The following is a 72089-nucleotide window of genomic DNA, read 5'->3' on the forward strand; positions in this document are numbered from 1 at the left end:
GGTCAGGAATGGAATGAATGAAGCCCCATCTTGCGGCTGCCGATTAATGACTGACGGAAGAAATGAAATGATACTGGAGAGTGTTGCTGGAATGAAAGATGACAGGGAAAACCGGAGTAGCCGGAGAAAAACCTGTCCCGCCTCTGCTTTGTCCAGCACAAATCTCACACGGAGTGACCGAAAAAGGCCCCAAAAAAGGTCAAATAAAACCCCCGATTTTCTGGCCTACAGTGACCCAGAATATGCATATATTATGTTGGGCCTCGTTTTCGGACAGTCGAGAAAAAAAGAAAATTACTTTTTCTCAACTTCCCAGCCCTATTTATGAAACTTACGAGGGGAAGTCGCCAAGAAATTTCGCTCAGTGCAAGAGGGGCCGAAATAAGCGAACACATGTTTCGGCTTATCCGTCAACACTCGACCGTTCCCGATAAAATGACGGTCCAAGTTTCCGACGTGCTTTGCGTACCTTTTAGAGCGTAACAAATTCAAGAGATAATGAAATGAAATGGCGTGTCGCTTTTAGTGCCGGGAGTGCTCGAGGTGCAGGTCTGGGGAGGATCACCAGTACCTCGCCCAGACGGCCTCACCTGCTATGCTGAACAGGGGCCTTGCGTGGGGATGGGAAGATTGGAAGGGATAGACAAGAAAGAGGGAAGGAAGCGGCCGTGGCCTTAAGTTAGATACCATCCCGGCATTTGCCTGAAGGAGAAGTGGAAAACCACGGAAAACCACTTTGAGGATGGCTGAGGTGGGAATCGAACCCACCTCTACTCAGTTCACCTCCCGAGGCTGAGTGGACCCCATTCCAGCCCTCGTACCACTTTTCAAATTACGTGGCAGATCCGGGAATGGAACCTGGGCCTCCGGGGGTGGCAGGTAATCTCACTAACCACCACACCACAGAGGCGAACCCATTAACGAATACTACACGAATGTTTCTTATGAAGTTAGTGGATACAAAGACGTTATGTTGGTTGTAAAATTACAACTGGATTTCACAATAAGTGTTATGTAGGTATTTAATATGTGGTACTTTTCACTGATTACAATGTTTTGTAAGTTCATTCTCATAATAATGCTTCAGGGAGATACGGTGAATTTCCTTGGATTATAACGACCACAGAAACATTCGAAATTGAAATTTCTCACACCACGAGCATCGCGCGAAGGCAGGTTTGCCACAGTTATATTTCTGGGTGGGAATGTCACTCGGAGAGCCTCCGTGGCTCAGGCAGCAGCGCGCCGGCCTGGATACCGTAGTTCAAATCCCGGTCTCTCCATGCGAGATGTTTTTGACATTTTTGACATGCTCTATTGGTGAAAAATATCTAATTCCCTCCATGGGAATTTAGAATTTTCCATTCGGCTTCATTTATTCCATTCCTGACCCGGTCGAATGACTGGAAACAGTTTGTAGATTTTTAATGTCACTCGGGACAGAAACCTCGTAAAATATTTGAGGATTTCAGGTGCGACAAACGGATCATTTTTCCAAGAACAGGCGCTTGCAACTGATTATGAATCAATGCGTGGGTTTTTTTAGCATCCCGTCTAGTCGTGATATCCCTTTGCTGTGCAATGGGTGTAGAGCAATTGATGTTTTGAATTTTAAAACCAGATAGACTCCGCCTCAGGTTAGTGTGATTAGCTGTCATCCCCGGAAGCTCGGATTCGATTCCTGGCTCTGTCACGAAATTTGAAAATTGTATTGGGATCCACTCAGCCTTGGGAGGTCAACTGAGTAGAGGGAGGTTCTATTTCCACCTCAGCCATCCTTGAAGTGGTTTTCCGTCGTTTCCCAGTCCTTCAGGCAAATGCCGGGATGGTATCTAACTTACGGCCACGGCTGTTTCCTTCCCTCTTCCTTGTCTATCCCTTCCAATCTTTCCATCCCCCGATAAGGCCCATATTCAGCATAACAGGTGAGGCTGCCTTGGCGAGGTACTGGTCTTCCTTACCAGTTGTATTCTCCCGACCCAAAGTCTTGTGCTCCAGGACCCTGCCCTTGAGGCGATAGAGGTGGGATCCCTCGCTGAGTCCGACGGAAAAACCAACCCTGGAGGGAAAACATTAAGAAAGAAAGAAAAAAAGATTTTCTAAACAGTAGGCTATGCTATTTTGCGTCAAGCTGAAACACATATCACACATAAACACAGTGATGAATCAGTAAACGAAAAGGACAGCCATAAAACACCGCAATAATGAATCCGCTGTTTTAAATCATTTATTTAAACGATAAATTCCTAATTAAGTCACATCAAATCTACTGCAGCACCTTAGTTCACAAGAGTCACCGCGAACGGACCAGATGTTGATTGTCAGGGCTTGAGACTTGAGATACGCGCATGCGCAGGACGCGACTTCTCGTCAGACGAGCACGCCACCCGCTTGCCGCTCGTCAGTTAGTGTGTAGTCAAATACGGTACTAAATGTTTTTTTAACTGTATAATCACACCGCACTTCTATTTCATTTTAATAGATGTGTAATAGTGTTCCTTTGGTGAAAGTTTTATTTAAATTCCGGCACCGCGGCGTCTCCGAAAGCTGTAAAAGTAGTTAGTGGGACATAAAGCAAATAGCATTTATTAAATTTTTATTATCGTGTTGAATCAAACTCAGACATTATTATTATTACCGCGCTGAAGTTGGTAAACTGTCAGGATTTACCTCTCTGTCGAAGTTATACCATTTTGCAACTTTTTTCTTCAGTTTTGTTGTAAATACCCTTCCCCCCACCCTCTTCGCTCGTTACATCTCACAAACCCGGGTACGTTTTGTTACTTTGTTCTAGCGCCTGACATTCAGGAGCTGTCATCGGATAAGTTCGTGCACGATCGCCGCGGCCGGATATTTAGCCACAGCCTCCCTCTGCTTGAGCTTTTCAAAACTAAGGATTTTCAGCAGTGGCGGCCGGTCAGTACGTGCTACCGGGCTCCAGCACGTAGCTTGGAACTGTAAGGAATATTATTTATGTACAGTACAATTATCCTGGTGCCTTTTCGTTGTTTTGAGTACGATATGAATTTATGTTTTGTGAAAATCAGGACGAGATCTGTCGAACACCTAGCGCCGTTCTCCCGGGGAACAAGGCTCGTGCTCATGTGAAGTGAGCCCTTGCCTGTAGCCTGAAGGAAGCAATACGCAGGCGCAGCCAAGCTTGCAACACTCCCCCTAGCCGGCGGAGTATACCGTAAACCGGGATCAACTTTCACTGATCCCGTTTATAGTTACTTCCTCTCCCGCAAGGGGGTAGAATTACTCGATGTCTCCTGCTACCCGGAGCGCAGCGAGGGATCCAGTCGGCCGTGCTTATGTTGAACGTGGTAAGCGAATCTGCCACTAGAGAGTAGCATCGTCTGGGTTCGAAAGTAAAGCGTAAGTGGAGGCAATCTATCTCACACATGCTTATTAAAATATCCATCTTCCTTTTGTGTCAAAAATAAGGAATTCGTAGGTGAGTCAAAGAATCTTTGACTGACCCTAAATGTTATCCCGCATTACAATGTAATTTACTCTGGTGAAATGAAATAGCGTATGGCTTTTAGTGCCAGAAGTATCCGAGGACATGTTCGACTCGCCAGATGCAGATCTTTTGATTTGACATCCGTAGGCGACCTGCGAGTCGTGATGAGGATGAAATGATGATGACGACAACACGTACACCCAATGATGGTTAAAATTGCAGACCCTGCCGGGAATCGAACCCAGGATCCCTGTGACCAAAAAGGCCAGCGCGCTAACCATTTAGCCATGGAGCCGGACATTTACTCTGGTAACCTAATAGGGGAGGTCTCAATGAATCAGTTGGCAGCTCTTTCAGTTGCTTTGTGCAGTTTTTAATCTCGCGGTTATATTACTGGTGCATGTTTTTCCTGTCATTGTGTTAGTGCTAAAGTTTATACGAAGATTTATCAAATTATTTATCCACTGCAGTGTATATAAAGTGAAATTAAATTAGTGTTCTTAGTGGGGATCTATATTCCCACGATTCTATTTGCACTGATGTAAGTTGCGCCATTAGGTTAGTAAAAACAATATTTCTTCAATGAATTATTTATCTCGTAGACAGTTGTCGAAGAATTCATCTGCTTCCAAATTAATGTTGTTTTTTTTGTTCTGAGTAATACATTGCGAGAAAAGTTGTATTATTATTATTATTATTATTATTATTATTATTACTATTTCTATTATGATTATTAGTAGTAGTAGTAGACTATTATTACCAAGTTTGAAGTATGCGTTGTTCATCATGGCAATATGCAGATTTAAAACAGCGTATTTAGCTTGTTTTTTGTAGCACGTAGGACGATTTTTTCACGAGCCGCCACTGATTTTCAGTTTCCTCGAGCTCTGTGTATTGTGAACAGAGTCGGTGCTATGATTCAACGCTCACTATGCTATTGTGTGCCCAGTTTATAATCGGATGCATTAATTATGAAAGACACACATGTACTTAAATATATTGATATTATCATATCGTTATGATGGGGGCCGATATAATATTGTAGATGCAGAAGTCACGTGTAAAAATCACTGCTTTATCTGAACGTTTCGTCTTAAAATGACGGTTCAAATTTTTTCTATAATTAAACGATATATCACACTGAGTACATGACTACTTCAGAAATTAATAGTATACTACCTTAATTAATAATTTTATTCCACGTTTTAACAACCTTCATCTGACTACCGCAAGCTACAGATCTTCGGGAATGCATATACTACAAAATAATTAAAGGATGCAGCCGTAGAACATACTGGGCACACGAAATTTTTCATGACTATTTTAGAATTAAAACTAGACTATCTTTTTTAATCATTGCGCTCCAAGTTTTTCGAAGCATCAAAGACGAGTGGGACTTGTGACGACACGATGAGCTAAGTGACGGCGAATAGAGCCGATGACAGCTCCTGAGTGTCAGTCGCTAGACGGAAGTCTTTAACTTGTCTCTACGGTTCCCCCCACTCCCCCCACCGCCCCACCCCAAAACTTCTAATTCCCAATCGCCGCTACTGATCGATTAGACCGATTTTTGTGACTAGAACTGAAATCCGAGACAACATTTTTCCCACGCATTCTGCTTTTGCGCGGATGTTATCGCATCCCTCAGATTGGACATGGTTTCCCGTGGTTTCCTATTTTCACACCAGACAAATGCCGGGGCTGTATCTTAATTAAGGCCACGGTCGCTTCCTTCCCACTCCAAGCCCTTTCCTATCACATAGTCGCCGCAACATTGGTGGTGATTATTGTTTTAAGAGGAAGTACAACTGGGCAACCATCCTCTACATGACACTAATCATAGAGAAAAATGGGAGGGATCTGACACTTCAAAAAATCAAGGTATCGGCCAAAGGAAGACTAGGGCCACGAAGGGCGTGACAAATTAAAGACTCCCTAGGCTTCCATACGTACGAGTAGAAGTAATGCGAGGACTCAGCAGTCGCCAAGCCACGCCCCCATGTTAAGAGCCATGGAGCCCCATTTAGTTACCTCTTCCGACAGACAGGGCACACCATGGGTATTACTCTACTAACCCACCCACAGGGGTTCGTTGCCATAAGACCTATCTTTGTCGGTGCGACGTAAAGCAAATTGTAAAAAATAAATGTATTTATAGGCTTATTTCCCCAATACGATTTGAACTAGGGAATCCTGGACCTCCTTGGAAAAAAAATAGGAGAATGGTCCTTTTCCTGCTTAAGTTTGGTCTTTTTTCTTCTTTAGTTTTGCACAGCACACGGGAATACGAAGGAAGACCGTCTCACACTGCTCGCTGCGACCTGCGACCTGCGATACTCAGCTGTTTCTGCGATATTGCCAAACGCTCTCATGTGAACTGAAAGTCGGCCCATAAGTGGCCACGGCTGGTCCGTGGTCCAACAGCTCTGCATTCTGACCGTCCAAAAGAGCAGAGGAGGGGTGGCCACGCTCTACCGTGGCTCTACGCCTCTGCATTCGGAAGACGGGACAGGGCTGGACCTCACGGCTAGCCTCAACCATCGGCTGTCGTGAGAATGGTTTTTCGTGGTTCTCCATTCTCCTGCACCCCTTCACCTTCTCCGAGCATCTCCTTCACCGTAACAAATCTCCCGGCCTGAGAGACGGCGTCACCTCCTAAGAGGCCCGCCTCCCCCTTCAGGGGAGGAATGAAGACATTTTAGTAGTAGTAGTAGTAGTAGTAGTAGTAGTAGTAGTAGTAGTAAAATGAGATCAAATCATAAACTTCGACTGATCCTAGATTAATGTCATACAACACGGCGCCGATCTGATTTCAGATCATTACTCAACTTAGATCAAAAGACTGATCCCCAGTTAATGATGTTTATACAATCAACCCTTCGAGTTTTTTGACAGGAGTAGGCTACGTGCCTACGCCTGGTTTCACCCCCTCCTTACCTCACCATCGTCCCACATCTAGACACGCAGGTCGCCCAGTCGCTGCGCCAGTGGAACTGAACATTAGCTGCTTGGAATAACTCTGTCGATGTCTTGAGAGTCCGGTCTGTAAGGTTTCTTAGCCTCCTGTCAACAACTCTCTTCCCGGTTATCTTTTCTTGCAGAATTCCTTGCTATAAGTGATTTCTGCTTCTTTTCCTCATGATGCGACCGAGATAGTGAAGTTTTCACGATAAGAGATAATCGAGAAAAGGAGTACAATAGCCTCTTGACGGCACACGATTGCTTCTTCATTCTTGGAAGGCTATGATCAATCAAAATCATTTGACGAATGCTAGGTAGATTAAATATGTGATAAGATAGGACATCGTAACGCAACCGAACGGACGAAGAAAGGTATCGATGAGTGACTCGACGAAAGAACTGATAGCCGAAGATTGTGGTTAGCTTAAATAGCTCTCCGCAGGAGTACAGCGTTCATTCTGTCTCCAAACAAGGTACGTTCTCAATTTAATTTATTGCATGCTACAGGATTTTTATACGAATTAGCATTCTTTGTGATACAGAGTCACTATTAACTAGAGGATACACGCACGTCAGGTAATTCGCCTCTCATATTCATATTGTTTTGCCTGCCTTTTCAATGGTTTTATGAACATTTAATCATCATGCCGTCTCGCTGGTAAAAATCTATCCATATTGGGCCACTATGATGGATACCTACGGTACTTATCAGCAATTTTCATGAGATCTGTCTCTTGGGTCGTTTCGGGTTCTTCGTCACTTTCTGAGGTAAAAGGTAGGGTTCAGTAATCCTAATCTATCTACTCAAATGAAAGGTCTATTCAAAAATATTCGTATTTATTTATGAAATTACGGAAGAAATAATAATTTAAGATCAATATAATTTGGACTCAATCTTGTCCACTTGACACCACAATAATTTAACACAGAGGAGGAGAATACTGGTTTGAGCCTTTGATTTAACTGCCTGATGGGCATCCTTACTAGAAATCATTGTCTCATATTAAATAAAGAAAAGAAAGTCTGGAGATCCTTAAATTCGGCTTCCATGTGAGACTGCCTGTACCATCATAATGATTCTTGATGGTCCAGCCCTCGTAACACGAACTCTGGACTCTGGGTATAATTAAGGCAGTCCAATAGGTGTGTGCCACACAGTGGTTGTACGGCATGCACCCTTAGTTGAATCGATGTGACCTGCGACTATGTCATGGACCGACATCTAAACTTCTAAGTTACTTTAGAGTCATTGTGGATGATGACCGCAAGGAAAATGATGCTATAGTGGCATATGGCCCTAATCTAAGTCACTGAGGTTGATTACCCCGTGATAATCCAAGTTTCTAAGCTGAAGGCTAAACACAATTAAATTACAACGGTTGATGACCAAAGTTTCCACTTTACTAATCCCAGCACATTTAATGCTCAATCAATCAAAGTCAAATAATACAAGAACAACAACGCTCACAATACTTTGTGGCAGTAAAATCCATTACCTTCGGATATGTTCCCTTAAGCGTTACGTTAATATTTGAACTTTCCCAGAAAAATAAACTAAGATTTCCAGAATGCATCTTCAAGTTATTCACTTGGTTTAAAGTTATTTCACAAATACGGTTTCCACTGAAATTTATAATTTAATAAATTTAAATGATTTAATGAATCTTAATGAACAACAAATTCTATCTCCGCGGACGAATGGTTTCTTTCACAAGTCCCTACTCAAATTGTGACGTAGTTATTTTTTCTAATCATGTTTATCGTCTTCAGAATCGTGCAGCTGGAAGAAAATGTACATAATTTATTTCCAGTATTATATCTCGTTTCATGACATCACACTTTAAGTTTAATCTAATACTAACAATGATTAATACTTGGATAATCCTAATAATTAAGTACACAACAAAAATCTGCATAAGTAACTCGCCGTACAGAGTAAGCCAATTACGATGTCATATATCATCATGACATTTCCATGAAGCTTTGTGCACCCCTCAAAATATATCAGTCATCACTACCATCACTCTATATTTTGGACAACCGTGAAATTGGCTAACCTCGCTCATTATACTCTTAACTTTGTGGTTTCAAATATACATTACGATCTCAATTAAACAAATTCACAGTATCTAATAACCTACAAGTTACTCCCGGATGAAAATTCAACTAGTTCTCGCAAATTTAATGATCCCCGTTCCAAAGAATGCAATCTCATTTTCAACATGTAACAGGCAGCGCAACTTCGAACTGCGAACTCCGATCAGCTGGCGGCATTGGAAACAAGCGACCATCGCTCGCAGCTTTGATATGAAACACATGTTCTCCGTCATGCGTAACTGGTCTACAAGAATGAAATCTTCGACTTCGCAAATAGAATTAAAATACGATATTCCTGACCAAACAGATATGCACAAAGATTTTAATTTTAAATGTCCTTCAATAATTGTACTCGTCGCAAATTAACACTTGCGTGGATTCTCTCACACTTTTCCATCCCAAACATTGTACAAATATCATCCTCGGGATCACATAAAATCCCGGCATCATCACAGGCTTCCAATCAGCTGATTCGCAAATCCTATCTCAACTCATACGGCAAATCTAACCTCTTGCCTCAAACTCCACGACTCTCACTGACAAAAGAACTGGAATAAAAAATCCTTAGAATCCACGACGCATAATTACGCACAAATACTTTAATAATGAACAACTTCGCATCAAATGATCTCGTATTTTTTATTAGCCTTCGTGACAAATATTCATCGATCTGCATTACTCAACACGACAGCGCGCTTACACCCTATTGAAATGGGTAACCACGGATTTCTTGCGCAATTCCATCAAAATTCAAACAGAAAAATAATATAGGCAATAAATTCACGGAAATGACGATCTACTTTGGAAGTGATATCACTCCGTAACCCTCACTAACAACTTTTTCACAACTTGTTACACGGCACTCGCAATACTTTAAAATGTTTATCCAAGCAAAAAAATAAAACAAATGACCTTTCGTCATATTTCTGACATTCATGAAAACATATGGGTGACCAACTGCGTCATAAATCCCCATTACAAAATACATATAAGTTTGGCAAAATGAAACAAGATATAATAGGCGGTAAGATGGCATGTCACCTACCTTAACTGTACGTCAGCTTCCATTTTAGGCTCACCTATGACCCTCTGTCATTTTATTTAGCCATTTTACATTTCTGACTGTACATTGATTTTTTCTTCATGTTTCCTGAAAATAAAGCATAAAACACAAATGCCCTTCACTCGGCGTCTTCGTTGATTGCACTCGACTGATTGTATTTACTACCCGCACAAGAATAACTTTCTTTACAACACGATTATTTACAACTTTATAAATATTACTTCGGTATCTTGACCGTCTTTTTATCAGATTACTTCTGCTATGAACAACTATCTCCACATGGAGTCAAGACCCCGGCCACATCGGCCAAAAATCTGTTTGTTGGACTTAGTCTACTTCTTGACGATCGATTCACTGAACAGTTCAACCCTCTCTCTCAAGCCTCAGGGATATAAATGCAGGGGTTTCAATATGGCGTCTCCCCTTATTTAAAGGCGCTATCCCCTCACCTCACTCCAGGCATTTTTCCTTTGCCGCCAAGAAAATTTGCGTAATTTTTCCGACTTAGTGGAACTGTATTAAAAAGAGTTTTGCTGTAACCGCGTACTTGCTAACTTGCTAGCGGCAGTGTTCACGAGCATTTAAAATTTATTCTTACGAAATTAACTGGTTAAATGACCTCATTTGATAGGCACTATTTTCTGACGACTTGGCTTGGGTAGAATAGAGACGCGCGTCTGTCATTGACATATCCACAGAAATGGCTTAGCAGTCTCAAATCTGTCTTACTAAAGACCATGCGTTCACTACTAATTCTTGCATTTAAATATACTTATTCAACCTAAACTTTCTTCTGTATCCAGCCCATTTCGACACGTGCGGATGACGTCACATCTCATAGCGTGGGAAGGAAGGTAGCCACCCCCTTGCCACGTGTCACCTCTGTGATATAAAGAATATATTCTAGCTCCTCATCACAACTGACATGGAGCCACATGTACTTAAAATTCTTAGGGCACAAAGGTCATGGGTTCAAATAATTATCTTTTTTAAATCCTGGCGTTATTGACGTAAAGCTTGGCGCTGTGTCGTAAGTTAGAAGGCAATGGTATTTTAAATCGCAGTTCTTCTATATAGAGCGATTGTCTTGTGAGCTAATAGGTCAGGTGCCTTTTGCCACAGATGTATTTAAGATACTAGGCCTTCACTCTTTCTAGTTTAGCTAGTTTATCTTTCGATAGGTGTTCCTAGATAATGTCTAAGGCTATGCCGTGATGGGGTCTGTATGTACGTAGACTTTTTTCTCTCAGTAGCATGTAAGTTGTTAGGAACGTTCTGCCATCTGTTGAATATATTTGAAAGCTGGGAAAGGTTAGGGAATCACCACATATTATATCAGAATGTTAATCAAAGTGCCAGTCGCTTAGCAACCTGCTAGTACTAAATGTATTGCGGGTTAGGGTAAGGTTTCGCCTACAGTTATTGGAGTGAGGGTTTAATGATTTGATTTTAGATTGCTCAAAGTTGGCTGAACGTAGAGAACTGTCGGTGGAACGGACGGACGGATTTGCCAAAGCTGCTTTTAGTGAACTATTTTAATATATAGACGATTACTTTATATTGCCTAGCTCGCGTAATTAAATATAATCATCAATCAATAAATCAATCACCATTTATCTGTATTTAGGGCTGTCGCCCAGGTGGCAGATTCCCTATCAGTTTGTTACCATGGATGCTTTCATGGCCCGTAATTGTAGACATGATATAGGCTTTTTTGGGCTTATGCCGTGTCAAGAAAATAAGGTGAAATTCTTTGCGATTCGCAGAGAATATTTTTCCGCGTCTTCAGAAGAAAATCTCGACTGTTCACGAGGAAGACTCCTACAATAATGAGGGTTTGCATTTAGCCGTTAGTAACGGGAAGTGATACGCTCATTCATCACCAGATGGCTCACCGTACGCTGGCACAGCGCTAGCATTCCAAGTGGCAGCTGACGGTACCATCACAGTCGATCTTGGAGGGGTGCCTAAACAGGCGTACATACATATGGAAGTATGACACTAATACTAGCCTGAAATGAAACGTCTGTTTTGAGGAACGTACGAATATGGAAAACACCGAAACGAAATAACAGTGGCGGAAGGACGGGAAAAAGAACTACCTACGTAAATCCTTAATGGCTGGCAATCACGTATTACTTAACTGATAGCCAGTGTCCCTATTGAAATGTTAGGATTTCTATATTTACGCTGTTTTCTGTGTTATCCTAGACCTATAGTGTTTAAAGTGGGTAAGAGCTCGAACATCTTGGAACCCGACATCATGACTCGGCGATAGGGCGTGCTCAGCCATTGCTGATTTGTCTGGTTGGTTGAGACTTAATTTCACTGTCATTCCCTCTATAATTCCCACTGAGGAGCCATCTACAAACGCTAAGGAGTTACGACAGAAATGTTTGAGACTGATAAGTTCTGCTACTGTGCCCGCGCCCAATTTAATAAGAGGCGAGAGGAGATCTCTGAAGGAGCTCTGATGTCGGGTTCTAAGATGTTCCCTCTCTTACCCATTCTAAACACCACAGGTCTAGGATTATACAGGAAACTATGTAAATATAGAAATCCTTACAATTTCAACAGCGATACCGGATTCTGAACTGACCATTCTCTCAGCTGATAAGGGCAATGCGACGGTAGTTATGGACACTGACGAGTATAAGGAAGACATCTCGGCTGTACTGTCAGAGCCTGTTTACCACTCTGTGTCCAACGCCACTGTGAAGCTCTTAAGACAATCCTCAGTTTCAAAAGAGGAGGTTAAACATCTATTTCCGGGGGACGCAGTGTCATCTAGATTAAATCCATAAATAAAGCGTTTCCCTCAGACCTATTGTTAGTGAGATAAGTTCTCCTACGTATGCTCTGGCTAAATACCTAAGCAAAAATTACTTCGGCCAAATATAGCATGTACTGAATCACGCCGTCAGAGACTCTCTGTATTTCGTCAATAAGTTGTCAACCATAACCATAACCATAACCATAACCCAATGCACTTGTAGTGAGTTTCGATGTGGAGCCCTTGTTCACTCAAGTGTCAATTAACTCGGTTCATGTTTCTCATTGAGCATCTCTTCCCCGAGGACGTTACTAAGACTGAATGACGTCCAGCTATTTCTTGTGAGGTGGGCTATTTTACGGTTACGGGAAGTCCACTTTGGCCGGCAGTGGTTAATTTATTTATGGAGCATTTTAAGGAGGAGGCTATTGCTTCAGCGCCCATCAAACCTATGATTTGGTGTAGGCATGTTGACGATACATTTGTGATCTGGACAGAAGGTCCTGAGAAATTTCAACTATTTATAAACCACCTAAATCTGCAACATCCTTCAATTTAATTCACTATGGAAATTGAGTCGGAGGGGTGCTTTCCTTTCTTGGACATTCTGGTAAGAAATAAACCGGACGTCTCCTTAGGACTTACGTCTATCGTAAGCCTACCCAGACTAATCGCTATCTTCATGCAGATTCTCACAACCATACAGCACAACAACAAGACATTCTCACTCACCACGAGAGCGACACGAATTTGTGAGCCATCAAATATCCAGGAGGAGATGGACAAGGGTAATAGTTACAGCGATGTACATATTCGAAGAGCCCTGCATCCCAGAGAGACAACTAAGAAAAGCTCACAGAAGGAAGAAGCCTTGCATTCACAACACCACAGATCGAACTGCCAAGGCCCTCAGCAAGCACAATACAAAAACCGTGTTTGGCACCATCACTAAAATTGCTCACAATTTAAGTAAAACCAAGGTCAAATTGTCCCCATTATTACACCCTCGGGTGTACAAAATTTCCTGTACTTGCGGCAAGGGATACATTGGCCAAACATGCCGGTCTGTTGGTACCTGTATCAAGGAACGCGAACGAAATATTCGTCTCAACTAGCCAGATAAATCAGCAATAGGTGAGCATGCTCTATCGTCGGGTCATGATGTTCGAGCTCTTACCCAATCTAAACACCACAGAAAACTGTGCAAATATAGAAATTCTAACAATTTCAACAGGGATACTGGCTACTGAATTAATTAATATGTGATTGCCAGCCATTAAGGTTTTACGTAGGTAGTTATCTTCCCTGTCCTTTCACTGTTACTATTTCGTTTCGTTGTTTTCCAAATTCGTACGTTCCTTGTCATCAGATGTTTTATTCCAGTCTTATGTTAGTGTCATACTTCCATACGTATGTACACCTGTTCCTCCCCCCCCCCCAGATCGACTGTGATGGTACCGTCAGCTGCCACTTGGAATGCTAGCGCTGTGCCAGCGTACGGTGAGCCATCTGGTGATGAATGAGCGTATCACTTCCTATTACTAACGGCTAAATTGAAACCCGCATTATTGTAGAAGTCTTCCTCGTGAACAGTCGAGATTTTCTTCTGAAGACGCGGAACAAAATTCTCTACGAAACGTAAAGGATTTCACCTTATTTTCTTGACACGGCATAAGTCCAAAAAGCCTGTATCATATCCCTTTCAGTTGTTTAGCTAGTGTTTTCTTAAATGATTTCAAGGAACTTCTCTTGTTAAATTATTCCATTCAATAACTCCTCTTCTTATAAATGAATATTTGTTGCAATGTGTCCTCTTGAATACCAATTTAATCTTTATATTATGATCTTTCGTGCCTTCAAAAGCTCCACTCAAGCTTATTCTCTACTAATATCATTGCAGGCCATCTCTCCACTGACAGCTCGGAACATACCACTTATTCGAGCGGCTCGTCTCCTTATTCCCAAGTCTTCCCCATCCAACAAATCGTGCTGCTTTCCTTAGGATCTTTTCCAGTTCTTGTATCAACTAGTCCGGGTGTGACTCCCATACACTGGAGCTATACTCTAACTGCGGTCTTACTGGAGACTTACACACCTCCACTTGTATGAACGCCTGACTTTGGCTTTTATAAAAAAAAATAAAAAAAACTCCCATAACGAAACCAAAATTTAATTTGATTGATCGCAAATGTTAATAACATTCAGTTTCCTTAGAAATTTTTTAGTCGTGAAATTACCAGTGTTTCGCCCCAATGTGGCAGTGGACCCGTCATTTCCAAGAAATTAATTTTCTGGCCGGTGAAGGTGTGGATCACCCTTAAGGTTAGATTTTCTTTTCTTTTTGCTAATTGTTACCGTCGCCGACACTGACATGGTGTAGGACTGGGGAGGAAGCGACCTTTATTAAGGCACATCTCCAGTATTTGCCTGCTGTGAAAATGGAAAACCACGGAAAAGCGTCTTCAAGGCTACAGACAGTGGAGCTCTAATCCACCATCTCCCGGATAGTAATAGTCTTATGTTTTTCTTTGCAGGATCATTTCGACAACAGAAGCACGGACAAGCATGGGCTCCCACAGCAAAGCTGTACTCTTAGACAGGTAAGAGACGAAGTGGCACTCATGTTGTTGAAGATGATTGACCAAACCTATTTTTTTAAGTTAATGGCTTTATGTCACACCGACACAGATAGGTCTTATGGCAGCGATGGCATAGGAAAGGCCTAGGAGTGGGAAGGAAGCGGCCGTGGCCTTAATTAAGGTTCAGCCCCAGCATTTGCCTGGTGTGAGAATGGAAAACCACGGGAAGCCATCTTCAGGGCTGCCGACAGTGAGGTTCGAACCCACTGTCTACTGGCCCACTAACTACATTTATTTTGGTTTTCCTAGACACTTCTGTAATTACAGACGATATAGGGCCTATATATCAGGGTTCGACTCATTAACTGAATGGTAAGCGTTGAGGCCTTCGGTTCAGAGGGTCCCGTATTCGATTCCCGGCCGGATCGGGGATTTTAATCGTATTTGATTAATTCTTCTGTCTCTGGGACTGGTTATTTGTGTTTGTTCCAACAGACAACACACTACACTACCAACCACCACAGAAACACGCAATAGTGATTACATTCTTCCATATAAAGTTGCCGTCAGGAAGGGCATCCGGTTGTTAAACAGGGCCAAATCCACATGTGCAACACAGTTCGCATCCGCGAACCCACAGGTGTGGGAGGAGCGGTAGAAGAACAAGAATAAGAAGAAGATAGGGCCTAAATATATCAGGGTCAAGGAAATGTGTGCACTCAGATGATAGGAGTCAATCGAGGGATGTTCCACCATTGAACAGTTTATGAAATGTGTATCAGTTATATCTTTAACAAATGAAGACTAGTTTCACTTCTCTTGGAATCTACACCTCGAACCAGTACTCAGATCCAGGTAAACATCCCTGACCTGGCCCGGAATCGACCCCGGGCCTTCCGGGTAAGAGGGAGGCACTGTACCCCTACACAGCGGGGCCGGCTGTAATGGCTAATAATAATAATAATAATAATAATAATAATAATAATAAATACAGAAACGCATGAGAAAATGCTATTTCAGTCCTTTTTAAAATGCAGTTCTTAGAAGCAAAGTAACTGAGCGCATATAGGCTCCGTGTATCGCTGCGCTGCGAGTGGCGAACGTTGTAAGTTAATGTGTGTCAGGGCGCAAATATCTGCTGTAATCTCACCGCGTGTTGCAATGGCCGGCTAAAGAATAACAGTGGCAGTTATTGGCCTAATGCTTCCAATCTTGCAGAAATTCGTCATATTTACAAAAAAAAAACAGTTCGCAACAAATAACAACAGTATTAATTGGTAATGTGATAAAAGAAACATCGGTTCACTAGATACCCTGCCATTTCCAAATAGAGGCAAGGTATTGATTTATGTATCTGTTGTGGTGATGATGAGAATAATGTTCATGTACAAACTGGGGCAAATATTCGTTTATAGGAAGGGGAGTTAGGGATTGGAATAACTTACCAAGGGAGATGTTCAATAAATTTCCAATTTCTTTGAAATCATTTCGGAAAAGGCTAGGAAAGCAACAGATAGGGAATCTGCCACCTGGGCGACTGCCCTAAATGCAGATCAGTATTGATTGATTGATTGATTGATTGATTGATTGACAATGCTGTCTTCAGAAAAGATCGTATTTGCCTACGGTATTGCTAATACGATATCATGTTAACGTAGGTTAATACTGCTAGGGAGGGGGATTCATTGTTTCAATAAATGCCCTCCGTCAGAGATTTTTTGTTTTTCTATTTGCTTTACGTCGCACTGACACAGATAGGTCTTACAGCGACGATGGGATAGGAGAGGCCTAGGAAGACGAAGAAAGTGGCCGTGACCTTAATTAAGGTACAGTCCCGGCATTTGCCTGGTGTGAAAATGGGAAACCACGGAAAACCATCTTCAGGGCTGCCGACAGTGGGGCTCGAACACACTATCTCCCGATTACTGGATACTGGCCGCACTTAAGCGACTGCAGCTATCGAGCTCGGTTCAGAGAAATGTAAGCACATTGCAGCTGTTATTTATGCAGTTCACTTAGAACTAATCAACTCTGTGAATGGTCTTGCCTTTGCATCTCAAACGCCGGAAAAGATAAATTTTACAAGGGGAACAGATTAGAAGAAATGTTTCCGATAAAAAGGCAGATACTTGATGTTTAATTAATTGAAATGGCTGATTTTTGAAACCGCATGATCAAAAACTTTGCATGAGGAGAAAAAATCATAATCACATAAAGTTGCCAATGAATTATTATACTTCTGTATTTATAATACCATTGATCAAGTCCACCGCCAGAAATGTAAGTTTGGCATTAGGGCTGTTATGTGGTCAACACAGTACATGCAGCCCGAATTTTTACACGGGGTGTGTCTGAAAAGTACATAATATTATCACGATTTTGTGCTTTTTGATATTGTGTACTAATTCTGTAATTATTGTATAAGTTCCTTCAATTTTGCCTTATTTCCACAACCATGTCTAATTTATATTTCTTTCCAACCTGCACCTTTTTAGTTTCTTTACTTTTCTGTTATAATACAGCGGGTCTTTACCATTCCTTATCACCTTCAGTGGTACATACTTGTTTTCACAGTCCTTTAAACCAATCCCACAGTCGGATTACATTTTTATTTACTGTTTCCAACTGATCATAAGTACTTTTTAAAAAGTCCCTCATGCTTGTCTTATCAGCGATATAGTACTGGCTAATTGTCCACGTTTTACGATCTTCCTTTCTATCACATTTATTTTTAACTACGACGAAAACAGCTTCCTGATCACTAATACCATATAATTCGTCGGTTTCTGTATAAAGCTAATCTATCTGGTTTTACCAGCACCACATCCAGAATATTCTTCCCTTTAGTTGATTCCACCACTTTCTGATTTATCTGTCCTTCCCATATTAACCTATTTGCCATTTCTTAACCATACTTCTTGTCGTTCGCATTGCCATACCACAAGAAGCTGCGAGCAAATGAACTTGTAATCCTCCTATCCTTGGCCTAACGTCTGGTGAGTGATCAGGCTCAACGTTGCCTGTTTCTCTACCATGTAATGTATATCGTTATCAGAATGTAGCAATAACAATTTGGAACGAGGTCTTCTTTCTTAATATTAACCATATATTTCAAGTTATACTAGAATGCCTGATCCTCGTGAAAGATGAAGGCCTGGCCACGAAGAGAACCATCTCTCTACGTTATGATTGATTACTTTTCTCCCAAAATTTGCAGACATTTGAACCTTACAGACAAGTTTACGTCGAGAAGCGCTCTGTAGTCATCGTATGGAAATATTACTAGATGGTATTTTATTGTGGTTCCAGTCCGTACTTTTCCCTTAAGGAATACAACATGCAGCACCCCAGGAGAGGCGTGGCTCTCATTTTTAACCATGAGAATTTCGAGAAGGATCTGAGCCTGGACCAGAGATTGGGGACAAACAAGGACTGTGCTGAGTTGACCATAGCCCTCCAGGACCTTAACTTTGAAGTCAGAGTGTGCCAGGATTATACACATTGCGAGATCACCGACGTACTAAGAAATGGTAAGTGCATTTACACACTTCATAGGTTCTAGTTACAGTAGACTGCCTACACACTTTGTAAGTTCTAGTTACAGTAGACTCAGGGGCGTATTCTCCTTGAATGCAAGGCATTCATTGCATGCGTTATGATAACACAAAGAACTGTCTGATTTACGATTCTAGGTTGTTTCTGGTCAAATATTAACGATTTCATCTCTCAGAAGTTCAAAAGGTCCGCGCAACTGTACTGGTTCCGTTGCTTGACTACGTGTGGTGCTGGTGTAGTCTCGCCGTCTACTCCACTCTCGGAAGAAAGAGACAGCAAATGGAGGAGTTAACGACGTAAGGCATTCAATCTTAAAATTGCATTCAGTGGCAGACGTAGTTCTGAAACCCTCCGAACGATGTCGCTGCAATTGAAACTTGGTCAGAATTTGTCACCCCATACCCGTGCTACCCTCTGCCATCTGTTAGCAACTTGGAGAAAGTCGACATGTTTACAGCGAACGGGACACACAGATTACCCCCTAGCGAGAACCCAACGTGACGAAACTGACCAATGCCACTGGGGTGACATCTCCAGTGCTTGAGTTGTGGCTAACTAGTGAGTTAATTCATTGTGTGTTTTGCTGATTAGTGAGTTCATTCTGTGTGTGCTGTTCCTGTGCTATTCGTCGTTTTCGGAGTTTTATTATATTTAGTGCAATGTGGTATTAACGATGGATGAGTCTAAAACGGATATAATTGTAAATCAGTTTGAAAAGCCATTTACTGGCCGTTCGTTTGATGAAAAGATGCAAATAGTTAAAGCCGCGAGACTTCTACCTTTTCTCGTAAATTTCTTCTTCTTCTTCTTAATCTGCTTACCCTCCAGGGTTGGCTTTTCCCTCGGACTCAGCGAGGGATCCCTCCTCTACCGCCTCAAGGGCAGTGTCCTGGAGCTTCAGACTCTGGGTCGGGGGATACAACTGGGGAGGATGACCAGTACCTCGCCCAGGCTGCCTCCCCTGCTATGCTGAACAGGGGCCTTGCGGGGGATGGGAAGATTGGAAGGGATAGACAAGGAAGAGGGAAGGAAGCGGCCGTGGCCTGAAGTTAGGTACCATCCCGGCATTTGCCTGGAGGAGAAGTGGGAAACCACGGAAAACCACTTCGAGGATGGCTGAGGTGGGAATCGAACCCACCTCTACTCAGTTGACTCCCGAGGCTGAGTGGACCCCGTTCCAGCCCTCGTACCACTTTTCAAATTTCGTGGCAGAGCCGGGAAGCGAACCCGGGCCTCCGGGGGTGGCAGCTAATTACATTAACTACTACACCACAGAGGCGGACCCTCGTAAATTTAAAAAGAGAAAACAAGAATTGTGTACGCACGTTCAATCCAGAAACTTACAGTAAAACTGTTTGGCTCGAGTTCACCTACATGTAATTAGGGTGAGTAGAATTGAAATTTACTTAATACATTGTGTTAATTGCATGGTTACTAGTTGCATGCCTCAGTGGAGATTCGAGGATACGCCACTGAGTAGACTGCATACACACTTTGTAAGTTCTAGTTACAGTAGACTGCCTACACACTTTGTAAGTTCTAGTTACAGTAGACTGCCTACACACTTTGTAAGTTCTAGTTACAGTAGACTGCCTACACACTTTGTAAGTTCTAGTTACAGTAGACTGCATACACACTTTGTAAGTTCTAGTTACAGTAGACTGCATACACACTTTGTAGTTTCTAGTTACAGTATAATGCATACACACTTTGTAGGTTCTAGTTACAGTAGACTGCATACACACTTTGTAAGTTCTAGTTACAGTAGACTGCGTACACACTTTGTAGGTTCTAGTTACAGTATAATGCATACACACTTTGTAGGTTCTAGTTACAGTAGACTGCGTACACACTTCGTAAGTTCTAGTTACAGTACACTGCATACACACTTTGTAAGTTCTAGTTACAGTACACTGCATACACACTTTGTAGGTTCTAGTTACAGTACACTGCATACACACTTTGTAGGTTCTAGTTACAGTAGACTGCCCACACACTTTGTAAGTTCTAGTTACAGTGGACTGCATACACACTTTGTAGGTTCTAGTTACAGTAGACTGCGCACACACTTAATAGGTTCTAGTTACAGTAGATTGCACACACACTTAATAGGTTATAGTTACAGTAGATTGCATACACACTGTGTAGGTTCTAGTTACAGTAGACTGCATACACACTTTGTAAGTTCTAGTTACAGTGGACTGCATACACACTTTGTAGGTTCTAGTTACAGTAGACTGCATACACACTTTGCAGGTTCTAGTTACAGTAGACTGCATACACACTTTGTAAGTTCTAGTTACAGTAGACTGCATACACACTTTGTAGGTTCTAGTTACAGTAGACTGCATACACACTTTGTAAGTTCTAGTTACAGTAGACTGCATACACACTTTGTAAGTTCTAGTTACAGTAGACTGCATACACACTATGTAAGTTCTAGTTACAGTAGACTGCATACACACTATGTAGTTTCTAGTTACAGTAATTTTATAATTTGATCGATTGATTTATTATTTTTCTCCAGATCTACAGTTACAGTATCCATTGATCCGTTAAAAGAGAAAAATAACAATGTCCAGCTTAAGCCAAAATTCACTCTATGTGCTGTACAGAAAAAGAAAAGAAAATAATGTACGGAATGAACAGAAAATGAATAGAACAATTTAGTAAAATAATGATACTTCTTGGACATGGCATGAATCCCCTAGGATACTGCGGAAACGTGACGCCCCAAATGAAGGTCACCACGGTAGTCATCCTCGGCCTCTTGATGTCACGTCCAACTTTTCTCCTGAATATTTCTATTGTTTTCAGAATATGCAATTTAAGCTGTATTATGAATGTCATAGACCTTCGTGCCCCTTCTGAGTAAACACGCGAACCTTTGCACATTCCATTCCTCCTACATTTCCTCTACTTGACTCCCTCTGAGTTGCTGATTCCATACTTCCGTTGCACACACATTCTGCTACTACGTACTCTGCTCACGTTGCAACTTTATCACTGCACTACTTATCTGTTCCTGCTCGTCTTATTCAACCATGTTTAATCTAATTTAAATAATCATATACAACCAACTTTGCTTACCGATCTACCATTAATTAATGAATCACTTACCAATACCATTTAAACTTCGCTGCCTCTCTTATCATCCATCCATCATCACCTTTCATACTTAACACTCAATTCCAGTCTTCAATTACTTTACATTTATAATACACATTAAGATACTTTCACTTCAATAAATGCCATTGTTTAAACTTCGCTACCTTTCTTAACATCGATCCATCATCATCACCTATTCATACTTAACACTTCAATTCCAGTCCTCGTTTATTTTACCATTACAATCATCTAAACTTCGCTACTTCTCTTATCATCCATCCCTCGAACTCCACAATCCATCCATCTTATTCCAGGCCACACTTACTTCAACAATTACAATACACATATATACACCACCATTTGAATAAATACCATTTAAACTTCGTTACCTCTCCTCATTTCCATCCATCGAACTCAAATTTCGCTAACTCTCTTATCATCCATCCATAATCCATCCATCTTTTACCTAAAGAAACCATCACTTCAATAACAATTATACTACACATACAGGCACCGTTACTTGAGTAAATACCATCTGAATTTTGCTACCTCTCTCCTTTTAGGCCACATTTACTTCAACAATTACAATACACATACAGACACCACCATAAACTATGCTACCTCTCTTATCATCCATTCATAGGCAAACCATGTTAATTACTACTGTTACTTGACTTTTTACTTCTCGTAATTACTCCTTCTTCCATTTTTCCCTTTTTGTCCCATAGCTCCTTCAAACTCAAGCTTCTCCCTTTAATCACGGCACTTCTTACTTCTGCTTCTTCCCTCAAACCATTATTCTCGCTCCGATTCTGTCCACTTGTCTTCCCCTGTGATTCTTTTTCCATCATCTCTTCCTGCATCCTGCTTTCTTCCCATCGCGCAGACCTCCGACACTAGTTCGTCCATTAATTTCCTGGCTACTTCCATCCCCCTTGCATTTCCTTTTCTTCAGCTTTTTTTACGATCGCTTCCCAGGAACCCCATCTACTCAGTGTTCCTCCCTTTACAGTATGTGCATCAGCCCTGGTAGTTTCTTCTTGCCTCGAACTCTCAGCCCTGCTTTTTTCTTCTTGCCTCACATCATCCCTGGTAGTTTCTTCTTGCCTCGAGCTCTCAGCCCTGCTTTTTTCTTCTTGCCTCAAACTCTTTTGCCTCGAACTCTCAGCCCTGCTAGTTTCTTCTTGCCTCAAACTCTCATCCATTAATTTCAGTTTCGATATTGTCCACTTTCGGGTCCAATTCCTGTCGCCCACCACAAGTATCTGACCACTAATATACGCTTTCAATCCCTGAATTTTTGCTTTCATAAAATTTTCTTGAGAATTTTAAAATTCCTACTCTCTTCTCTTCCGAAATCTCTCTTAACTCTAATGTTCTCACACTGTAGATTACCAGCGTTCCTTGTCACTATATCTGCCATCAATGAAGATAGCAGCGACACTTTTATGGGCCTGTGCACTCCCACCTTGCCAACTCTCTCCACATTGTCTATATCTACCTCACTGAAATTTATTTTCATTTTCTTTTGTATGACATCTACCACTTTGTAAATAATGTCCACTTTAGATTCTGCCTTTTCTTCCTCCACCCCATAAATAAATATGGATCCCTTCTTATGCTCCTGTCTGCAGACTTCAATTTCTTTCTTCAGGTTTACCATCTCTTCTTCCATATTTTTTATTTTCTCTCTTAGTGACACCAGTTCTTTCTCGCTGCCTTCTATTATCGCCTTCGTATTTTTCATATAATCCTGGATCCACTGTCTCGTCTTTTCTTGCTCCTGGACTTGTGCTTGAAGCATCTTCTTTAATTGCTCAAACGGACATACCTCCTGTATTACTTCTTTTACTACTTTCCTCATAGCCTCTACGTCTACCCAACTCATGCTATCTATTTCCTTGCCGACCGCTTGACCCTACCGCTTCCTCACTCCTACTCCACTCCACTCAGCAGGCGCACGCCACACGATACGTCCGTCCTCCTTACTGGCTTAAGCTAGACTGTAGTTACAGTAGACTGCCCACACACTTTGTAGGTCTAGTTACAGTAGACTGCATACACACTTTGTAGGATCCAATTACAGTGGACTGCATACACACTTTGTAGGTTCTAGTTACAGTAGACTGCATACACACTTTGTAGGTTCTAGTTACAGTAGACTGCATACACACTTTGTAGGTTCTAGTTACAGTAGACTGCATACACACTTTGTAAGTTCTATTTACATAGACTGCATACACACTTTGTAAGTTCTATTTACATAGACTGCATACACACTTTGTAAGTTCTAGTTACAGTAGACTGCATACACACTTCGTAAGTTCTATTTACATAGACTGCATACACACTTTGTAGGTTCTAGTTACAGTAGACTGCATACACACTTTGTAGGTTCTAGTTACAATAGACAGCATACACACTTTGTAAGTTCTAGTTACAGTAGACAGCATACACACTTTGTAAGTTCTATTTACATAGACTGCATACACACTTTATAGGTTCTAGTTACAATAGACTGCATACACACTTTGTAAGTTCTAGTTACAGTAGACTGCATACACACTTCGTAAGTTCTATTTACATAGACTGCGTACACACTTCGTAAGTTCTATTTACATAGACTGCGTACACACTTCGTAAGTTCTAGTTACAGTAGACTACGTACACACTTCGTAAGTTCTAGTTACAGTAGACTGCGTACACACTTCGTAAGTTCTAGTTACAGTGCACTGCATACACACTTCGTAAGTTCTAGTTACAGTAGACTGCATACACACTTTGTAAGTTCTAGTTACAGTAGACTGCATACACACTTTGTAGGTTCTAGTTACAATAGACTGCATACACACTTTGTAAGTTCTAGTTACAGTAGACTGCATACACACTTTGTAGGTTCTAGTTGCAGTAGACTGCATACACACTTTGTAGGTTCTAGTTAGAGTAGACTGCATACACACTTTGTAAGTTCTAGTTACAGTAGACTGCATACACACTTTGTAAGTTCTAGTTACAGTAGACTGCGTACACACTTTGTAGGTTCAGGTTACAGTAGACTGCATACACACTTTGTAAGTTCTAGTTACAGTAGACTGCATACACACTTTGTAGGTTCTAGTTAGAGTAGACTGCATACACACTTTGTAAGTTCTAGTTACAGTAGACTGCATACACACTTTGTAAGTTCTAGTTACAGTAGACTGCATACACACTTTGTAAGTTCTAGTTACAGTAGACTGCATACACACTTTGTAAGTTCTAGTTACAGTAGACTGCATACACACTTTGTAAGTTCTAGTTAGAGTAGACTGCATACACACTTTGTAGGTTCTAGTTAGAGTAGACTGCATACACACTTTGTAGGTTCTAGTTGCAGTAGACTGCATACACACTTTGTAGGTTCTAGTTAGAGTAGACTGCATACACACTTTGTAAGTTCTAGTTGCAGTAGACTGCATACACACTTTGTAAGTTCTAGTTACAGTAGACTGCATACACACTTTGTAAGTTCTAGTTACAGTAGACTGCATACACACTTTGTAAGTTCTAGTTACAGTAGACTGCATACACACTTTGTAAGTTCTAGTTACAGTAGACTGCATACACACTTTGTAGGTTCTAGTTAGAGTAGACTGCATACACACTTTGTAAGTTCTAGTTGCAGTAGACTGCATACACACTTTGTAAGTTCTAGTTACAGTAGACTGCATACACACTTTGTAAGTTCTAGTTGCAGTAGACTGCATACACACTTTGTAGGTTCTAGTTAGAGCAGACTGCATACACACTTTGTAAGTTCTAGTTACAGTAGACTGCATACACACTTTGTAAGTTCTAGTTACAGTAGACTGCATACACACTTTGTAAGTTCTAGTTACAATTGGCTGCCGTTGTGTTATTTTTCACGTTCTAGTTGCTAACGTTGCGGACCACAGTAATGCTGACTGTCTCCTGGTAGCTGTTCTCACTCATGGCAGTGCCGAGGGTTTATATGCTAGAGATGAGTATTACAGTAGTGGAGAAATTTGGACGCCTTTTCAAGCTGACAATTGTCCCTCTTTAGCAGGCAAACCGAAGATATTTATAATCCAGGTAAGAAACGGATGAGTTATTTTGTCCACGATGTCGTATGTTTGGGTGAAACTATAAGGTTGTAAATGACGTAGGTATTTCTTTATAAACGTGTTGAGTGAATTTCACCTTCAAATTACTGCCAAACGTCAGAATGGCATAGAGATTTATGTCAATAACATCAGCTGCCATGGGCGCCCGCTGGATCTTTTCCAGGGGGGTGGGGGCACATTAACAATTTTCTTGAATATGAAAACCAATATAACGTCAACAACATTAAATTGTTTACAGAAATTTCTGCTTATAAAAGTTCCTAGATGACTGTCAGTAAGTTCAGTTTATGAAATAATCTGGTATGATATTATACAATTGAACATCAACCATTTTAGAATTCCAGATGTGGGGGGGGGAAACGCCCCCCCCCCCTTGCGGGCACCCATGTCAGCTGCTGCTATTTAGTGATAGCTAGTACAACTGCAGTAACCTGTAAATAATCACATCATAACGGTACAAATTAAAACTTGGGGGACTGTTATTTCAAGCAGGTATTGGACTAGTTTTTGATTGAGAATTCTGGTCTGAGTTACTTTGCTTATTGTGCAAATTATGTCCACTCCTTGAACTTAACTGAATATGTTCTGTTGGTCTTGGTAGATTGCAGAAGCAATGGCCAAGACAGCAAATATTCACAAATCTCGGCACTGTTTTGAGAAAATTTAACTTTACATTGAATTTATGCTTTCACAACATCACTTTGTAGGTCATTTCGAGCATTGCTCCGAACATAAATATATTTAAGTGCTATCAAGCAATGTAGGTGTTTGAAATAAGAAATTAGTGATTATCTTTACTCAACAGCGGAGGGCAATTGGCTATATATAAAATATAAAGCTTGTGAATTGGGTGACCAACCGTCCTGTATTCCAAAGTATTTTGTAAATGTCCCGCAATTGTTTCCGTTTTCTGCCTGGACAAATTTTCGTGTTATTGTCATCGGTACGAATTTTCACATTACCGATTTGTCCTGCCATCTAGCTTCAAATAAACATAGCCTGACCGTTGCTGACAGTATGATCTTTGAAAGTACACAGAAGCATGTTATAGCATCTTTGGAGAAATGTTCCGGATATATCTTCCGACTTCCGAGTTACCATTAGCCCGTGGCCATTCTGTGGTTTTGCAAGGCTCTGGCGGCTATGCCACACAGATGTGCTAACCTCAACACGTATCGTACCTTAAACTTACAGACCCAAAGTTCAAAGCCCAGACTAACCGCATACTAGTGCAAGCTTATCCTTACAGGCTTGGATTCGATCCCGGGCTTAACATAAAAATAAATAAAAAATATGTGTGTGAATTAATTCCATCCCCTGGTCTAAGGAATTTGGACAGCCAAAGTAGGGGACTGCCTGTAGGGGTGAAGTGCAGTGGGGACTTCGATGGCCCTGGGACCGCTACGGTAGCTATAAAGGCCCTTCAGGAACTCTGAAAAGTGGTGGCAAAAGGGGCTCTGGTTAAGACGCAGCAGGTCGTTATGCTACTTAGGTTCCAAAATGTAATGCAATGTAAATTTTAATCTTATACCAGTTGTATAGTATTATTTGAAGTAATTCCACATACTGTATATGAGTTGACTATATTTGTAAGTACAGGAGATATTATAAGTAGAATTTTGTAAACAATATAAATTTATTAAGGATGAGCTGTGTGTTTAATAGATAAAATTCTTAGCGTAAATTGTATAATATTGTATTCTAGGAAAATCACAGTCTACTGTAGCTCGAGCGGTCGAGGAGAGAGGTTGCGTAGTGTAGTGCGTGCTGTGAACATGGTCGGTATTGAGCAGTACCGGGCCGCTATTGGCAAATGGCAGGCGAAGCAGAAGAAGGAAGACAGGAATGGATTGGTGATAAGTAAGGACGGATTAAAAATGAGTGAAGCGGTGCTGGTAGTGGCAGTGAAAGCAGTGCTACTGGTTATTGGGGGGGGGGGGGGGAATTAAACCCAGGCCCAAATACCAGTGGAAAATATAGCACGGAGGATTTGGCCGCACTCAGGGTGGTTGTGAGTGAAGTAATGCAGGAAAAATGCCAGTGGGAGAAGGTGCAGGAAATAAAGGACATGATGGAGGAGCAGTGAAAGGAGATAGGGAACATGAAGAAATGGCTGGAAACGAGGACGGAGGAATCGAGCAGGAGAGTGGATAATAATGAGAAAGAAATCGAGTTATTGAGAGGGGAAGTGAAACATCTGAAAGAGGAAATGATGAGGATGAAAAAAGAAGCGGAGGAGTACAAGCAGGAGAGATTGAAGAAAGCCATATTTATATATGAGTTGAGGAAGGTGTGAGGGAGGGCAAGATTGAACTGATAGCCAAGGGGATCGAAGTCATACGTGATACAATGAAGATAAACTTCAGTAATGTAGACATAGACGATGTAGAGAGAGTTGGTAAAACTAAAGGTCGGAGGCCAATTAGGGTAAAATTTTTCTCTACCTTAATGGCAGAAATTGTGTTATGTAACAGTAATAATTTACAGGGACAGAAAATAGGGGTGAAAAGAGACATGGGAAGAGAAGGAAGTGAAAATATGAGGATCTTGAATAGGCACCTATGGAGAGCGAGGAACCAGGGGCTAAAGGCCCGAATAAGAGGTCTGAGGTTGGAGGTGACAAACGGGCGATGGGTTAGAGTGCACTCAGTGGCGAAGCTAAAGGAGATGGACGAAAACGAGAGGGTTGAGGGTGGTGAAATGACAAGGCAAGATGGGAAGAGGAAGGAAGAAAAGGAGAGGAGGAGATACGTGGAAGGAGAGGAGAGCATCTCAGAAGAGAACGGGAAGTGCAGTCGGGATACAGAAGATCAAGATAGTGAAGTGGACAGTGAGAGTGAGCAGCAAGAAACTGTGAGAGCAGAGTGTAGTGTTGCGGTGAGCAAGAAAGGACAAGGGAAGACGAATCAACAGGAAGGTAAAGCCATTATGAGTAAAAAAAGAAGTATCAGTTTGAAAGACCTATGGGGAAAAGGTCGGAATGGGAAGGAGGATAGGGAGGATGGGGAAAGGAATAGATCGGTTAAAAGAGACGGAAGGGAGACAAGGGATGAGAGGTCGATAACGACTGAGAGGTCGATAACGACTAGGAGTAAGATCAGAGGGGGAGACTCAGAAGGGAGTGAGGGAAAGTTATAACTATATTGGAAAATGGGATGTGTAAATATAGAAGGATTAATGAACAAATTAGGAAATAAGAAAGTGCGGGAAGAAATTGAAAGTTTTGATGTGGTGGCACTCTTGGAGACGTGGCTAGAAACAGGGAAGGAGATCGCATGGAAGGGGTTTGTGATAAAATATAAATATAGAAGAAAAGAGAGGATTAGGGGTCGCGCACCAGGAGGGATGATAGTTCTAATTAGGGAAGAAATTAGTGAAATGGTGGAGGATATAGAGACCGATATGAAAGAAACCATATGGATGAGACTGAATATGGGAGGGGTTGAGGGAAGGAGGAAGAAAATAAATCTAGCTTTTGTTTACTGCCATCCTAGTAATTCAGCATATGCAAATAAATATTTTTTTGAAGAGTTATTGGTAGATATTGGTAGGATAAGAGGAATGTTTCCAGGGGAAGAGGATATGTTGTTATTCGGGGATTGGAATGCGAGAATAGGGGAACAGAGCCCAGTATATAGTAGGGAGGATGAAATGTGTATGTTGAAAAGTAGAAAAAGTGAGGACAAAATTATAAATAGTTATGGAGAGAAGCTTCTAGAGATGTGTGCTGTGGGAAATTTGTATATTCTGAATGGGTGGATAGAGGGTGACAGGATGGGGAAATTGACATATGTTACTGAGAAGGGTGGTAGTGTGATAGATATGGTTTTAAGTTCGGAAGGGGTGATTGAGGATATTGTAAGAATGGAAATAGGAGACTGGATTGAATCACACCATTTCCCGGCGAGGGTTATGCTGAAAAAGGGGGAAGAGGAGTGTACAAGGAAGGAGGATGAGACGAGTGATAAACGAGGGAGGGGATATAATAAGTATAAATGGACAGAGAAGGTGGGTCGGGATTGGAATAGGGTAGTAAAAGAGGAGTTACAACTTCTGAAATATGGGTGGGAAGAGGCGTTAGAAGAGAATAATACTGATAAAGCCTTGGAATTGCTGCTACATCCAATAAAGATAATAGCGCTGAAGGCGAAAGCTAGAAAGAGAAATAAGAAAGAGGGAGAAGAATGGTTTAATAGGGAGTGTGAAGGAATGCGGAGGAAGGTGATGGACGCGTTAGGAGAATATAGAAGGAAAGGTGGGGGCCAAGAAAGGGAGATTTTCTGTAAATTGAGGAAGGAGTATAAAAAGAAAATTTGTGAGACAAAAAAGACGTGGTTAGAGGAACAAATTGAAGCCATAAATAATGATTGCAAGACAAATAATTTTGAGAGAGTTTGGGACAAGATTAATAAAATTATTAAGGGTGGAAGGAATATAGAGAAAACGAGTATTGAAGTGCAATGGGTGAGACACTTTGATGAATTACTAGGGGAAGAGGGGGAAGAAGGATGGAGAGGGATGGGGAAAGAGGTAATATGGAGGAATAGGAGAGTGGCAATTTATGATCTGGATAAAGAAATCACAAGTGAGGAAACCATGAGAGTGATAAGCAGTCAGAGCGAAGTCGGCCGTGGGATGTAATGGTATAAATAACAAGTTTTGGAAGGAAATTAGCAAAAATGAGATAATGATAGAGGGCATAGTTAAACTTTTCAATAAGATATTTGAGGGAGGTAAGTACCCGAAGGAATGGGAAACAGGAATTATATGCCCTATATACAAAGGGAAGGGCAGTAGGAAGTGTGTGAACAGTTATAGAGGTATATCTCTGTTGGATTTCTTGAGTAAAATATACACTGGGGTGTTAGCGAACAGAATAAGAGGGTAGGCGGAAGAAAATGAAATATTGACAGATTACCAAGGGGGTTTTAGGAAAAAGAAAAGAAGTAGAAAATATAATGATAGTAAAGACTATTCTAGAGAAGTATAAGAATATGGCTAGAAGTACGGTTTATGTTGCAGCAATAGATTTTGAGAAAGCTTTTGACAAGGTGAATAGAGAGGCCCTATTAGAGAAATTAGGCAGGCTAGGGATTTCGGAAAAGATGTTGAGGGCAGTGGAAGGAATATATAGGGTTGTCAGGTTTTGTGTAAAATTGGGAGAAGAGAGACTGAGTGGACCCTTAGAGTCCAAGGTGGGTTTAAAACAAGGGTGCAAGTTATCGCCAATACTGTTTATTTTATTTATCAACGATAATTTAGAGGGGTTTGGGGCAGAAAATTGGGCTGTGCCGGTAATTAATGGTTTAGAGGTACCAGGACTGATATTTGCGGATGATGTGTTATTGATGACGCTAACTTCAGGGGGGATGAATAGAGCGTTAAATTCAGTGACGCTATTTGCGAGGAAATGGGGATTGAGAATTAATGGAAATAAGTCTAAAATATTAGTAGTTCAGGTAGACAAAAGAAGAAAGATAGAAGGTAAATGGGTAATTCAGGGAGAAAGATTGGAACAGGTAAGGAAGTTGGAATATTTAGGAGTTATTTTTAATGATAAAGGAACGTGGAACGACCAGATCAAAAGGGTGAAAAACAGAGGATTGGCAGCCTTAGCCTCAGTCAGAAATTTGCTAGCCAAATACCCGGGTATCAGTTATAAAACACTGAGGCTAGTGTTGAGGTCGGTAATTTTTGGGAGGGTATTGTACGGCGCAGAAGTTTGGGGGCTGGATGAGAAAAGAGAGGAACTAAGAAGGATTGTTAGTAGTTTTGCTAAGTTAGTAATGGGCTTACCGAGGTGCACAGCAAATGCAGGGGCGGAATTAATGTGTGGGGAGGATTTGGAATCAGAGGGTGTGAAAAGAATAGTTAGATACTGGATGAATTTAAAAAGACAGGAAGGTGGGAGGGTATTACAGGCAGCGTATGAACAGCAATGTAAGAGCATGTATAGGGGTGGATGGCTAGAAAAAATAAAGGGATATTTGGAGAGGATAGGATTAGGACAACTGTGGGGGAGGTGTTACCGTGTTTTAGCGGTAGGTAGAGGTGTAAGAAGGTGCGGGCGTGAATGGGTTTTCAAACTACGGAATCAAAGTTAATGTAAAATTTAACGAGGTTATATTTTCTTTTCAATATTAAGTAATAACAAAGAACAGGTACTTAGTAGCCAAAACACAATTTGAAATGTACAATTACAGGGGTTACAGAGTTTGGGCTTCGAGCCCAGAGTTCACAATTCTTGAGCAACTAGCCCAACTTTCCGATATACAAATTTTAACAAAGGGGCAGAAGACCCCAATCAAACCCTGGAGCACTTGCTCCAAATTACACAGTTAAGCCTCCTCGAGGCACACAACACTCCGTTTCCAAAAGAGCCACACGCTCTTTAATTTAAGCCTCTCCCAGGCCACACCAAACTCCACCTTCAAGTTGTCCACAACGGACACAAACCCAGGGGTAAAATACCCAATCTACTGAGGTCTATTAAATGAAAAGCAGGTTAATTAAATGACCACTAAAACAATTTGAGAGGAGGCGAACTTGCACTCCTAATACACTTTGATTTTAAAACCTACTTTGGCACTAGGCCGTTATTACAAGGGCTAATCCCATACTACAGAGGTGACTTAATAGCAATTTACATTACATTACGGAAGAATAGGTTGAGAAACAATAAGTTCACCTCAAAACATTATGAGTGGGAGCTCGAGAGGGTTAGCACTCTCTATCCCAGTATGTAGCTTTTCAAGAGAATAGAAGAAAAGACTAGTTACATTTTAGGAAAAGGTTACATGGTGGAACGCTTCGCACCCGCCCCGAGAGTTAAACTGCTGAGCAAGAAAAGAAAGAATTTATTTAATCGGCCATTACCTTATTGTTGACCGCTGCCGAAGAAAGAGGCGCCTCCCGCCTCCTGCTAGGTACTTAACACACTGAAAGATGGAACAGAAGTGGCCCAGAGACCCAAAAATCAGCAGTTTAAATACTCTCGCGGAAGTTTCTAGGCGTTAGGGGAAAGAAAACACCCGCCCACAATGTTTTTATTGGATAGGACCCCGCAACAGATACAAGTTGGGGGAAAATACACCAGATTGGTCAGAAATTACTAAAAGAAATTCGGGATTGGATAAATCTAAAACAAGGGGAAAAAGAGGGGTATACAGCCAACTTAAACCATAACAGAAAGAAATTTAACAAGAAACAAACTTTTGAAATAAAAATTTCTCCAACAAAATAGTTCTTTGACTCCGCACTAGGGTGCACTATTGTTGATCTTCAGTAGTGTCCTCTAGAAGAGAAAGTTCACACTTCTTACTTCACGCGAAACAAAAACACATCAAAAGTGACACAGTTCAAAAACTCAAAATTTTCCACATGGTGACATCTTCTGAGAAAGTAGAGAATTAATAGAGTAGATAAAGTTCAACCTTCCTCCAGAAGAGGAGTTTCAACTGGCGCAACTTTTAAATAAACGGTGTAGAGGTGTACCGCCCGGTACAGACCTCCCCCCCCAAAAGTTCCTCCAAGGGGTAACACAGAAGAACATAAACTTTTGTTTGAAAATAAGTTCCAAGTTTTGATGTTGAGATTAAGATAACTTGCAGAAGTGTTTGAGAAATTTCTTAAGTCGGTTCCAAAATTTTGTTGTTGCAGGTGAAGTAAAGTCTTTATGTTTATAGAAGTTGAATTTCTGAAGATAAGCTTTTAATACTTAAAAGTGAAGGAAAAATTTGCAATGTCCACCAAATATTGCTGTTGAATTCCCAAGTGTAGTTATCTCTTATAGTAACTGTCCATGTAGTTGATGTTGATGAAGTTGGATGGCCGGACCGGCCGTTGCAGCTTGCGTCCAAAAGGAGGCCGCTCGGACCCCTTAAGTACCCTGAGATACCGCTCGCCCGCACTATGAGGGGAGCAGAGGTGTTGAAGCACGCCGCGCCCGCGGTGAACATATACAGGCTGCGGGCAAGTAGCAGGTCGTGCGCCGCACATCAGCCTTGGCCGGGAGGAGAGCTCCGGCTCGCCGTGCACATGTCGTCCTCGCTGGAGAGGAGGGGGCCCATCCCCCTCCCCAGTTACTGCACGGCGCCGCGCGGCTGCGGGGGCACTGAAACATTAAAGCTAGGCGGCAGAATTGTGTTGGACCATCATGTTTCTTTTAAGGGCACAGGCATGTAAAGAGATTGAGGGGCCAGCGGCGTGCAGATATCCATGGCATTTCATCTAAGCCAGCCACTGAGTGTAGTGGAGCAGGAGACGGGAGCGTGGTAATGGCCGTGGAAAGGACAGAATGGCAGTTTAACGGGTCGGGACAGGTTTTACAAAAATGCTTACATCTGAAACAAAATATTATAGGTAGTGCAGAATGCCTTAAAAATGAAACTCAAAAAAAATATAACCTTCATATCCTTTCAAAATAATATAAAGCAAGTTAACACAGAAATTACACCGGCTTCACCTGGGACAGGTGAACTCTAAATATCCTCTCGGTGGCTGGATTACTTAACAATAAGGTAACCGGCGTAAGAAAATCGAGAATGATACAAGGCCCCTGAAATCTGGGGGCAAGCTTGCCCGCGGGAACAAAATTTTTGACCATTACTTGGTCACCTACCTTTAAAGGGGTGGGTCTCCGTCCACGATCATACCTTTCCCTAACCTTTTCATGAGATACCTTAAGATTGGCTTTAGCCTTCTTCCAAAGATCTTTAATATTATCCGGATCTATTGTCTCGGGCAGAATGTCACTCAGAGACCAGAGGTTAGAGAGCGGCGTGTTGGGAACAAACTTAAACATCAAGGAAGCTGGAGTAAACTTGTGTGATTCATGAACCGCCGAATTCAAAGCAAAAGCTAACCAATGCAGGGACGTGTCCCACCTAGAATGATCTTCATGATGATAGGCAATAAGTGCGGACCTGAGATTACGGTTAACCCGTTCAGCCAGAGATGGTTGAGGGTAATAAGCAGAAGTGGTTACATGAGAGATGGACAAGTCAAAACAGAATTTACGAAAAAGATTTGATGTGAACGCCTTAGCATTATCAGATACAATATATTGGCACGGACCAAAAGAAGCAAAAATAGAATTTAGACAGGTAATGGTGGACTGAGCGGTAGCCAGCTTAGTCGGAAATAACCAAGAAAATCTGGTAAAACCATCTACACATACAAAGATGAATTTGTTGGCATTTCCCTTCGACTGGGGGAAGGGTCCTACATAATCAATATACAGGCGTTCCATGGGGCGCGACGCTTGATGAGAAGACAAAAGGCCTACTTTAGTGGACATGGTGGGTTTACTGATCAAACAAGATTTACAAGCTTTTACAAGTTCCCGAATTTCACCGTCCATACCTTTCCATATGAACATTTCACGAATCTTTTCACGAGTTTTAAAGATACCCAGATGCCCTCCTAATGGGGTCTCATGATAATACTTGAAGATCATTGGTACAAGAACTGCTGGAACAACAACTTTCATCATCTTATCATGCCTCGAAGGGCAACATAAAACACCATTCCTCAGAACATAAGGGACAACATGTTCCCCAGAAGAAAGGGTTTCCATTATCGGAGCCAGCGTCGGATCTTCACGTTGGTATTTCTCGATATCCCTAAAAAGCATGGGAGCATCTGTTAGGATGGCATTAACCTCAGATAGCATGGACTCGGAAGGTGATGAACTGTCGACCGGTTCGTGGGTCTCGACGTCGTTATGAAACATACGGCTGAGTCCATCAGCAACAACATTTTCGGTACCTCTGATATGTCTAACATCAAACTGGAAGGCGGAAATACGAATAGCCCAGCGGGCTATACGACCAGTACGACGCGGCCTACCTAAGACCCAGCTTAAGGCTTGATTATCTGTCTCCAGGTCGAATTTGACATGTTCCAGATAGAGACGGAACTTTTCTAAGGCAAATAAGACTGCCAAACCTTCGAGCTCATAGATGGAATACTTGGCTTCTTGAGCCGACAATGTCCTAGACGCATAGGCGATGGGTCGCCTCCCTAGTTCAGTCTCTTGAAGAAGGACTGCCGCTACTGCTGACGACGATGCGTCGGTTTGGACAATGAATTTCTTCGAGAAATCAGGAATAGCAAGGACAGGGGCATTACAGAGAGCTAATTTCAGATCTTCAAAAGCGGCTTGTTGAGAAGGTCCCCACTCGAATTTAATGCCTTTCCTACGAAGAAGGTTTAAGGGCGCCGCTCTATTAGCAAAGTTAGGAATGAACTTTCTGAAGAAATTCACCATACCAATGAACCTGGCGATACCTTTAATGTCCTTGGGAGGTTTAAAATCACGGATGGCCTGTGTTCTAGAATGATCGACTGCTACACCATCGGGTGACACAATATGCCCTAGGAATGACATAGAGGGCTTAGCAAAGGCAACCTTGGACAACTTAACAGTTAACCCAGCCTTACGAAGGCGATCAAGAACTTCTCGCAGATGATCTAGATGTTCTTCAAAAGTCTCTGAAAATACTACGACATCATCTAAGTAGTGATATAAGTACTCGAATTTGATGTCGGAGAAGACCCTATCTAGCAGCCTAGTGAGCACAGCTGCTCCCGTGTGGAGCCCGAAAGGCACGCGGTTGTATTCATATAAATTCCAGTCCGTGGCGAACGCTGTAAGGTGTTTAGACTCTTCGGCAAGGGGAATTTGATTATAGGCCTGATTTAAGTCCAAGATGGTGAAGAACTTGGCCTTACGAAACCATGAAAAACAAGAATGAAGGTCGGGAAGGGGCACAGATTGTAACACCACCTTCCGATTGAGAGCCCTGTAATCAATGACAGGCCTGAAGCCTCCTTGGGGTTTCGGTACTAGAAAAATAGGCGAAGAATACGCTGACTTAGAGGGCCTAATAATACCGTCCTTCAACATCTGATCGATGATTTCCTTCAGAGCCTTCATTTTAGGTGGAGATAGCCTATACGGTGGAAAACGGACAGGAATCGAATCCGTAACCTCAATTTTGTATTCAATAAGGTCAGTAACACCAAGAGTATCAGAGAACACCTCGGGAAACGACTGACACAGTTTGCGAATACTATCAGCCTGCTCCTCAGGTAGATGTCTAAGGTCTAACAACATCTCATCCTGGGTAGGCGAAATAGAAGAACATGACACAGAATTACACTTTAATAGTGGTATTTTACAACTAGAAGCAAATTTGAATGTGCACGACCTAGACTTGAGATCGAGCACAAGACCAGTGTGAGAGATAAAGTCAGCTCCCAATATAATGGGGCAAGACAATTGCTTGGCCACAAACAATTTAATTTTCCATGTAAACTTAAAAACACGAATTTTGACCAGTAAGGAACCTAGAATTTCTAATGGAGATGAATTAGCCGAAACGTATTGAACAGGAGAAGAGACATAGTCAGGAAGTTTACAACCCGATTTCAATTTAGAATACCATTCAGCCGCAATAATCGAACAAACACTACCTGAATCTAAGAGAGCTGTTATAGGCTCGTTATTTAACTCAATCTTAAGAAAAGGAACAGGTGCGGGGGTATCCGCCGCAATCCTAAGACGTTCTTTAGGGCATTCAAAAGATGAATTTGAAGGCTGATCGTTCTCTGCATTTACAATCTGTTTACTAGGGGCTGAGTCTCGGGAAGATGGATTAGTCGACTCAGCCGAAGCCACTAGTCACTTTTTATTATTGGCATGGGTGGAATTTGCACCAGAAGTTGAGCAGGAGGGGGTGCTATTTGAGTTCGGACAATTCTTGGCGATATGTGAGAAGGCCCCACATTTAAAACAGCCTTGCGCTGAACCAGCTCCATTATTTGCCCTACTACTTTTGACCAATGGACGTTTATTGCGAAGATGGTCAGGCGACCCGCAAGCATAACATTTACGGGGTGTGACTGGTCGGCGAGGTGGAGGCCGAGTGTTACTAAAGGAAGGCGGGGGTTCTTTCGCTACACGCAAAGAATCGGCGTATCTAACTCCTTCCGCTGAGACGGCCAACGCTTCAAGTTCAGAAAAAGTTTGCGGGCACGCCGCAAAACACAAGTATGACCTATAAGATGGTGAAATACCTTCCACAATAGCTTGTACAATTTGGTCCTCAGGGAAGTGAAGAGCAAACACCCTGGTATAAAACTTAATGTCTTGTATGAAATCAGCCAAGTTTTCATCCAACCTCTGTACTCGATAATAGTATTTCTGAATCAGAGATGACCTTGCGCGGGCAGGAATAAAATTAGCAAGTAGATGTGCATGAAAATCTTCGATGGATGACTGTTCAGCTATGGCTCTTACTATTTTGTCGGAGAGAATACCAATAGCATACGGATAGATAATTTGCAAGATTTGACACGGAGACAGAGAAAAAACAAGGGCATGATCCTGAAATTCCACTAGAAATCTTAAAAATGAAATTACGTCAGTGGTGGTATTAACAGAAAACTTGGATATACCTCTGAGCAACATTGCCAATGGATGAGGCAAGCTACTAAATCCGGGTGACATAGTAGGTAAAGGTTTCAATGGCAAGGAAGTCAATTCAGAACGGATATTACTCAATGATGCACGACGTTCAGATTCGTTGTCCAATGGGGCAGGGATAGTTTGAGCAGCAACGGTTATCCTATTAACTTCTCCCTTGGGAGGCGCTTCCTCACTACCTGCATTCACTATGGTGGGTTGATCAGATTTGGGAGGAACTTCCCCAGTTAACAATTGAGTGACCTTACTAGATAATTCAGAAATGTTTTCCAGGAGCGTACTAGCTTCCTTCCTCTGAACGTCATTCAGTTTTAGAGACAACAGATCGTTAACCCTATTCGAAAAATGATATAGCCTGCCTTGCACACGCTTAATTTGATTAGGAGACGGATCATTTTCATCAAAAAAACTAACTACAGAAGCTAGCCCAGTAATATTCTCCGTGATCGTGGAAAGAGAGTCGTCAATTTCTTTCTCTCCCAAATTGGGGATGGAAATGGGCAAATCAAGAGACTCTCTAAGCTTGTTAGTGTCTATTGCAACCGTGCCTCCAGATTGCACATTTCTGATAGTTAATTCATAGATCAACTCCTCCTTGCGCAAATAGTTAAGAAGGAGAACATCGCGAGGGCCGGGCATGGTGACAGAACAATTTTGGAAAACTCAAAAAATTCCAGCAACTGGGAAAATAGTTAGAGTTCGGAACAAACAATGTTTAGCCGTCAAAAGGGGCTAAATTGAGACCCATTCAACCACGCTCTGCTACCACTTGTTACCGTGTTTTAGCGGTAGGTAGAGGTGTAAGAAGGTGCGGGCGTGAATGGGTTTTCAAACTACGGAATCAAAGTTAATGTAAAATTTAACGAGGTTATATTTTCTTTTCAATATTAAGTAATAACAAAGAACAGGTACTTAGTAGCCAAAACACAATTTGAAATGTACAATTACAGGGGTTACAGAGTTTGGGCTTCGAGCCCAGAGTTCACAATTCTTGAGCAACTAGCCCAACTTTCCGATATACAAATTTTAACAAAGGGGCAGAAGACCCCAATCAAACCCTGGAGCACTTGCTCCAAATTACACAGTTAAGCCTCCTCGAGGCACACAACACTCCGTTTCCAAAAGAGCCACACGCTCTTTAATTTAAGCCTCTCCCAGGCCACACCAAACTCCACCTTCAAGTTGTCCACAACGGACACAAACCCAGGGGTAAAATACCCAATCTACTGAGGTCTATTAAATGAAAAGCAGGTTAATTAAATGACCACTAAAACAATTTGAGAGGAGGCGAACTTGCACTCCTAATACACTTTGATTTTAAAACCTACTTTGGCACTAGGCCGTTATTACAAGGGCTAATCCCATACTACAGAGGTGACTTAATAGCAATTTACATTACATTACGGAAGAATAGGTTGAGAAACAATAAGTTCACCTCAAAACATTATGAGTGGGAGCTCGAGAGGGTTAGCACTCTCTATCCCAGTATGTAGCTTTTCAAGAGAATAGAAGAAAAGACTAGTTACATTTTAGGAAAAGGTTACATGGTGGAACGCTTCGCACCCGCCCCGAGAGTTAAACTGCTGAGCAAGAAAAGAAAGAATTTATTTAATCGGCCATTACCTTATTGTTGACCGCTGCCGAAGAAAGAGGCGCCTCCCGCCTCCTGCTAGGTACTTAACACACTGAAAGATGGAACAGAAGTGGCCCAGAGACCCAAAAATCAGCAGTTTAAATACTCTCGCGGAAGTTTCTAGGCGTTAGGGGAAAGAAAACACCCGCCCACAATGTTTTTATTGGATAGGACCCCGCAACAGATACAAGTTGGGGGAAAATACACCAGATTGGTCAGAAATTACTAAAAGAAATTCGGGATTGGATAAATCTAAAACAAGGGGAAAAAGAGGGGTATACAGCCAACTTAAACCATAACAGAAAGAAATTTAACAAGAAACAAACTTTTGAAATAAAAATTTCTCCAACAAAATAGTTCTTTGACTCCGCACTAGGGTGCACTATTGTTGATCTTCAGTAGTGTCCTCTAGAAGAGAAAGTTCACACTTCTTACTTCACGCGAAACAAAAACACATCAAAAGTGACACAGTTCAAAAACTCAAAATTTTCCACATGGTGACATCTTCTGAGAAAGTAGAGAATTAATAGAGTAGATAAAGTTCAACCTTCCTCCAGAAGAGGAGTTTCAACTGGCGCAACTTTTAAATAAACGGTGTAGAGGTGTACCGCCCGGTACAGGAGGTATGGTCGAAGACAGAAGTGAGAGGGATGAAGATACTTGAAAGGAGAATTAGAGATATCCATAGGCAGAAATTATTGGGGAAAAGCAGACTGAGAAACTCGCTGAATGTTTTGATGAAAATAGAGGAGATATCAGGGTTGAATATTAGATACGTTGATAGGTCAAAACGATATGGGATGATGTGGTGGCTGTTAGGATTGCAAAGGAATACAGGATGGCTGCAGGGGAGGGATAAGACAAGGTGCATACTTTGTGGAGCTGTGAATGACGAATTTCACTTGCTAAGAGATTGTGAGGAAACGAGGGAGATAAGACATGGATTACTGAGTGCCGAGCATCGGAAAATATTGGGGAGAGGGGATGAGAAAGCAATCTTGAGATGGATTATTAAGCAGTGGGAAAAAGGGGGTGAATTGAACAGGTATTTATGTGCGGCAAAAAGGCCTGTGAGAGTAAAATGAAGGAGGGTGAGGTAGAGGGTGGACAAGGGGGTAGGGGGTGGAATAGTTATGTATGTATATGGGAAGTGTGTATATATAAGGGAATGGGATAGTATGATAAAATTCTAATGGGTTAGAGAATATAGGAGTCGAGTACTTAGTTAAGTATGTGGAGTTGGGTAATGATATGGGATTGCATGAAGGCATGGTGATTCTGTTTGTGTTAGAGTTGGTTGGAATGCAAGTGATAAAATGCTGAGTGTTGTTGTTTGGAGTATTGATTAGGTGTAGGTCAGGAACAATAATGTGACGCAAGTGTAGAGCGCAATAAGGACACTTGATGAGCATGTTTGAACATTGAGTAAGTGACTGCTACAGCTAATGAATGCTAGGAATAATACTATCATATATATATATTATTTTTATTATTATTATCTTTATCATTATTTCTCTCTTGATTCTGGGGTTTTAATTCAACGGAATGAGGGGCATGGCACGAGGGTCTGAGGATGACTGCTGTGGTGACTCTATTTAGGGGTTTTACGTTTACGGAGTATCCAACAAACCTCATGGCATGCCCAGGGGATACGGCAATTTCTTTCTTTACCCTTTTTTATAATATGAGTTGTCTATTATTATTATTATTACTATTATTATTATTATTATTATTATTATTATTATTATTATATTAGGGCAGGTGCTTTTTTCTCACCATACATGCATATTGGGGGGGAGTAAGGGAGGATGGGCAAGTGAGAAAGACGGGGTGGGTAAGGCCCACTCCAAATAAGCCAAGGAAGGGAAGAATACGATAGGTTGGATAGGGGAGGAGAGAGGATCCAGTTAGATGTGGACCGTCGTAATGGAATGGTGAGAAGAAAACACACTTTGTTTTTATGGGAATAATTCTGGAGAGCTAACTGAGGGGATCACTACTTGTAACTTTGGATTTATTGGTATTATCAAACTATTTCTGGGGAGCTGACGCAAGGGCTACTAGGCAAGATGGCTGCTATACATTTTTCTTATGGAACTAACTCTGTACAGATATATGAGGTGGTGATTATTGTTTTAAGAGGAAGTACAACTGGGCAAACATCCTATAATAGTAATCAGCGAGAAAAATGGAAGGATCCTACACTTCGAAAATGAAGGTATATGCCAGAGACAGACAAAGGCCACGAAGGGCGTGAAAATGAAGGACTCCTTTGGCCTCGAATGCTGTAATACCGTCGGGGTCGGAAAAGAACACGAGTTGACTAAGAGAGGTCGGGTAGGATAGCTGAAAGTGAGGAGCCTGGCCCAAGTAAGTGGAAGAAATGCCAGGATTTAGCTAAGGGCCTCGTGGTCGCCAATCCACGCTCCCATATCCAGGGCCCTTTTTATTCGCCTCTTACGACAGACGGGGTTACCGTGGGTGTTATTCTACCAGCCCCATGCATAAGGAGCTAACAGTGGACCTGGGTACATGTTACTCCCGTGAAATATCTCTGATGGAACGCCTGAACTTGTGGCGCCCTACAATTATGTCCCCATTCGAACACAGTTCTTTACGTTGAATCATTCTGATAGAAAAAACGCATTGCACCTGCAATTTATCCCGGAAGGATGTCCGAATACTGTATAGTGTAGCCCGGGGGCTGGGCGTTTGTGATTGTCTAAATACACATCTTACGACACATCCCACTAACAAACACCACACATAGTAGGAGATAATCCCCTCCACATAGGGCATCCCGTTATTAAACTGGCTTATCTCACAGCCTGGAAAATGTTTCTATTATTTGCCTCTCGAATTATGTCCGTTGTGTGTTGTATTCCTGTATTCGCCTATAACTTGATTTCCTTGTGTCTAAAATCCCTGAGTGTTAACAATGAATATGATGTGTCACAGGCTTGTCGTGGAGATCAGGAGGACAGAGGTGTGAAGATCTTTCCAGATGTGAACGGTATGCGAACTCAATGCATGATACCAACACATTGTGACATGCTCATCGCCTACTCTTGTGTTCTCGGTAAGTATTTCTGTGTTTGTCTAAAAGGCTCCTCGTGTCGGGGACCAAAAATGGCTTCCTACACCACGGACTTAAAATGGCTCCTTGACTTATATTACCTGTCTATGTACGCTGCCTAGCGACAGTGAATCTATGCATTTAATCCTGATGACAGCACATTGGATTGTCATATCCTAGCACGCGTTTTTCGCCGGTTTTTCATCCATAACTCATCAACGAAAATTTCCAACAAATGCGAGATTTTTTTCTGTACTACTGAGATGATTTGGAAGATTTTGGTACAAACTGCACCTTTTTACTCCCTCTGGTTTAAGAGGTTGAGTTTTGTGAAACATACCATACACGTTAGCGTTTTAGACTATTGTGAATACTGTTGTGTTTATTTCTGCAATTATGGTTCTCATAACAGAGACGGAGTTTATTATTTCCGGTCGTACGAAGTGGGGCGTCAGAATGGGACTAGTTTTCTTCATGTTAAGAGAACGAAACTGTTCAACAATTGCAAGATTTTTCCTGTACTATTGAGACGTTTCGGGAAATTTTGGTACAAACCACACCTTTTAACTCCCTCTTTCCTTGTTCACACCAGCTCATATAATTTCAACATATATTTTAATTCCTCGTAACAGTTGTTAATACCGAGCTGCAGTCGCTTAAGTGCGGCCAGTATCCAGTATTCGGGAGATAGTGGATTCGAACCCCACTGTCGGCAGCCCTGAAGATGGTTTTCCGTGGTTTCCTATTTTCACACCAGCAAATGCTGGGGCTGTACCTTAATTAAGGCCATAGCCACTTCCTTTCCACTCCTAACCATAAGACTTATCTGTGTCGGTGCGACGTAAAGAAACTTGCTAAAAAACAGTTGTTAACTCTTCTTTGTCTTTCTGAGAATTTTCATAAAAAATATTTGAAGAACATTGAAGACAAATTTAAAGAAATATAAATGCAGATTTAAGCAAGCCAACGTCTATTTTTAACTTCTCACAATTTCACATTCAAGGACGAAAAAACCTCACGAAAAAGCATTTGATCTGCTAAAAAAATCCACAAAATATGGTACTTCATGCTCCTCCATTTATTGAAATAGTTTCATCTACTTTTTCACGCACTTTCAACTTAGTATGTGCTTTCATTGCTGAAATACACGATGTTACAATAAGACTCATCCTGCATCGACATTGCTCTATGGCTTTAGCTTATAAACAAGGACACTAATATAACTGCTTTGCTAAAGCCGAAAATCCATCCATTTTATCAGAGAAGTCCTCTCTGATGGTATTCATCACAGGTGGAAACACTTGTGTTTTTCCTTGAGGTTCAAAATATGGCGAAAAATGAAATAATTACCGAACCGGCAAGGACACGGGATATTTTGCACGAAGCGCTGATTACGACTTGTGGGAGCTGATAGTTTTCCTCGTTCCCACACTGTGACCAAGATATTCAAGTTTATTTTTTTAATACAGGCAATCCATTGTAACGGGTGTTACAGTTGAACAGTTAAAAAGACGAATTTCGAGAATTAAATAACAATTGATCAATATCTCATTAATTGCAAAAGATAGCTCTTACTTTTGTGTGTGTACTATCAGCTATGATTTTCTGAAATAAATCTTTTCCCAGTATTTTAAATATTAAAAACCATACTGTAATGGGTATTACATGAATACAACCCACCTGTTGAGTTAGATGGTGAAAATCAGTAAACTGTGTGAGATGGCAGCTAATAGAAACTTGAAAATTTAATTGCAGGCCAAAGAAACTCTAGAAAAACTAAAAAGGAAAATCATTTTTCCTTGTTATTTCGCTATTTTGAATGTGGTGGGTGTTACAGGAATTGTGCCGCGTGTAACACGGTTGACAAAAAACATTATAACTGAACAAAATTGACAAAATGCTTGTTAGATTAAAGGAGATAATAGTACATAAGGACAAATTAAAGTAAAATTGTTTGTTTAAATGAGTAAATTAAACATTAGAGCTCATGAAAAGAATTTACGACTTCTTAAAAATTACTCTGAAACTGCTTGTATTTTAATCTTTATTTATTATTAAATACACACCAGAATCATATTCTAGTTATTTTCATTTTGAAACCTCAAAAACTGCATCTAAACTTTAATAATAATGATTTTAAAAATATGTTCATCACTAGATATGGCCATTTATAATATGTTCTGTTTATGTAGTTAAACATGCCACTGTTTTTTTATAGTTTACAAAAACGTGCCAAGGTTGCACTTTTCATGGAATACATGAATAAGTGTCATCAATGAATTATTCTTAAACCCTTGGATTAAGATATTGATGAAGTTTCCTTTTCAGGTTTCACGTCGTTTCGCGAAACAGATGAAGGAAGCTGGTTTATCCAGTCGTTGATCGCCGAGTTGAGGGTGAATGGTACCAGAGAAGACTTGTTGACATTGCTGACGAATGTGAACGGTCGAGTTGCCGCCATAACCCCTTCTAGCGGTGTGAAGCAGATGCCAAACTTCACCTCTTCTTTAACGAAAATAGTAAAATTCACAGCGCGCAATGACTATTATACCACGTCCATAGAGCAAGAACAAATGATGATAGATAGAACAGCAGTAGGTATGAGAAGATACATATCTCGAACACCTGTGTATTTGGAGAATCTGCATGAAAGCACGACACGAGAACAGTTGATTCAATACCTGAATAAGCAAGGTATCACCGACATCGGTGACTGTACTCCACTTCCGTCAAAGGGATGTAAGAAAACGTTCAAAGTTTACATTCCGCTCTCAGATCTAGAGAAAACCAGAGCGCCGGCCTTTTGGGAAAAGGGCATAAGAGTTACAACGCTAGACTTTCCCCAGGCATACAAGAGAACAAGATTCAATTAAGTTCGACGTTTGGGTGAATGGTCAACATACTGTTGTTATGCAGTGACATGTATCGAAAAACATCCCACACTTCCTAATAGAATCACTTGTTTGAGGAACGACACAAGTCCACAGAAGTACATCTCTCAGGAATAGGATAGAATTGCGTGTATTGTTACATATAATTTTAACGTAATCCTACAATTATAACAACCATTTCAATGACTTGAATGAATGAATGAATGAATTAATTGATTGATTATAATTAAGAAAATCCTCTCTCCCGTCACGGATAACAACCAGTTTGAGAGAGAGTTTCATGAATGAATGAATGTTCTCACTCAACCCACATGCATTTAACATACCACAGTATATTGGCAATTAGGCATGTACCTATTTCAGCCAAAACAAACTAACTAACAAAACAACAAACAGACAAACAAATAAACCTAAAAACAAATAACCTAATTAGAAGGCATACAATACGTAAAGAATAACAAAACTGAACAAATATAAAAGCGAAACATGATACTAAAATTATAATTATTGTCGCCCTTATTTATTATTGACTTTGATTCTATAATGTTCCATACCTGTGGGTCAAAGTTGTGTTATGTACATACATGGTTACAAAACTACGCTATTATTACCCCCTACAGAGATGATACTTCGGAAATTAATAATTTTTCAAATGTTTGCCCCTACTCAATATAAGTTAACCAATTTTAAACTGCTTATTGAATGTACGGGTAAATGATCAATTTGGAGTCTCCCTCTTCCAACTTCGGTTCTCTGAGGCATCCTGAAATATTAGCTTGCATTTCTGTATGTGCAGTTTAAATGTCCTATAATATATGTACCCGTGCTGATACCACTGTTTTCAAGGTTAAGTCCCTTAGCACCTTCTACAGCATGTACCATTCCCTCATTCACCACTTTCATATAGCTTTTTACAATTACCAGTAATTTCGATAGTTTCCCTGGCCTTCTCCATTCCCTGTTCATTAATTTGACAATTTTTTTTTCACAAAATGAACAACAAATGAATATTAAACATGTATCTATTGGAAGAATACTTGACGGCAAATTATTCCTCAGTGTTTTAAGTATTCAGTTTATATAGGTTTTTGAAATATAGACATATTTTCTACTGAGATTTGTACTGTGCCTCAATCAAACAGAAAATCATAACGAATTATGGATTTAAAGAAAACTATTATGTCCATAACAGTAAAAAAAAATAGTTTTCATATTTTGTATCTAACCTGTTTTGTACATGACACTGCATAATAGAAATGTTTTGTAAAGAATGCAGGATGACAATTTCACTTTGTATGCATCAATACACTTGTAAGTCTGTACTTGTATAACCTATAACAGCTATTTCAATTATTAAATGTTTAAAGGGGAATACGGATATGTTAATTTGGGGTTCAAAATGTTTGAAGGTATAAAAATAAGATCTAGTACGAATATTTATGTTGGATATTTGATCATAATATAATAATTACAAAAATACTCTTCTCTTTATTTCACTCAAAATCCCAGACTTCGCTTCCTGAATCCTCTGCCCTTTTTTTGGGTACACATGGCGAATATAATCAAATTTACCTCTATCAACAATGTGACTCAAGTATTTAACTAAAGTATTATAGTTGTTGAATCAAAAAAGAATTCGTGGGAAGATTTTGGTAATAACCTGGAAAGTCTAGGTCAAGCAGCAGGGAAACCTTTCTGGACAGTAATAAACAATCTTAGGAAGCGAGGGGAAAAAGGAAATGAACAGAGTTTTGAGTAATTCAAGTGAACTCATAATAGATCCCAGGGATCACTGGACAGGTGGATGGAATATTTTGGAAATCTTCTCACCGTAAAAGTAAATCTTCCTGGTGGTGTCTCGAATGATCGAGCTCATGGGGAGGAAGAAGATGATGTTGGTGAAATTTCGCTTGAGGAAGTGGAAAGGATGGTAAATAAACATTTTCATAAAGCAGCAGGTATAGATGAAATAGACCTGAAATGGTGAAGTATAGTGGGAAGGCAGGGATGAAATGGCTTCATAGAGTAGTAAGATTAGCATGGAGTGTTGGTAAGGTACCTTCAGAATGGACAAAGGCAGTAATTGCACCTATCTATAAGCAAGGGAAAAGGAAGGATTGCAACATCTATTGAGGTATCTCATTGATTAGTATTCAGTGGCGTCTTGGAAAGAAGGGTGAGATCAGTGGTTGAGAGGAAGTTGGATGAAAACCAGTGTGGTTTCAGACCACAGAGAGGCTGTCAGGATCAGATTTTCAGAATGCGCCAGGTAATTGAAAAATGTTACGAGAGGAATAGACAGTTGTGTTTACGTTTCGTAGATCTACAGAAAGCATATGACAGGGTACCGAGGGAAAAGATGTTCGCCATACTGGTGGACTATGGAATTAAGGGTAGATTATTAAAATCAATAAAAGGCATTTATGTTGACAATTGGGCTGCAGTGAGAATTGATGGTAGAATGAGTTCTTGGTTCAGGGTACTTACAGGAGTTAGACAAGGCTGTAATCTTTCACCTTTGCTGTTCGTAGTTTACATGGATCATCTGCTAAAAGGTATAAAGTAGCAGGGAGGAGTTCAGTTTGGTGGAAAAGTAGTAAGCAGTCTGGCCTATGCTGACGACTTGGTCTTAATGGCAGATTGTGCCGAAAGCCTGCAGTCTAATACATTGGAACTTGAAAATGGGTGCAATGAGTATGGTATGAAAATTAGCCTCTCGAAGACTAAATTGATGTCAGTAGGTAAGAAATCCAACAGAACTGAATGTCAGATTGGTGATACAAAGCTGGAACAGGTAGATAATTTTAAGTATTTAGGTAGTGTGTTCTCCCAGGATGGTAATATTGTGAGATTGAATCAAGGTGTAGTAAACCTAATGCAGTGAGCTAACAGTTGCTATCAACTCTGTTCTGTAAGAAGGAAGTCAGTTCCCGCACGAAACTATTTTTACATCGGTCTGTTTTCAGACCAATTTTGCTTTACGGGAGCGAAAGATGGGTGGACTCAGGATATCTTCTTCATAACTTAGATGTAACAGACATGAAAGTAGCGGGAATGATTGCTAGTACAAACAGGTGGGAACAATGGCAGGAGGGTACTCGGAACGAGGAGATAAAAGCTAAGTTAGGAACGAATTCGGTGGATGAAGTTGTACGCATAAACCGGCTTCGGTGGTGGGGTCATGTTAGACGAATGGATGAGAAAAGGTTACCTAGGAGAACAATGGACTCTGTTATGGAGGGTAAGAGGAGTAGAGGGAGACCAAGACGACGATGGTTAGACTCAGTTTTTAACTATTTAAAGATAAGAGGTATAGAACTAAATGAGGCCCCAGGACTAGTTGCAAATAGAGGATTGTGGTGACGTTAGTAAATTCACGGAGGCTTGCAGACTTAACTCTGAAAGGCACAATGGTCTATAATGATAATGTATGTATGTATGTATGTATATGTATGTATGTATGTATGTATGTATGTATGTTATTTCTGTTTAGCGCTCTTCATGCATCAGTAAGTATGGGGGCTGTTTTTCCAACCTCCGATGGGATATAAAAAAGACACCTTGACATAACAAAATGATTTTATCGCAAAAAGTTTGATAGTTTCATACTTATGTTTCCATATAATCGCCAAAAGGATTTAGGCATTTGCCGTATCGTGACACCAGCTTTCCGATGTTCTCTGCAAAGAAGTCCGCCGCTAGTGAGGTAATGTGCGTCTCGACAGCCTCCTGAAGTTCTTGTTTGTCCGTCACAAATGGAGGTTTATGATCAGTGAACTTTCCACAGCAATCCCAGATATTTCAAGGTCTTTTCTGTACACAATTGTGACTCAACATTAAAGATACTGGAAACTTAGTTCACGTTGAGTCCAAACAATGTTGATTGACGATCACAAAACTCAGCGAGTGCAGCTGTAGTGTTTCTCCTGCGTTACGATAGTGAGGGGGAAGATTTTATAAAGTCTATCGTTATTGGCGATAAAACATGGGTCCTGTAGGACACTCCAGGAACCAAAGAACAGTCTACGCAATGGATGCATCCTCCTCTCCAAACAGGCGAAAAAAAAATTTAAACTGACGCTGAGGAACAGGAAAACAATGGCTGCCTTTTTTGGGGATCATGAAAGTGTCTTGTTGGTGGACTTTATTGTGCAGCAGGCGAAAAGCGGTAACCCAAGTCTAGCGGTAGCCCATGTCTGGTTCCCATCATAGGCCACTGATATCATGTAGCCTATCCATCCGCGGTCTTCACTTTGACTGGCGAATAACAGGCCTTCTTCGGAGCACATGGCAAGAACCACGTGGGGTTGTCTAGAAACTGTCATTACCTCGCCTGACTGCCACAATTACATCAGATTGTTGCCGGATGCCACTGATGTCAACATGGAGAAGTAGTAGGGTAATGTAAGTTCTAAAACAATGGGTGTTGCGTCAGCATTTTACCACGAGGTCATTGACCCCTACTAGTGGGGATACCGGGCGAGTTGGCCGGGCGGTTAGAGGCGCGCGGCTGTGGGCTTGCATCCGGGAGATAGTGGGTTCGAATCCCACTGTCGGCAGCCCTGAAGATGGTTTTCCTTGGTTTCCCATTTTCACACCAGGCAAACGCTGGGGCTGTACCTTAATTAAGGCCACGGCCGCTTCCTTCCAACTCCTAGGCCTATCCCATCGTCACCATAAGACCTATCTGTGTCGGGGCGACGTAAGCCACTAGCAAAAAAAAAAAAGAAGAGTAGTGGGGATACGGGGGTATGACGTCATTGACACCTAGTATAGTAGTGGGGCAATGCCGATTCGCCGATTTTGCATAAGAGAGCATGCCTAACCTCACAGTCGCCATCTAGGAGGGGCCTAACCTCACTTTCATGGCCAGTTGCCTTCCCGACGCGGATTTTAAATAAGAGAGCAAGCCTAACCTCACAGTCGCCATCTTGGAGGAGCCTAACATCAGTTTTACGGGCAGATGCCCTTCCCGACAGCAACAGTAGCCATCTTGGTGGGGCCTAACCTCACGTTTACAGCTAGATGCCCTTCCCGCCACCATATTGACTAATAGGGCAATGGGGATTCTCGCGACGCCATCTTGAGTAGTATGACAATTTGGATTCGCGTAAGAGAGCAAGCCTAACCTCATGGATGGGCCTAACTACATAGGACCTAGTTTTACGCTCAGATGCCCTTCCCATTTCCATTTTGCAGGGGCGTAACTACACAGGGCACAGTTTTACGGTCGGATGACCTTCCCGTCGCCATTTTGATTCTCGCACCAGCGGGGGCACATATGGCCTAACCTAGTGTTACGGCCAGGTGCCCTTCCCGACTTCATCTTGGAGGGGCCGAACTAAACAGGGCCAAATTTTACGGTCACATACCCTTCCCGTCGCCATTTTGGAGGGGCCTAAATACACAGGCGCCATCTTCTCCCCAGTTTTACTGTCAGATGCCCTTCCCGTCACAATTTTGGAGGGCCTAACTACACCGTCGCCATCTTGGCTCAATTTTACGGACAGATGGCTTCTCGTCGCCATTTTGGAGCGGGCTAAATACAAAACGCACATTTTCATGTACAGATGCCCTTCCCGTCGCCATTTTTATGGGGCATAACTACACAGTCATCATATTGGACTCAGTTTTCAGGTCCATCCCAATCATCCGAACCATTTTTACCATGATGCCTGTAATGTCGTCGACAGGGTATACATAAAGCTACATCGATTGACATCTTATTGTGGAGAAGAAGGGTGTCCCAAAAAGCATCTACGAAAGGAGCAGCGTACGTAGATAAAAATCCTGGTGGTAAACATTGAATCAGATGTTTTGGCATCTGATATAAGGTTCTATGTTTATAGAACATCTTAATAGCCTCACTTACTTGTGTGAGATAAATAAGATGTTGCGTATTAGTTACGCTGGTAGGCGAACAGGATGCACATTCACAGTTTTGTTTGTTATCAAGACGATTGTCTGTAACGGTGTAGTCCTTTTCTTTTTTCTGTTCCATAGTGTACGATGTAGAAGCACAAACTAATGTTTATGATAAAGGGCTATCCATATTTATAGTCTTGCAACAATATTCGTTAGCGGATGGTAAGTGTCATCACTCATATGAATAATAGGACAATAGGCTGTTGTGTTAGCAGGAACGTTTTCAGGTGTGTCATATTCTAAACGAATATCGACAGGAGATTCTTTTATAGATTCTTCATTTTACGAGCAGTCTATAACTACAATCGGTGCTTTATTTTTAGATTATTCAGGCGAAAATAGCGGATGGTCTTCTTTCTGATAATACGATGATTGGAATTTACAAAACATGTCATAGAGCAATCCAAATTTATTTTTCTCAAAATTAATGTCTATGTTTGCGTATGGATACGTAATTCCATTGAGATATACTCTATTATTTCTTAATTTACAGTGATCAAACTGAGCTATCCTTTTCATGGTTGAATTTACGATGGGTTTGAATTCCAAAAATAAATATACACTGACTGACAGAGCAAATGCAACACCAAGAAGGAGTGGTTCGAAAGGGATGAAAGTTGGGGAAAAAACAGAGACGGCACGGACGAATAATTGATGTTTATTTCAAACCGATATGCAGGTTACACAATGCGCACGGCATCGACTCAGTAGGATGTAGGACCACCGCGAGCGGCGATGCACGCAGAAACACGTCGAGGTACAGAGTCAATAAGAGTGCTGATGGTGTCCTGAGGGATGGTTCTCCATTCTCTGTCAACCATTTGCCACAGTTGGTCGTCCGTACGAGGTTGGGGCAGAGTTTGCAAACGGCGTCCAATGAGATCCCACACGTGTTCGATTGGTGAGAGATCCGGAGAGTACGCTGGCCACGGAAGCATCTGTACACCTCGTAGAGCCCGTTGGGAGATGCGAGTAGTGTGTGGGCGGGCATTATCCTGCTGAAACAGAGCGTTGGGCAGCCCCTGAAGGAACGGGAGTGCCACCGGCCGCAGCACATGCTGCACGTAGCGGTGGGCATTTAACGTGCCTTGAATACGCACTTGAGGTGACGTGGAATCATACGCAATAGCGCCCCAAACCATGATGCCGCGTTGTCTAGCGGTAGGGCGCTCCACAGTTACTGCCGGATTTGACCTTTCTCCACGCCGACGCCACACTCGTCTGCGATGACTATCACTGACAGAACAGAAGCGTGACTCATCGGAGAACACGACGTTCCGCCATTCCCTCATCCAAGTCGCTCTAGCCCGGCACCATGCCAGGCGTGCACGTCTATTCTGTGGAGTCAATGGTAGTCTTCTGAGCGGACGCCGGGAGTGCAGGCCTCCTTCAACCAATCGACGGGAAATTGTTCTGGTCGATATTGGAACAGCCAGGGTGTCTTGCACATGCTGAAGAATGGCGGTTGACGTGGCGTGCGGGGCTGCCACCGCTTGGCGGCGGATGCGCCGATCCTCGCGTGCTGACGTCACTCGGGCTGCGCCTGGACCCCTCGCACGTGCCACATGTTCCTGCGCCAACCATCTTCGCCACAGGCGCTGCACCGTGGACACATCCCTATGGGTATCGGCTGCGATTTGACGAAGCGACCAACCTGCCCTTCTCAGCCCGATCACCATACCCCTCGTAAAGTCGCCTGTCTGCTGGAAATGCCTCCGTTGACGGCGGCCTGGCATTCTTAGCTATACACGTGTCCTGTGGCACACGACAACACGTTCTACAATGACTGTCGGCTGAGAAATCACGGTACGAAGTGGGCCATTCGCCAACGCCGTGTCCCATTTATCGTTCGCTACGTGCGCAGCACAGCGGCGCATTTCACATCATGAGCATACCTCAGTGACGTCAGTCTACCCTGCAATTGGCATAAAGTTCTGACCACTCCTTCTTGGTGTTGCATTTGCTCTGTCAGTCAGTGTACAAAGGCTTTTCAGTAAAGCGTCGTATTTTAACAACCCAGGTATGCTTGTTTGTAGGTGGTAACACTGGATATTTATGCTGCTCCCAACTTCGAAAACGTATAGATAATGGTGTTTCATTTTCTACAGTCTTGAGCAATCGAAGCTTTTCTTAATCAGATCATGTTACAACGGGAATCCTACACAATATACATTGAAGTGTAATTTTCAAGTCTACCGGTATTTCTGCTGCTTTAAGAGAATTGTAACCACTTCGATCACGGATCAGAATTAGCTTTTGTTTTTGCGTTGATTATAATACGTTTAAAGTCTTCTGGAAAGCCAAGAATATATTTCAGTGATAACATACCTGTAAAAGTTCCGTCATCATTAATCATCCCGTTGTTAGTATCTTTTGGACACCATGCTGCCATCCGTAAAAGATTACTTTCTTCGGCACTAAAAGAAGGGTAGAGTTTCATTGCACTTGTAATACCAACATTCTTCGATCTATCTCCACATTATTTACTTCATATCGCGCTTCAGAAAAGAGAAAAGCTAGACCATGGTTGTTTAGTTGGTTCACTTCCATATGACTTATCTACTCGTCCTTCAATATAAAGGGAGCTTTCGTGTGGTAGGATGTATACATTTTGCTTATTAATGATAAAGTGAATGTCATCATTGTTATTGAGTCCAAACGTAAAAGGTTGATAAGAATGAAGCTCACTTCGTACTACACTTTCATGAGTTTCTACTGTGTTCATAATGTCTAGCATTTTTTCCATTTTTAGTAGCGTATAACCTAAATCTTGGAGTATCTGCTTTTGGGCATCTGTTAACTCGGTGAGTCTTCGCAAACATGTAGTATGTCTCCGGAATGTACACCGTGTTTTATAGATTTTTCATTACTGGTTCAAGATAAAGTTTGTAAGCTACGTACGCGTGCCGATCTAAATTAATAAGCTGATTATGTTTATTCACAAGACCAAGAGTCATGTTACTAATGTGTTTTACAGACACAGGATGATAAAGAACTACTGATGGTTTCTCACGAATAGTATAACCACTTTCCTCTGTAATAATTAAGTCGTGCAGGACGTGTGAATGTTGTTGATTACTATTCAAGTCTGTAATAATATTACAGGTAATGTTTACATGATGATCATCGAAGAGTGTTATAGGTTGTTCTGAATTGTAACGTACGTTCGGTATGAGCTCTCTTGGTGAAAACCCAAGCAATGGTCCAGTCAAATGCGATGTTGCACACAGTAATTGAGAACTTATAATTATGATTACTAAAACTCTCTTCTCTAAACTGTTGAATTAACGTACTTTCAATGTGGTCATGAATATCGTCTACTGAATAACTGCATACTCATCGTAATAGAATTTGTTACGCCATCACGCACATTATAGATTTCATTGTAGCTTTCAAACGACACAAGTCCAAGCTATTGACCGAGTTCGATCGGTGGATTAAGATGGTTGTTTCAGGTCCTTTTCCGCGCACAGCGAACGGTCTTTCACTGTTAGGCCGCGTGCACACCGAGCGCGCTTCGCATAGTGTGTCGCGTGTTGCTCAACGCTAAGCGTCAGACAACGCGCAGTGTTGGTTAATTGCTTAGCGTTACCTAGCTTGTTCTGAAGCTATGGAAAAAGAAATTTTTCATGCAATGTTTCAAAGAGAAGAAATATGGAACCCAAGACACAAAAACTATAAAAATGTAACTGTTTTGCAAAATAGGTGGACTTACGTATCTACAACAGTTTTATCGCATTCCTGCAGTAAACATATACAGTAGTATTACTTCTCCTGTCACACTTTACTGAGCTTAACATTGTGACAGGATGGAATTGGGTATGGATGTTAGTGTCGGAAGTGTCCGAGGAGAAGTTCGGCTTGCCAGGTGCAGGTCTTTTGAATTGACTCCCGTAGGTGACCTGCGTCGTGATGAGGATGAAATGATTATGAATACACACATACACCCAGCCCCCGTGCCAATGGAATTTACTAATTATGATTACAATTCCCGACTCTCCCGGGAACCGAATCCGGGACTCCTGTAACCAAAGGCCAGTACGGTAACCATTTAGCCATGTAGCCGGACACTTTGTGACAAAGTGCATAGAACCTATAATTTTTGCAAATGGAGGATGGTAACATGAAGAATATCACTCTGCAGGCTATGAGTGGGTTTGGAAGTAAATATAATATTTGTCACACATTTACTTCACTTTTGTTACGATGATAAATTGGCTATGCTTACTGTAACAGTATTGTAAAATACTATTTATAATTATTACATAAAGAGCGTGATTTAGCTGGAAATTTAATTTCCACGTGTTTGCTGCACGGTGCTCATGGACAATTGGGAAAATCGAATTTCTCCCAATACTTCTCTGCTACTTGTCGCCACATTTCAGTTGTAGGGTTTGGAGAAGGTCAAAGGTATTTTTTGTCATTCTTAAGTAATCATAAAATTTATCGCGATAAAGTCTTGCATCTCTGTACAAACGATGGAATTCTCCGAAAGTAATTCGTTCTTCATTAAATTCATGAATCCACTTTCGATTTTTCTTTCTAATTTTTAATTTTAGGTAACTGTTATCCATCAGTAAACTGTTTCTAGTGTACTTGGATAACGGCATCAGTTTGTGACGACCCTAAAACGCCTCGCGCCAAACTAAGCTGAGAGCACGGCGTAGAGTTTTCGGTGTGAACAGCAAGCACGCCTTGCGCTATGCATAGCATTTCACGCTACCCGCGACACACTATGCGAAGCGCGCTCGGTGTGCACGCGGCCTTAGTCATCACGCGCACACTGTTGCTCTTTGTCCACTGTCTGGTAGTAGTGCTTGTGGCTTTACGTCGCACCGACACAGATAGGTCTTATGCCGACGATGGGACAGGAAGGAGCTAGGAGTGGGAAGGAAGCGGCCGTGGCCTTAATTAAGGTACAGCCCCAGCATTTGCCTGGTGTGAAAATGTAAAACCACGGAAAACCTTTTTCAGGGCTGCCGACAGTGGGATTCGAACCCATTATCTCCCGAATACTGGACACGGCCTCAATTAAGCGATCTACTGTCTGGGTTTGATATAAGAACATAAGACATAATCGCCCGCACATGGGTGCATTGAATTATTTCACGCGGTTTTTATTGTAACTTATGTCTGCACTGCTTCCGAAATAACATACGAGTTCGAATGGTGGAGATAAGTCTCCATAGCTGTCGAAATAACATACTTAAGATTTACGTTTTATGCAGGCAACGTAATGAGTTCCAGGCCCGCGACTGTTGTCACGTTCACGTGGGCATGCCGGTAGTTGATCGCGCATATACACATCTTGAAAATAATGAATTCCTAGTTGTTTAGTACACGTAAAAACTTCTTCGTGGGTTAGAACTCGAAGTGGCAGTGCATTCAGTAGGCGTTTTTTGAAGATATGTAGATGCCGAGCCCATTTTTATGGCACCAACTGGGGTGCGAAATCCGAAAAAACGGTGGGGGGAGAAGGATCCTTGGGGTTAAGTACTACTGTTTATTTCAGGCGGGGGAGGGGTATTTGATTCCCTGTAAGTAAATTACCCCCTCTCTCAGGGAAATGTACATTTTAATATTTTTTACTTGAATTCTGTTGTTATAACAAAAATTAGAATTCTTGGAAAGTTGTTCTTCGTAGGCTATCACATTTTTTCCGTTATTCATCACACAGTTCAAAAAAATACTAGTAACAAGTAGGCACTTCGAACTAGGTGCAATTTTATTGAATGCCTACGCGTATTCGATGGAAAAAGTTAATGGGAATTTCGGAAGTCTAGGCACTCATATCTCTCTCCCTCCCACCCTCGAGCACGGCTGGTGGCAGACCTTATGAGTTGCAATGTTGAGCAGTAGTTTATCTGTAACAGATGCTGGATCGTTGTGCACATTGTGACAATGGAATCCTATAGCAACAAAGCGAGTAGAACTGTAAACAAAATTTAACTTAATAAACTAAATAAAAGTTACAATTTATAAACGTAGAATGTACTAAATATTGTATAGCCCATCATTTTTGTTCTATCTTTGTACCACATCCCCAAGGTACGAAATACGCCCCCAGAAGATTTTTTGACTGTGTATTATCATTACCAATTTTAAAGAAGTTAGTAATTAAACTATTCTTACTTTTTACCGCAGGTTTCATTTCTAGATTCTGGACCTCGACTGTTCGTTACCATGTACAAGCTTACAGATTGCAGACTGGTGCCAATGGTGGATTTGGCAGCGGTAACGTCAGACAAGTTCATCTAAAATCCAGACGGGAGGGTTGTTCTACGGAGTAAGAGAGAAATCGGTGCAGCGAAGGAGCTAGAAAGAAAATCGGCTGAGATGTTTATGAGAGACTGTCCCTTTCCTAAGAAAGGCCAGGCGAGTCACGGTTTGTCCTCATTTACTGCTTTATTAGTGGAACCATTCTCTACCAGGACTAAATTCTGACTGAACAAATTTGTCAGTTTGTACACTCCTTAAGTGTATATTGTCCTATTGGCTACCTACCGGAAACACACCCTCTCTAAGAAGTACAGGAGTGGTGTACTCTCGAGCTACTTATTTTTGCCCGGGTTTCAGATGATCCTGCCAGAGTGAAACAGTAACAATAGGCTGCAGGTTTGGAGTTGCCACCACTACGTTGCTTTATTTCTCAAGGGTGACAGTCATTATATTATTTCTATATTATGTGTATTATTGGCAAGGTTTTTATGAAAATATGTACAGCAAGAATATCCATTTCACTAATATATATGTTATACATTTTTCTTATTACTTTATAATGAAAGATTCCCCGCGGGCAATTTTAGTGGGGGGGAACCTCTGAGATAAAATTGTCGGCGTGGTAAACCCCCCATCCCCACCGCGATTTCGCACCCTGTGGACGCCTTTGCCTCCATTGTTTTGTTACGACGTTCACTCCCTTTCAACTGCTGTTTCGCTTCTTCTACAGCCTTAACAGTTATTGCTACAGCACCAGCACCACCCGGCAAAGATCCTAAAGCTGCTAGTCCAGCAAACAGCGCAGGAAGAAGTCCTCCTCGTTTTGGTACAGGAATAATTCGTCCACTTTTACAAAACATTGCTCTGCACTTTGGAGAAATTCCCGCTCTTGCTGCGCGTAGTGCCGTAGTAACAGCTACACGCGGATTGTATTCCGCACGAATAGCGTTTTGTGCAGCCTTTACAACATCTTTCCATCCAACAGTTTTAGTTTTCTTCTTCATAACGTTTGGATATCGTTGTTTCACATTTCTGTGCACGACTTCACTCGTCAAGAGCGAATTATGAACTGACAGTTACCTGTTGTTTCGTTATATATATATATTACTATTGTCTACTTTATTATTCAGTTACCACAAAGATTATAAATCAGCAAGACACATTACCTGTTAGTGATATAGTGCCACATCTCTCACCTAGTTCTTGTACAACTACAAAAAGACGTCATGGAATGTTGTTTCCTTTTACTATTCGATGTATTACATCTGGCCCATCGGGATGTGGGAGGACAAATATTTTACACTCACTCATTACCTCTTTACAAGGCATGTATGTATGTTCAGTCCGTCAGCGATGCCGCTGGTGGGATCCTCATAGGGTCGGTTGGTGTATGCATATCAGTCTGCCAAGCCCACTGAAATGCATACACCAACCGACCCTATGAGCAACATTTTCACACCTTTCATAGCAGTGACTGCCTGCATAAGGATTGGCATTACTAGCATCGCTCATACCTCAGTCACTTTCATATTGTCAAAGCCAAGGATAAGACAGAGACAGATCAATGAAAGTAACACAATTGTTCTAGCCTATACCAGAAGACATAGTGCACTGTAAACACTAGGTCCTGTCAGCAAAGGCATTATAAATGGCATACGCTTCGAGAATATTTACGTTTTCGCCAAGTCACTCTATCAGTCGCTATATACTCTACAAATTGTAATGCACGATCTGGTTAAAGATGGAATGGAATATTTTAAATTTAATCCTCATGAGCAAGTACCATTACCGGACGATGTGCTTCCCAATTCTCTTATGATCTTTGACGATGTCGCAACAGAACAGCACATGTTATTCGTGCATACGTTAGTATGGGGCGACATAAATATGTAGATTGCATCTATTTATGTTAAACCTATTTTCGTGCGGCTAAGCAGTTGATACGTGACAACGCAAATATTATTGTGCTTTTTCGGTAAGATGAGCGCAACATGCGGCATGTGTATGATGATCATGTTAACACTGATATGACATTCAATGACTTTAAACGTATGCGTGATACATGTTGGTCATCACACCGTTACGGATTTTTAGTTATTGATGAAGAAAGTGATATTCAGTATGGTCGATATCGCATGGGTTTTGATCATTTTATATGCATCAACACCGAGTTACAGTCACCATTTTATCAAAAACCACATCCAGCAAAGAGATTGCAAAACATATAATCCGTGCTCGAAACAATATTCGACGGAAATTAAAAGAGCTTAAACGTATTCAAGCAGGCACTGATTTATTTTTGAAAACGCAACTAGGTACACCACTGAAATAAATTTTTAATTCTACTTCATTGCCCCAGTCTACTACAAGTTTTGTTTCTAGGCAAACATCATATGATAAAGAGAAACATGAACAAGAAAAGCATAAAGAAGAAGGGAAGAAGGATGAGGAAGAGGAGAAGCAGGATAGGGATGAAGAAGAGAATGAGGAAGAATAACTTAACGATACATCACCATCTAAGTGTGTTAAGTGTTTAACTACAGATGTTTTTCCTGAAACACCTACTACATTAACACAAGATCTACCTTCTTTGTCTGAGGTTATGATCACGTCAGAGTATCGTAAGCAGTTTAAGACGTTTATTCGGAATACCTATGGATCTCTCTTTGTGCCTTATATAGACAAACTCTTTACAGGACAAACTGACACAACATACGGTATTCGCTATGAAGACGACTGTTTCTGGATAGGTAATGCAAATGTTAATATTAATAGCAACATACTCATCGTAAAAGGTGTTACATATAAACCTACGAAAGGACTCTTAGAACTTCTTTTCTCACGAATACCTGACAAGGATATAATTTTACAAGATGATCTTAAAAAATATATAGCAATTCTTTTTGATACTGACGTAACACTACGTAATTACAAGAGGATAGAAGCTGTAAATGCAAATAAGGGTCACAAATATCAAGAGTTTATTTCTAAGCTGTTCCCGTCACATCAACCAACTGTACGTGGTCTTACTGTTATCTACAAGCCTTTGTTGCCGTATGTAGACGTAAGATATTTGAATGACCGTATCTTACTCGTTGAACGATTATAACTTCTAAGAGCATCGCAAGATGCTGGTCACACAGGTCGCGAATCACAAATTCTAGAAATAGAGAGAGAATTACGATATGCGGGTATTATTCAGTATTATTCGCCTGTAAGAATAAGCATCGCACACGAGTTACATAAACCAGCACGTCGCACCTACTGTCGCAGACGCGTTATTACACGCGGAAAAGATGATCACTGGCAAGCAGACTTAGTAGAAATGATTCTATATGCCTCTAGCAATAAGGGGTATAAGTACCTACTTACTGTCATCGATGTGTACTCTAAGTTTGCTTTTGCACAACCTATTTGTTCTAAGACAGCAGCTCAAGTCAAAGACGCATTTAGGTAATGCAGTTCATGTAGTTCCATCAATGAGAAGATGTCTATTACTAAGAAATTGGTTGCCTTTGTGTAAAAAAAAAAAAAAAAAGACTGAAAAAGAAGATCTCTGGACTGGTATCTTCCGATGGCTAACTGTGGAATGAGAATGGGAAGATGTGAACATTCTGGAAGTTCTACCAAATACTATTTTAAAGATAATGAATGTTGTTTAATGTTAATGTTCTGCTCTTCTGTATAAAATGTGAAGAATGTGAACTAGCAACAAAATACCACAATTAACCAGTGATGTGTGGGTTACTTGAATTTGTTTCCATTAATATTACCTGTGATTTGAGGTGATTTATTATTACATTGTATGTTGTGGTCGTGTTCATTGCAGAAAAGACCTGGATCCATCATTTATGATTTGCATCTTTAAGGAGCTTATTTTGAAAATACAATTAAAATAGGTATTCTCTCGAAAAACATTAACTATAGACATTTAAAAACATCGTTAAAAATTTTAATTTTTTCCCGTAACTTAGTGTTATACTGAAGTGACTCAGGTCCTTTCTGCAATCATCGGTTCAATTATTTTCCGTGAAAATTATTATTATTATTTAATTCATCTATTTTATTATGTGCCATTTCGGTACATTGTTTTATTACGTCAATTGCAAGTAATATGAACAATTATTTTGCTCAAGGCTTTGTGTTTTATTATTTTCATTTCCTCTAAGTGCTGTAATGCTAAATGTATTTAATGGCAGTGTATTCGAAATTGTTTAGTAAGCAAAGCAAAAAGGCAAAGTCATCTTCGTACAGGCTATGAAGGCCCTTGGAGGGGTGGAAGGTAAAAGCTTCCACTATCCGTAACCTCGGCACTTGATGGGGGAGAGTGGTTACCTCTACGTCCGGCCGCCTTTGCCCCAGGAGTGACCCTCCGGAAGTGGAAATCTCATTTCTTAAATTTTACGACTTCCTAACGGGGATTCGAACCCACGTCCTTCCGGGCGAACCGAGCACGCCTTTACCACCTCGGCTAGGCCGCCCCTGAAATTATTTTGTAGTTATAGGAAATATATTGATTTTCTTTCTTTATGTAATATGTAATATTATTAATAATAATAAGACTTAAGAACATACCGAGCTCGATAGCTACAGTCGCTTAAGTGCGGCCAGTATCCAGTATTCGGGAGATAGTAGGTTCGAACCCCACTGTCGACAGCCCTGAAGATAATTTTCCATGGTTTCCCATTTTCACATCAGGCAAATGCTGGAAATGTACCTTAACTAAGGCCACGGCTGCTTCCTTCCCACTCCCAGCCCTTTCCTGTCCCATCGTCGCCATAAGACCTATCTGTCTCGGGGCGACGTAAAGCATTTTGTAAAAAAATTATTAATAAGTCCGCCTCTGTGGTGTAGTGGTTAGTGTGATTAGCTGCCACCCCCAGAGACCCGGGTTCGATTCCCGGCTCTGCCACGAATTTTGAAATGTGGTAAGAAGGCTGGAGCGGGGTCCACTCAGCCTCGGGAGGTGAACTAAGTAGAGGTGGGTTCAATTCCCACCTCAGCCATCCTCGAAATGGTTTTCCGTGGATTCCCACTTCTCCTCTAAGCAAATGCCGGGATGGTACCTAACTTAAGGCCACGGCCGCTTCCTTCGCTCTTTCTTGCCTGTCCTTTCCAATCTTCCCATCCCTCCACAAGGGCCCCTGTTCAGCATAGCAGGTAAGGCCGCCTGGGCGAGGTACCGGTCATCCTCCCCCGACCCGAAGTCTGAAGCTCTAGGACACTCCCCTTGAGGCGGTAGAGGTGGCATCCCTCGCTGAGTCCGAGGGAAAAACCAACCCTGGAGGGTAAACAGATTAAGCAGAAGAAGAAGAAGAATTAAGAACATCTGGAAGGAGCTGCAAAGAAAACGGGCTAAGTTTGAGAGATAGCAGATCTGGTGGATTTTTTAAACGTGGTCCATAGATGACCTTAATGAATTAAACAATAATAATAATAATAATAATAATAATAATAATAATAATAATAATAATAATAATAATAATAAATGTCAAGAAGGAATTTTTATAACTTGTGTAGAGATTGTTAGTCAAACAATTTATCAGATGTTAGTCAGCAGTGACCTTTTTAGTGTATATTTCCATACCTTTTGTATGGCTATTTGAGTGCAATAAAAGTATTATTAACATGTACTGTATATATTGTATTTTTAATGCTGTTGTAAGAACGTGCACCTTTGAGTGCTTTTATCTTGAAGAAAATTGTGTGATGTTCTTTATTCCTGCACCTTGTATTACTGCTTCATCACCATGGCGGTCCGGCCCCGTGGCTGAATGGTTAGCGTGCTGGTCTTTTGTCACATAGGTCCCAGGCTCGATTCCCAGCAGGGCCTAGAATGTTAACCATCATTGGTTAATTTCTCTGGCACGTGGGCTGGGTGTACTGTATGTGTCGTGTTCGTAATCATTTCATCGTCATCACGACGCCCAGGTCGCCTACGAGTGTCAAATCGAAAGACCTGCACCTGGCGAGCCGAATGTCCTCGGACACTTCCGGCACTAAAAGCCATACGCCATTTCATTTTTATCACCACGGTCACTTGTTCTGGTCACTTGATAGACGCTCAGTTCAAGTATGGCGGTGCAACAGCCCCTGTATCACTTTCAGACCTGAAAGAGAACTGAAGGCGTGAATTTTTGTTTGTTTGTCAAAAACTGACTAAAATTCTCCTCAATACACATAATGATAGTTTATTTTACAAATTAAAAACTAACATCCGAAAAACAGGACCCACACAATTGTGCGTATCAAAATTCAAAGCCTCGTTGTATCACATACGATGATCTATCTTCAAAATTTACGTTCACTAACCAATGTACACACTTCATTGAATATATTCCGGTATTCAGTAAAGCTTCTACAGTAGATTAATATGAACGTAATAAATAAATACTTACTTTTGGCACTACTGCTTCCCCCATCTCGCCGATCAACTGTGCTTTTTAAACTCTTCTTCCTTCGCCCTGGTGGTCAAACGCATACTAAAAGCAATTGAAATACAAGCCACGTGTCCCGCACAATCACTGAAGTCCGGTCTAGCGCCGAAAAAAACATCAAATACGGTCACGGATAACTAAAATACGAACCCGCACAATTGTGCGTACTCGGTCTGAAAGGGGTATGGTCCTGCTCAACAAGCTAAAATAACATGCCTGACATCAGCGCTCCTGGCGGAGGAAAGTTGATGAAGGGCAGCCATGTTTCGAGTTGTCAAAATAAAGCGAGGTGCCGCGAGAAATGTGATAAGGTGATATGGAGATCGTTTGCGGCGATTCAACATCGTTTGCTTTAAGAAGTGAAAAGTTAGATTCTCTCCTTCAAGAATGCCAGCCAGCCGTAAACTCAGAGTAAAGTGATTGATAAATTCAGACTTATCATAAGTGATAATTTATTGGTACCTATTTATCTTTGCCGTTGAAAGTTCATGTTTGTTGCCATCTGGTGTTGGTGTATGATTCATTGAAGTTTAATTGTCACGTTATTTCTTTCTTTCTCTCCATAATGGCCGTGAAGACTTGTCTTGTGCTTGGGCATTGGTTTGATGTAGGCCTGTTTCAGTCAAACGTACATCAAGCATAGTAAATACAGGATTTTACTGGTGTTCGTGAAATTTATGAAGTGTTTATTGTACACCGAGCGAATTAGCTGTGCGGACAGAGGCGCGCAACTGTGAGCTTGTATTCGGGAGATACTGGATTCGAACCTCACTATCGGCAGCTCTGAAGATGGTTTTCCGTGGTTTCTCACTTTCACACCAGGCAAATGCTGGGGCTGTACCTTAATTAAGGCCACAGTCGCTTCCTTCCCACTCCAAGCCCTTTCCTATCCCATTGTCACAATAAGACCTATCTGTATCGGTGCGACGTAAAGGCAATTGTAAAAAGAGAGTTTACTGTAGACATCAGTCACATTCATATTTAAAACTAGTATACATTTCATGAAGCCTCCGTGGCTCAGGCGGCAGCGCGCCGGCCTCTCACCGCTGGGTTCCGTGGTTCAAATCCCGGTTACTCCATGTGAGATTTGTGCTGGACGAAGATTAGGGGGTGGGGACAGGTTTTTCTCCGGGTACTCCGGTTTTCCCTGTCATATTTCATTCCAGCAACACTCTCCAATATCATTTCATTTCATCTGTCATTCATTAATCATTGCCCCAGAGGAGTGCAAGCTTCGGCAGCCGGCACAGTACTTATCCTCGCCGCTAGATGGTGGCTTCATTGATTCCATTCCTGACGCGGTCGAATTACTGAAAACAGGCTGTGGTTATCCCAGTATGATACGGTAAAAGAAAAATACAAGTATATATCTCCTACTGTATTATAAATAGTTTTTTTACGAGCGATTTGGCCGTACGGTTAGGGTCGTACAGCTGTGAGCTTGCATTCGGGAGATAGCGGGTTCGAATCGCACCTGAAGATAGTTTTCCGTGGTTTTCATTTTCACACCAGACAAGTGCTCGGGGCTGTACCTTGATTAAGGCCACGACCGCTACCTTTTTATTCCCAGCCGTTTCCCATCCTTCCATTGCCGAAAATGCGTGATGTTAAACAAGCAGTAAAAGTAAATAAATAATTACATTAAGCAATTATAATGGTACCGGTACCCATGGGGGTGCAATACGTTAAAAAATATGGTCAGAATGAGATTGTAATCTATCGTTCGTTTTAAGGATTTCCTTTATAAATACTAGTGTATGTCCACGTTTTTTGTTGTAATTGACGCTTAACCTCAGCAGCCAAGCAGGCAACGCTCGTATTCGAATTTCGTGGCCCTAACTTCGCCACCAATAAAGGCATTATCTATCTATCTATCTATCTATCTATCTATCTATCTATCTATCTATCTATCTATCTATCTATCTATCTATCTATCTATCTACCATTAACGGATCGTGATGTTAGCCTCGTGCCATGAAGTGGCACTATTCCCACTCTGTGATTATTAATGCTCTAAGCTTTCGGCTGTCTTTAATTTTGCACCAGTGATTCTATAATGTGTATTTTCAAATGTTGTTCGTCATTCGACAGCCACGCCCCCTCGCTTCTGTGACCACCGAAAACATGGCGGACGTTCATTCAATTAGCTTCAGCCAGGCAGCGCTTCCGCCTCTCCATGTTATTCTAGCTCATTGTCCTGCTACAAGTTTCATCTATGCCGACCGCAATATCGATTACAACGAGAGAGTAAAACCAAACACGAACATAAAGATGGCGATGAGCTGAAACAAGGAAGCTAGCTAGAACTGTTATTGTCTGCTCTCTGGCTCCAATAATTGAGTTCACCTAACATGACCCTCGTATGGCGTATCATACTTTTCTCAATTGTATTCCTAAGTTCTAAATATTTATGTTCTCAAGAGGATAAAACACCTGTCTCTCACCTTGGTGATTGTACAAAAGCAGAACGCTATGTTCGTTGTACGAAAGCTACCGTTTCCAAAGGGGCACCAGATTTTGAAGGTACTGCAGTATTAAATGGGAAATTCAAGAGATTAAAATTGTGTGATTTCAGAGGAAGATATATCGTGCTTTTCTTCTATCCTCTTGATTTTACCTTCGTGTGTCCTACTGAACTGTTGGCCTTGAATGATAAGTTCGACGATTTCTGTAAACTAAACACTGAAATACTTGCCGTGTCTGTGGACTCGCCCTACACACATTACGCCTGGTCAAATATATCTCGAAAGGATGGAGGTATAGGATGTTTGAGGTTTCCTCTCATGTCGGATTTGTGCCACAGAATGTCTAAAGATTATGGTGTTTATATGGAAGACGCTGGTCATTCCTTGAGAGGTACCTTTATTATCGATAAGAGAGGAATTCTACGCCACATCACAATTAACGATTTGGCAGTAGGTCGTAATATTGAGGAGATCATCAGATTGATCCAAGCCTACCAGTATTCTGACGAACACGGAGAAGCATGCCCAGCTGGATGGCATCCATAGGCTCTGACACATTGTGTCACAATTCAAAGATCGTATGGACGGTTAGACATCCACGTGTTGCTAACGTAGCATATCTGTTACGACATTTCTACTAATATGACAAAATTTCAACACAGAGAATAGTTTGAAAGCAGTCATGAAGTTCCTATAATTTTTGAGAAGGGAAGATTCGTGTTCTTGTGATACCTTTGCATGTGCCAAGAAACTGCTTTAAGGTCAAACCTTTTTACGCTAATGTTGTGTAGAATTTTTAACTATTTTTCTGCGTGGAGGGTCATGTGTGATTTATTTTATTGGTTTTTGTATTTACACTTTGGAGCTTTTCTGTCTTATATTTTGTTATGTATTTTTGGAGCCAATGTATAAATAATTTTCTCTAATTCTGATGTTGATATGGTTGCAATAGAACTTGGTACCATGATCAATTATGAAATCCTAAACTTAATGGTCTTCGTCATTGCCACAAGCGTAGCTTTCAGGTTTAGAAACATTTTTCCTTTGGTCTTCGCTCTCCATGTCGGAAATGTGAAATTCAGAGGTGAATTTGCTACTTGGCGCCCCCAGAAAAATATTTCCGTCCCTTATTTCCCTAGTACGCCTCTTCAGTGACGCCTAGGCTATTTATGACAGCTGTTGGCGGAGCTGTAGAGGATCAAACCTGCCTTCGGGCTGAATACCCAACATACATACATTATTTCGGCATGAATGTACTGCCAAGTAGCTAACAAATGAACGACGCTGATTAATAATAATAAAAAATGTCCGCCCCTGTAATGTAGTGGTTAGCTTGATTAGCCGCCACCCTCGGTACCCCAGGGGCTCTGAACTTTGGAGCGTGGGTTGGCGACCACGGGGCCCTCAGCTGAGTCCTGGCATTGTTTCCACTTACTTGTGCCAGGCTCCTCACTTTCATCTATCCTATCCGACCTCCCTTGGTCAACTCTTGTTCTTTTCCGACCCCGACGCTATTAGGTTTGCGAGAGCTAGGGAGTCTTTCATTTTCACGCCCTTCGTGGCCCTTGTCTTCCTTTGGCCGATATCTTCATTTTTCGAAGTGTTGGATCCCTTCCATTTTTCCCTCTGATTAGTGTTATATAGAGGATGGTTGCCTAGTTGTACTTCCTCTTAAAACAATAATCACCAATCAATCACCACCGCCACCCCCGGAGGCCAGGGTTCGATTCCTGGCTCTGCCACAAAATTTGAAAAGTGGTACGAGGGCTTGGACGGGGTCCACTCAGCCTCGGAAAATCAACTGATTGGGTTCAAATCCCACCTCAGCCATCTTCGAAGTGGTTTCCTGTGGTTTCCCCATTTCTCCTCCAGGAAAATGCTGGGATGGTGCCTAACTTAAGGTCACGGCCGCTTCCTTCCCTCTTCCTCGTCTATCCTTTTCAGTCTTCCTATCTTCCCACAAGGCCTCTGTTCAGCATAGCAGGTGAGGCTGGCCGGGCGAAGCAATGGTACTCCTCCCCAGTTGTATCCTCCTGTGGGTGGGGGCGGTAGAACAATACGCACGGTATCTTCTGCCTGTCGTAAGAGGCGACTAAAAGAGGCCCCAGGGGCTCTGAACTTTGGAGCGTGGGTTGGCGACCACGGGGCCCTCAGCTGAGTCCTGGCATTGCTTCCACTTACTTGTGCCAGGCTCCTCACTTTCATCTATCCTATCCGACCTTCCTTGGTCAGCTCTTCTTTATTTCCGACCCCGACGCTATTAGGTTTGCGAGGGCTAGGGAGTCTTTCATTTTCACGCCCTTCGTGGCCCTTGTCTTCCTTTGGCCGATATCTTCATTTTTCGAAGTGTCGGATCCCTTACATTTTTCCCTCTGATTAGTGTTATATAAAGGATGGTTGCCTAGTTGTACTTCCTCTTAAAACAATAATCACCACCACCACCACCACCACCACCACCACCACCACTACCTCCCCAGTTGTATCGCCCGACCCAAAGTCTCATGCTCCAGTAAACTGCCTTTGAGGCGGCAGACGTGATATCCCTCGCAGAGTTTGAGAGAAAAACCAACCCTGGAGGGTAAAGAAGCTATCAAATGAACGACCCTGATTAATAATAATAATAATAATAATAATAATAATAATAATAATAATAATAATAATAATAATAATAATTAATGTCCGCCTCAATAGTGTAGTGGTTAGCGTGATTAGCTGACACCCCCAGAGGCCCGGGTTTGATTCCCGGCTCTGCCATGAAATTTGAAAAGTGGTACGAATGCTGGAACGGGGTCCACTCAGCCTCGGGAGGTCGACTGAGTAGAGGTGGGTTAGATTCCCGCCTCAGGCATCCTCGAAGTGGTTTCCGTGGTCTCCCACTTCTTCTCCAGGCAAATGCCGGGATGGTATCCAACTTAAGGCCACAGCCGCTTCCTTCCCTCTTCTTCGTCTAGCCCTTCCAATCTTCGCATCCCCCTGCAAGGCCCCAGTTCAGCATAGCAGGTGAGGCTGCCTGAACGAGGTACTGGTCCTCCTCCTTGTTTTACCCCCTGACTCAAAGTCTCACGCTCCAGGACACTGCCCTTGAGGCGGCAGAGGTGGGATCCCTCGCTGAGTCCTAGGGACAAACCAACCCTGGATGGCAAACGGATTAAGAAAGAAAGAAAGAAAGAAAGAAAGAAAGAAAGAAAGAAAGAAAGAAAGAAAGAAAGAAAGAATAATAATAATAATAATAATAATAATAATAATAATAATAATAATAATAATAATAATAATAATAATAATAATAATAATAATGGGATGAGTGGTTTACGGCGTGCTTTCTTTGGTGCAAATTCGTCGATCACATCTTGATGGCCTAGTTGTGTTTGTAGGATCTATTCATGGAGAGGATGGCAAGACTGTTGTCTTCTTGTACTTCCTCTTAAAACATTAACCACCACCACCTGGCTTGGCTCACTCTTGCGACATGGATGATCGTGAGTCTTTTGAGGAGTGAGAAAGAACGTTCGGCGCTGGCCAGAGAGGAGACGTTTCCTTGTAGGTGCCCGCTCCACCTCCTCAGGGTGGGGAATGAAAGCTTTGTTGTTGCGCTCGGCCAAACAATTGGGTGCAGTGGTCGACAATGCAATCTCTAATTTAGGAAACCGTTTTTCTAAGCAACACACTAAACACTGCATCGAGTGAGTTGGACGTGCGGTTAGGGGCGCGCAACAGTGTGCTTGCATTCGGGAGACAGTGGGTTCTAACCCCATTGTCGGCAGCCCTGAAGATGGTTTTCCGTGGTTTCCCATTTCACACCAGACAAATTCTGAGGCTGTACCTTAGTTAAAGCCACGGCCACTTTCTTCCCAATCCTACGCTTTTCCCCTGTGGGTGGGGACGGTAGAATAACACCCATGGTATTCCCTGCCCGTCGTAAGAGGCGACTAAAAGGGGTCCCGGAGGCTCTTAATTTGGGAGTGTGGGTTGGCGACCACGGGACCCTCAGCTGAGTCCTGGTTTGCTTCCAATTTTTTGTGCCAGGTTCCTCACTTTCATCTATCCTAACGACCTCCCTTGGTCAACTCTTGTTCTTTTCCAACCCCGACGCAATTAGAGCAGTCGAGGGCTAGGGAGTCTTTCATTTTCACGCCCTTCGTGGCCCTTGTCTTTCTTTGACCGATATCTTCATTTTTCGAAGTGTCGGATCCCATCCCTTTTTCCCTCTGATTAATGTTATATAGAGGATGGTTGCCTAGTTGTACTTCCTCTTAAAACAATAATCACCACCACCACCACTATATCTTAACCTTAAATATTTTTTTAGAAATGTGGCATTCATGTTTATTTCAATGGCATTCTTGTTTAATTTTAATTTTAGTAGTATTTATTCTGTAGTGTCGCTATTAAGCAGGTTCTTCAATAGCTGAAGATGACCTATTTACAGCTCGAAACCGGTACTCTCCTTTTATGTAAATAATATTGACACTATGTAAAATAAAGTATTGATTAGGTGGAGAACTCATCCTTCATACTTGTGTGCTTGAACTATCAATACGGATCATGAAGCTAATAGATTATAGTGATTGTTGTTGGGTAATTATGTTTTAACTTTATTATCAAACTACTGTAAGTGACCATTACCACCGGGATGTTAGCAATGATGATGATGATAATAATAATAATAATAATAATAATAATAATAATAATAATAATAATAATAATAATAATAATAATAATAATAATAATAATAATTACATCTGCTATAACCCAAGTAAATGTCTTGGAAAGGATCACCAGCAGAACTGGCTTAAGAATTTCTGCAGAAAAAACAAAATTTTTAACAAATATTTGGGATGCACCAAAATTTCTGAAAACAGATATTGGCCAAATAGAGAGGGTAAAAAAAAATTCAAATATCCAGGGGAAATAATCCAAGAAAATGGTTTAGAAAAATCTGCAGTAGAGGAGAGCGTACATAAAATGGAGAGAGCTTATGGTGTCACCAAAGATATCTACAATAAAAGATGCCTATCCAAAAATGCAAAAATAAGGCATTACAACACAGTAGTGAAGCCAGAATGCCTATATGTAAGCGAATGTCTGGCATTAAACTATAAGTTAGATAAACTAGAAATACTAGAAAGGCGAATCATGAGGAAAATATTAGGCCCACAAAACACAGCAGAAGGTTGGAAATTACGAAGTAATGCTGAAATATATAAAAAAATAGAAAATATATCAGATG

At 41.5% G+C, this 72089-nt stretch overlaps 1 protein-coding gene and 1 pseudogene across 1 annotated transcript; both read left to right on the plus strand.

Annotated features, from left to right (window-relative positions):
* Positions 1-6926: 6926 nt before the first annotated feature.
* Positions 6927-47295, plus strand: LOC136882190 (caspase-1). The gene is made up of 6 exons (XM_068229497.1): positions 6927-7003; positions 14895-14960; positions 18249-18469; positions 25516-25694; positions 42808-42928; positions 45254-47295. Exons 2-6 carry the CDS (start codon positions 14926-14928, stop codon positions 45796-45798), a joined length of 1101 nt encoding a protein of 366 aa, XP_068085598.1. The 5' UTR covers positions 6927-7003; positions 14895-14925; the 3' UTR covers positions 45799-47295.
* Positions 47296-66748: 19453 nt separating this feature from the next.
* Positions 66749-67503, plus strand: LOC136882246 (peroxiredoxin-2 pseudogene; annotated as a pseudogene).
* The last annotated feature ends 4586 nt before the right edge of the window (positions 67504-72089 follow it).

This window comes from Anabrus simplex, chromosome 10, assembly GCF_040414725.1.
Source record: "Anabrus simplex isolate iqAnaSimp1 chromosome 10, ASM4041472v1, whole genome shotgun sequence".
Taxonomy (NCBI): Eukaryota; Metazoa; Arthropoda; class Insecta; order Orthoptera; family Tettigoniidae; genus Anabrus; species Anabrus simplex.

Bases quoted from the DNA above. Each gene is read 5' to 3' on its own strand.
- LOC136882190 (XM_068229497.1), top strand. From the start codon at position 14,926: ATGGGCTCCCACAGCAAAGCTGTACTCTTAGACAG. The intron at 14,961-18,248 runs GTAAGAGACGAA...TTGTGGTTCCAG, and splicing joins AAAGCTGTACTCTTAGACAG to TCCGTACTTTTCCCTTAAGG. The intron at 42,929-45,253 runs GTAAGTATTTCT...TTTCCTTTTCAG, and splicing joins CGCCTACTCTTGTGTTCTCG to GTTTCACGTCGTTTCGCGAA.